The sequence below is a fragment of the Juglans regia genome, chromosome 4 (assembly GCF_001411555.2).
Source record: "Juglans regia cultivar Chandler chromosome 4, Walnut 2.0, whole genome shotgun sequence".
Classification (NCBI taxonomy): Eukaryota; Viridiplantae; Streptophyta; class Magnoliopsida; order Fagales; family Juglandaceae; genus Juglans; species Juglans regia.
The window spans coordinates 11470650-11542738 of record NC_049904.1 but is presented as its reverse complement, the minus strand read 5'-3'; the positions used below and the strand labels follow the sequence as shown (position 1 = coordinate 11542738).

General features: G+C 36.8%; 2 protein-coding genes and 1 non-coding gene across 3 annotated transcripts in view; 1 reads left to right on the top strand and 2 right to left on the bottom strand.

The window, feature by feature from the left end:
- Positions 1-25589: 25589 nt before the first annotated feature.
- Positions 25590-53692, bottom strand: LOC109018881 (syntaxin-132-like). The gene is made up of 13 exons (XM_035689866.1): positions 53458-53692; positions 50308-50418; positions 50064-50120; positions 47795-47843; positions 33853-33941; positions 33687-33760; positions 31157-31199; positions 30996-31056; positions 30861-30886; positions 30701-30778; positions 28427-28507; positions 26136-26201; positions 25590-25973 (listed from the first exon to the last, which is right to left on the bottom strand). The coding sequence occupies exons 1-13, from the start codon at positions 53473-53475 to the stop codon at positions 25800-25802; spliced, it is 927 nt and encodes a 308-aa protein (XP_035545759.1). The 5' UTR covers positions 53476-53692; the 3' UTR covers positions 25590-25799.
- Positions 53693-65049: 11357 nt separating this feature from the next.
- Positions 65050-65857, bottom strand: LOC108997905. Its single transcript, XM_018974289.1, has 2 exons — positions 65373-65857; positions 65050-65128 (listed from the first exon to the last, which is right to left on the bottom strand). The coding sequence occupies exons 1-2, from the start codon at positions 65855-65857 to the stop codon at positions 65050-65052; spliced, it is 564 nt and encodes a 187-aa protein (XP_018829834.1).
- Positions 65858-72052: 6195 nt separating this feature from the next.
- LOC118348354 overlaps positions 72053-72089 on the top strand; it is a 108-nt gene continuing 71 nt past the window's right edge. The window contains exon 1 of the small nucleolar RNA XR_004801448.1: positions 72053-72089. This exon is cut by the window's right edge and continues 71 nt beyond it. This is a non-coding gene — a small nucleolar RNA (small nucleolar RNA R71).

Here is a 72089-nt window from a genome sequence, read left to right as displayed (position 1 = left end):
AATAAAAACTTACACTAACTAAGATTAAGGGAGCTAATGATTATGTCTTAATGGGCTTTTTAGGTGGGGTGTTACATTACGTCCCTCCTTGCCTCTAGCACTTAAAAAAACTTCTTCTAATGGAAGAGTGTTTCCAAATGTCAGTTTGAGTTCAATTTTTCATACTCTAAATACTTTTGCAGAGGTGGAGTTACCCATCGTCACTTTCATGTCGCTTGTACCTTGATACGTTGAAAAAATATTGCAACTAGAAGTGACATGTACATTAGCTCTTGTGTTTACTATCCAATCAGTAACATTACAAGCTAGATAAACTTGGAGACTTATAGTTACATATTGTTCATCTGTGATGACTTGAGCTTGACTAAGCATGGTTCATAGAATTAATTCTTAGTTGTCATAGCATTTTAAGGGCTTTAGTTATTTTTTTTGCTTAAAGCAAAGGCCTTAGAATTTTTGGTTTAACAACTTGAGCCCAAGAAGGGAGTAACCCTAGAATGCCATGTATAATTTCAGCCATATTTAAAAACCCAAGCCCAATGGCTTTAAGCCCATGACCCAAACCCTAGTCACTAATACCATGTGTCATGAATGTGTTGCATTATGAATCTGGACTTGATAGTGGACTAAGGGGAAAAGAGGAGCGTAGGAAAAACCAAGAGGTGGCTTGCACTCTTACCCAGAGGAATTGCCACTTGTCAAGCATGCTAGAAGCCTTCTAAAAGAAACAAGGGGCAAAATGGACCTAGGAAGACTAAAGGATTTTCGGCCAACCCTTTCCCACAAGCCTAGGCCCATTGTTTTGGCCAGTTTCAAGTTCCAAGGTAGATATTCTTGGAAAGGGAGCCTAGGAAGAGAAAGGTGGTCTTTTCTAGGAGATCTGCATGGGAAACCGAAGGGGGCACAAAGGATTTTGAATTTGTCAGATTTTGCCAAGTGTCAAACATGCAATAAGTTTCTAGAAAATTAGATGAAGGGACTTTTGCATCAAAGGACCAATATACCCTTAGGATTTCGGCCACCACACTCCCAAGCACCCTTCACTTGCCACTTGTCACTTAGATTACAAAATAGACCAATGACACATTAGGAGTCACCTTGGGAAGGAGCAATAGAAGATGAAGCAACAAAAGGGAAGGAGAGGAGTTGGGCAACAATGGACAAGGCACACGTCCATGCCACTTGTCACCCATGCCAAAGGCGATTTGTTGGGAAAAGGAAAAGGCATGAGATTTTTTACAAAAGTACCCTTGAGGAAATATTCACTTGCTTAAGAAAAAGGAAGGGCATAATGGGAACAAATGAGGGGTTTCAGCCAAGGGAGAGGAAACCCTACACGCCACCCAAGTTGTCCCTTCCCAATGCAATTCCAAGTGGGATTCTAAGAGTCTTTTTGGAAAAGGAGAAGGGAGAAGAAGAAACACTTGCCACTTGTCCCCCATGCAAGGGTTTTGGTGGCAACCAAAGACGGAAGTGATGAGACGACTATAAAAAGGAGGGAGTACATGCCTATGGGCCTTTTCCCTTTCCATTTTTCAGAATTTGCATGAACTCTGACTCTCTCCACACAACTCTCACATGCTCAATTGAAGATTCTCATACTTTGCATTTTCTTTCCAACCAAACAAGGAAGATTCTCTTTCAAGAGAAGATTTCGCCACCTTTAAGGATAGACAAAGTAAGGCTTAGTTTTCTCTTAGTTTCTACACACACATGTCACTTTTCCAACTCAAAATGAGATTTAAATCTCAAAGGATTTCGAGAGTGGTGAAACACACATGTTCTTATGAAAAATGATTTAGGGTTTTCAAGAAACCCTTGAAGCCAAATAGTGAGAGATTTTCATCCTCCATGTTTTCGATCACCACATGTGTTCTTACCTTACTTTGAGTTTTGTATAATAACACAAGTGAAATGTAGGGATTTTTGACCTAAAACCCTAAAGGTCGAATGGTTTAAGATCAAGTGATACCCTAGAAACTCACACACACCCAAGAACACGAAATAGGGTTTTTGGACACTCTTTCTAATGTAATACATTTCGGATTACAACTTGCTAGTATTTCATTACGTGGATTTTTGTAAGTATACACTCAACTTGCTCTCGGTTAATACTTGTATATATTTGTGTAAATCCTTTTATTATTATAGTTGTTTTAATTGCTATTTCTTGTTTGTTTGCTTGTATATGCATAAGATCATGAAATATGAATATGCTATAATGATATGATTCGGTTTAAGATGAAAATGGCAAGAATGTCCTTTGCATGTTTGGTTCTAAGGAAAACATTGTTGTTAATTTGTGATACTTGATGATTAGGCTATACCATGTCTTAGGAGTTTCAGATCTTAGCCATGCTTTGATTTCTAAGCAATATGTTTGAAGTTTGAAGCATGTTTAAGTGATGATTCTTCATGTTTTTGCACTTACATGTTTTGGCCAAGGCACTTTTTCATAGTTCCAAGTACGTGTTTTGATAGTTCATGTGATCTAATGTTGTCATGTCATGAATTAAACATGTTGTGCTTGGTTATTTCATGCACGACATTTCATATGTCATATGTCAAGTACAAGAACGTATGTCTTAAGTCTCATGTCACATGCATTTTGGGAGTAATGTTTTCAAAAGTGTTTTCCAAGGAAAGGGTTTAAAATTTTATTATGATCCCAAATGCTAGGGCGGGGGTGTAACGCCCGTCCTTGTGGTGGGACTTTTTCTAAAATATTTTTATAAAAAGGACGACGGGAATTACCGTCCTGTTTAAAACTTTTCACTTGCATCCCCAGGGTGCGAGACTCTACGTTTATAAATAAAATGTGCTTTGATCATAAAAGAGGGTTATAGCGGAAAACATAAATCTTATAATAAAAAGGCCTCGTACGTTTAAAACTCGTGCCTAGACTTCCGTGCTCTTCCTCATGGGCCGTGTCCGTCCTGATCGTGCAGTTCCTGTGAGGGGGAGGGACATGCATAAAAATTAAAATGAGTCGAAGACTCGTAAGCATTACTTCATACGGTTAAAATATAACAAAATAGGTTTTCATTCATGCATTCATCATTCGTACATACTATTACGTGCGTGCCTACGTGTCTTGTGTGCGTTCGTTTGAAAACGTCACTGGACGGGGCTTTTCTTTCGAAAGGCTTTTCTTTATTTAAAACGTGTCCCCCGTCAGTGCCTTCATTTCGTCAAGAGTCGCTGTACGGGGTTTTACTTTAAAAAGGCTTTCTCGTCGTAAAACGTTTCCCCCGTCAGTGCCTTCATTTCTTAAAGAGCCCATGCTCTTGTGCTCTTGTGCATACATGTGCGTTCGTGTGTGCGTGCGTACATCCATTCTTTCTTATCGCTTTCATAGGCCAGTACACACAATTACGCCCCATGTGTTTGGGGTTAGCGGTCTTCCTTTGGACTCGGATTCCGCCCGTGGCCATGGGTTGGGAACCCTTTTTTCATAGGGGGCAGCACTGGGTGCACTTCCAGGGCTACTTACTCAGCATTGCAATCTGCCCATTCATCGGTACCCTTTCATTCATGTCATGTGGCCGTTATGTGTCTTCATACATTCATGCTTTCATTTCTTTCTTTCTTTCTTTTCATTCATTCGTTCATATCAGCTCGAAGGAGCTGAAGCTTTCATTCAGTTCGTTCTTTCATTTAACAGTCCTTTCTTTTCATGAGAAAACATTTCTTTTCGTGAGAAAGTATCGTTTGGGGCATAAGCCCAAAAATGGTCTTTCCATTTTCTTTTTTTTCAATTTCATTTCAGCTCTATCCTCTCTTTAACAAAGAACATACATGGGCTTAAGCGTCAGCTTCTGTGGCATCCTATAAGTGTCACCTTGAACGTCGCCAATCATGGCATCCGCGAGCATCACCTCGTGGTGCACATGAGAGCGTCGGTTCGTAGGATTCACAAAAGCATCTGCTTTCATGCCTTTCATGCATCTTCATTAGTTTATGGATTTTTCTTAGAAAATACATACAATAGATACAGCGTATAGTCATCCATTCACATGCGTACAATTAATACTTTGGGGTGCGTAAAAAGGGGCTGCCAATGAGGGGCCGTACATACTTATACCTTTGAACATTTAGCATTTTCTTTCTTAAAACGTTTTTAGTCTTTTCGTGAGCATTTTAAAGGAAAAACGTTTCTTGTATCTTTGATAACTCTAGAAGAGTATGAACGTAACACTTACCTGGACTCCATGCTACTTGCATGTCATTCAGTCCATTCACGTGCTTGTCAGATGGCAACCTACATGCATACACATAACCTTAGCATCATTCTCTATCTAATGCATAAGTAACTTAAACTATAAATAGAACTACGCCATACTTAGAACACTCTCCTTCTATCCCGTGCACTTACGTGCCCTTCACTATGTTAAACCCTTCGAGGACCACTTACGGTCACCACAACTTCCAACTCAAAGTCTTGTCTCGAGTGCTCATCCACTAAAGTGAACCCCTTATTCACCTTAGGATTAAGACACTAGGATATTCGTCTTAATCTTCTTACAACCACATTCGACGCATGATTCCGACCGATGGAATCACACATCTCAATCCTAACGATGCATCCGTCACTATCTTCATGCATCTTGGCCCACACTAAATCCTCATTCCCATCCATAAAGACACATGGCTCTAAGCCAACTCTGAGGCTTAAGCACCGTGCAACTATGCTCATGACAGATTACCCATTACATATAGTGAATCCATCAGGCACGTGTCTCTCACCATGTTACACAGGTACCTTACCCCTTTATCACCTAAGATCAACATATATCACACGTTGATCACCTGCTCGTAGGGACAAGGGCCATACTCCGATACCAATCTTCTCTTAACCTGGCTAGCATGACTCTTCACGCTACCCGTCCCTTTTGACAGTTCATCCCAACACTTAACACGACAAGACTTCATTCATAACTACGTTTCATGTCACGTTATATAGCCCGAGATTGCTCCAGAGCTACACTGTGACCTTGTCGTGTTACCTAACATTCTACTACATCAACTCCTGACTCATCACGAGTACGGTGCCTCACGTACTCCCATCATATCGTGACATCTTGTCACGTTCCCATTATGCCATTTCTACACTTTAACACTTCACCCATCATAAGCATGACTTCTAATAACCACGTCACTTCGTGAAGTTGCCTAGTCATGCTTCCGCTGCGTACTCTTACACTTATTCCACTACTTCACCCATCACAAGCACAATTGTCAGTAGTCATGTCACTTTGTGACATTCCCCAGTCATGCGTCCGCTGCGCACTCTTATACTTGTTCTGCTACTTTGCGCATACTCCTGGCCATAAGTCCATCACAGTGACACTTGTCACCTCAGACTACAGGCTACGCCATAACTACTTCGGGACACTGTTTCACAGTTCCCGACACTATCCATCACGTTCCACTCCCATCAATCATATAACAATCCTTATCTCTACGACACGCCACACGGAGTGTCGCTGCTACGTGGAGTACACTCCACGTATACTCCATTCATACACACCACATCACCATTATGGCATACCTGCCATATAGTACATCACTCCATCACATGGAGTACATTCCACTCGTACTCCCTTCACATACGTTCCATCACCATTATGGCCTACACGTCATATGGTGCATCACCCATCATATGGAGTGCATCCCACATGTACTCCATCCACACACACCATATAACCACTATGGCATACCTGCCATACGGTACATCACCATATCATATGGAGTACACTTCTCGTATACTCCCTTCATACACACTACGACACATCACCATTATGGCATACACGCCATATGGTGTATCTCACCATCTCATGGAGTACATCCCATTTGTACTCCCCATATATACAACACGCCACATTACCACTATGGCATACACGCCATATGGTGCATCGCACCATCTCATGGAGTATATTCCACATGTACTCTCCACATACATACCACATCACCAATATGGCATACACGCCATATGGTGCATCGTCCACCACATAGAGTACATTCTACATGTACTCCTCTTACATGCATTACGCCACTGAGTACACTCCACTTGTATTCATCCCGTTCCACCATACCCCAAGAGGGTATATTTTACATATACTCTCCTTGTCTCACATTACGCCACACATAAAGTACACACAGTGTGTACTATTTCCATCCCATGTGTCACATCACCATTATGGCATATCCGCCACATGGTGCATTACTCCACCACATAGAGTACACTCCACGTGTACTCCTCACATATACTATACCCCACACAGAGTACACCCATCGTATACTCCCTTCATACACATCACGGCATGTCGCCATTATGGCGTACCCGCCATATGATGCATCTCACCATCACATGGAGTACATTCCATTTGTACTCCCTACATATGCAACACGCCACATGCACACAGAGTACACTCAGTGTGCACCGTATCCATTCCACATACACCATGCCACCATTACAGCACATATTCCCCAAATCATACTACACAGCACACTTCCCAATTATGCCTAACACATCACAGTACACTACACGGCACAATGCACCTCCATACAACACAGATAAGCCCAACACTTCACTACACAGAATACCCAACACTTCATCACAATGCCACAACTCCACAAATACTAACAGCACAGTCCACAACCTAGTCAACTAATCAACATCTAACATAATTACGAGGGATAGAGGGTTATACCATCGACGGAATAACCCGTACGTTGCTTGCTGATCGTCATAGTCGATGACGATGACTGTTTAGGTGTTTGGATAGCTAGGTGTGGTCTTGGAAAGGCTCGTGATGGCCTTGTGATGATGGCGAGGGGCATAACACGGCGGATCTAGCCATGTACAGTGGCGGTCAATCACACGCAGTGACTGTCCATCACGTGCAGTGATTACCCATCACATAAAGTGATGGTTTAGACCTAGGGCTTGGCTAAAGGAGGTGTGGTGAATCTCGTGGTGGCGTCGAGGTGGCGCCACGGTGGCTCATGGTGGCAGATCTAGCCATTCCATGGAGGAGAAGCCGTGGGAGAGTGAGAGAGAGTGTGCTCTCGTGGGTGGCAGATCGGGGCCAATAGAGGTCGGGTTGGCTTGGTGGCGGCCTGAGGAGGCTGATGGTGGTGGTTACCAGCCGTGGGTGGCGGTGCACGGTGGTGCACGGCGTGCAACCCGTGCGTGCGTGAGAGGGGAACCCGTGAGGTAGATGAGGGGGTTTCTGGCCATGGGTCACGTGGAGGAGCTCGGGGAGGAGCCATGGTGTTGTTAGGTGGCCGTGGGTGCTGCGCATGGCGGCGCTAGGGGTCGCGCACGGTGAAGCCGTGCGTGGGTCTCCTTGTGCGTGTGTGTGTGCGACGGAGGGGAGGTGGCTGCATAACTGAGGCCAAGCTCACTGGGGAGTGGTGGCCGGTGGTAGAGGAAGCTGCCGAGGGAGTGGTGGCGTTGGAGGGCGGCACACGACGGCGCTACGCGCACTAAGCCCATTTGGGCTTCACACTTCGAAGGGAGAGGAAGAGGGAGCGTGAGGGGAAGGGGTTGGCATGGCTGAGCTCGCCGGCGTGAGGAGCAGTCGGTGGTGTCGGTGGTGTGGCCTGGCGACGCACGGCGTCGCCGGGTTGTGCGTTGGAAGGCTTCGGCGTGGGTGGTCTGCGTACTGCGTACGCCGAAGGAGAGAGGGAGGAGAGAGAGTTACGGGGAAAATGAGAGGGAAAAGAGAGGGGTCTGGGTATTTAACCCAGTCCTTTTGTCTGGGGGTCTACACGACGATCTAATGACGAGGAATTGAAATACTGATTTGAAAATGCGTAAAACATTAACTTAATTAAAAGCACTTAGAGGAATTAAGGTAGATATTATTTTAAACTAACTTTAGTTTATAGAATAATATTCTGCATCATTAATAGAATGATGAAGTCTCACTTAACATATTTAAAAGGGTTAAACCATTTATTTAATAAAAGTTCTCAACATAATTTAAATCTCATAATATCTTAAATAATTGAAATCATTTTAATAATAATATTAAAATAGTTTCCGACAATTATAATATTTTTGGAGCTATTCAATAATATTATGATTGTCGTATTTAAGATCAAATCTTAATTCAACAATTATGGAAATATTCCTTATAAATATTTCCAGCATATTTAAAACACTGGGCGTGCCCTAGAAGTCATACGATATCTTTCGAGACACGCCATCATAGTTCGGCACGCATGACGGGGCTCGCAGTCGCTAGTGAGAAAGGCAGATGATCACATAATCTCTGCCTTCGGGATTTGCTTATGTCATCAAGACGAAACATACGTCAGAAAGAGAGAAGCGTACGTAAGAAGAAGGAGCTGGGTATTACAGGGGGAATGTCCTAGTGGAACTCATTTGTCCACTCTGGAGTGCTTAAGAATGGAGTGGTAACTCTTGGGTCAACAAAAAATCATTGACGAGCCTCGAATAGATTCTTTCTAAAGAATGCCGAAGCGAGGAAGTGTCTAACGCTAGCGGGTGCATAAGGCATGTAACCCAAAGAAGTATTGTCAAGTTAATATGAAATCTCTGTTTATGACATATTCAACATGGTGCACGAACCATTGATGGTGTGATAACTAACAAGAACACGCAGTGCAAAGGGGAACCGTGTTGTGTTCACCCTCTGAACAAGAATAAGAGCTCACATGTTATGGATCACTTGATGAAAATCTTGTGATATGATAAAGATCACTCGATGAAAATCATGTGATATATTTTATTAAGGCAAGTTCTAATTAAGATCAACATGAAAAATAAAGTCAAATAAGACTAAAATGTTAAAGTCTCTATTACAAGTCTTTTGAAAATGGTCAAATGCATAAGTTAAGTTCTGGTAAAGTATATGTCCATGAATACATTTCATGATATGTCTCTCGTATGCTTATGTTAACTATTGTATGTTGCGTGTTTACTTGCTGAGATTTCTCGAAATCTTATTGTGGTAGTTTCCACTATCATTCCCCAACCAGAATGATAGAAGTTGTGACAGGTGCCCCGGATTCCCAAGAACCATGAACCTAGATGGTTCCATGATAGATGATGAGTTTACTGTACAGGCTCGACATAACTATATTGCGGATGCATTAAAACACACAGCCAAGGTTCTCAGGGAAATTCTAGCTAGTATTAGTGAGACCGAGATCGATGTTACGATCTACCAACCATCCAAGAATCTAAAATTTTGGTAGAACATGGACCAATTGTCTACTTTTCTTGAGCAAGCCTCGAAGGCCTCGACTAACGCAAAGGCAACAACAAAAGACTTAGGACTGACGCCACTAGAGCCTCAGCAATCTCATGGGGTCTTCTGGTGTCCTGATGGGATAGTAGTGATGAAAAAAAGGGGAACCTAAGATATTTTGTGGAAAGAAGAAAAGAAAAGAAAAAGAAACATATGACTTTAGGTCTCAACTTTTTGAGGAACAATATTTTGAAAAGGTCTCATGTTTTGGAAGTTTAAAAATATACTCTATGCTTTTGGGATACTATATCTTCTATGATGCATGCTTATGGAAATTGAGAATGTTGGGGTATTTTGTTAGTAATGGTACCATGTGCTTTGCAATTGCTTATCGCATTGCTTAGATTATCCGACTTTTATTATTATTCCACTGCTATTTTATTGCATACTACTAGTGTACTTAGGTGCATAGCATATTATTTGTTATATACGAGGGGTGTGTAACCATATGTTACATGTCTCGATATTTCAGTCACCGTCCAATCCCAAGCGAGGACTGGGGGCGCCACATCATCAGTTCCAACAGAGTCAGTCCCAGAAGGCACCATATGAGCATGTGGGTTAGGAGATCTCTGGTTGTTCGTTGTCTTGGTTTTTTCTCCGTTTTTTCTCTTCTTATAGGAATACTTTTTGGCCAAGTGACCCGATTTGTTATAGTTAAAACTAATAAGTCTCTTATCATCCTTGTTGATATAGGTCTTTGATTTTAAATTGTGCTTTTATCATCCTAGTTTTACTCTTATTGAATTTTGACTTCTAGTGTAATGAATTCCTATGTGTTTTATGGCTTTCTACAATATTTGCTTTAAATTGAAAATTAGAAACCAATAGTGGGATATGATCATTTTCCAAGTGTTGTTCTTGAATCCTAATAGTGAAATCAAGGTTTCCATGGTCATATCTTCAGTCTTATGTTTAAGAGATAGGCTAAAATGCTTCCATGAATGAGTAACTTGTCTATTGTATAAGCAACTTGGAGATGCTCGGTAATACCCATTCCTCATTGCCCCAATTCATGGTAAATGATAGTTAACTCATAGGCTTGCTCTACCACAGATTCTTAACAAAAAAATTGAGTTGCAGTGTACTTATTCATTCTGGCATCTTGTATACTATATATCTTATCAACAACATTCTAAATCTCTTTGGCAGATTTAATGTGTAGGTAAACATGAAAAAATATATCACTTAAATTATTTAGAATCCACCATCTACACAAATTATCATTTTCTTTGTAGGTTTGCAATTCAACAGTACATACAGGCTCATGTAAATCATCAGAATAATGATCATTTTTAACAACAAAATATAATCCAAGCAATGTAAGAAAGATTTTCATCATTTCTTGCCAACACTTAATCGATTCCTCCAAGTTTCTTGGGTGCAATAGGTTCATTAGAAGTCATGGTGGCAATCAATCAATTAAAACACACCTTTAGTTTAACAAAAAGAAATTCTACTCTAAGATTGATGGGAAAATTTGGATAATAAAACATATATGTGCAAATGCTTTGTAATTTAGAGAACATGTAAAAATAACAAGAACAAATTAGAAAGAGAGAACCTAGTAGTGTTGAGACCATATTGTGATGGACACTTTCCTTAAAGTAGATTACACCGCCTCCAAATTTGAACATGCACTACTCCCAAGATATAACAACGTTGGTTCTCTTTAATCTCATTTTTTGTACACACCAAAGGAAATCCTCAAACCCAATATAGACTAGTCAAAGCCCAAAGAAAGAAAACAAAAAGGGAGTGTTTCTCTAATTTTGTAGAGAATTTGGAATGAGTAAATTTGTGGGTGGGGTTCTCTATTTATAGAGAATGAAAAGATACTTGTGAAAAATTACAACTTATATAAATGAAAAAATACTTCTAAAAAGTCACAACTTATATAAATGAAAGGGTACTTGTGAAAAGTCATAACTTATATTAATGAAATGGTACTTATGAAAAGTTACAACTTATATGAAAGAGCACTTGTGAGAAGTCACAAATTTTCAAATTGTAGAGAATACATTTAAATGGTTTGTAATTCATCAAAGGGCACAACTTCTCCTTTGGTGGCCAAGCGGTTAAGGTTCCTATCTCCAAGAGCCATGCATTGGTTCAAGTTACTATGACACATTTTCATTTAAATCTTGACAACTGAACCGGCACATTGAACAATAACAAGGGTTCACATTATTTTTTACTTAATGGTAAATATTTTAATCATTTCTAAGTCTAAAAATCAACATGAACATCAGGTCAAACAAGCTTGGCAAGTTATAAACACTAGGCCAAGTTGATACAAGCAAACTAAAATTTAGGGGAAAGATACCAAGTTTGATAAAAGGGGGCCAAAAGCTTATATATGTGATCTCAAGAGGTCATCTAGGGAGGATTTGTATAAAATTAATGATGAGATGACAAATGGAGCAAGTAGCATTAATTATTGAGAGGCCAACCAAATCCATCTAGGGTGTGCACGTCTTGATAGGAGTGTGGACAACACATAAAGGGTCCGTTGAACAAGAGACCACACCAGAGTCTTCTCCAGCAAACCACCAGGCATTAAATGTGTAGGTATGATACTCTCTATCCAGAGTCTTTCCTCACTCTCCAACAAAGCCCCACTCCTCAATGGAGTCTTCTCTTTACTATTAAAATACCAACTTAGAACTAAATTGCAATCTACACCTAAATGGAAATGGACTCCCTGATATAAAAACTGAAGCTCTCTCATGGAAAGATCTCAAGCTAGAACCTGCAGTGGAGGAAGAAAAAAAAAACATCAGAGCAAGCATTAGTAAAGCCTCTAGTTGTTGCATGCCCCTTGAGACAAAAATACTTGATAGAAGATCTGGAAGCAAATTTGTTCTTATTCATTTTCCAATCCCCTCAAGACAAACAAAAAGTCCTTAACCAAGCCCTATGGAACTTCAAAGGATAAATGCTCATCCTTAAACAATGGCCACCTAGTTCCACGTTGCAAGAACTTCATCTGAACCACTTAGCTTTTTATGTGTAGATACATGGCCTCCCACTGGACCATATGACTCATGACAATGTTACCTATATTATAATACTAGAGGTAGAATAAGATACTCAATTTGGAATTACATGTAGGAAATTTATCAGGATAAAATTTGAGATCGACATCATCTTTCCACTGAAACAAGGGTTCACTCTCCCAAGAGCCTACAACTTAAACAATTGGGTGGGTTTTGTTCAAATATGAAAGACTGTTAGATTTTTGTTATGCTTGTGGAAGATTGGGTCATTCTCAAAATTTCTATACTTTCCTAAAATCTATTCCCATACATCTTCCATTAGGTCCATGGCTACTAGCCGAGAACCCCAATCCGCACTATCTCGGACAAACCTACAAATTCCAAGCCAAGCAGAAGAACCACATCCGACCTTCTCTACTAACAAGTTCCTACCAAACCTTTTTCAAAGCATTCCCCTTCCACAGCATCACCCAGTCCCCTTAGTAAACTTCTCTAACCAAAGCAATCCAACAACTAGATCCAACAATTCTCAACACAAAATGGAAAGGAGAAAGGGAAAATGGTGGAAAACACACACAGAATACTCGAAAAACATTTTTAGAGCCTCATTCGGTGGAACTAACCTATAGAACAAGCCAAGACAAAATCGGTTTGGACTTCATTAACCGCTCATTGATCCAGCAATCAGAAAACTCTCAGCACCTGGCATTTTTGCTGAACTTTCTGTCCTAGTATTGCACATCATTTACTCATATGGATTTAATCCACTAGCCCCAACCATCTCCAACCTGATCTGAGAGGGGTTTAGTTTTTTCATTATACTCTCCTAGCAGCAGTCAAGGCAACCTCAAACCTCCCATCACAAGGGGCTATATGCCTTCCAAGCTCTAACCGAATCGGTGCCTCAGGAAAGGATTTCATCTCCTTCAACTATTACAAAGAAGCCTCCTTGGCATTTACAACGGAGACAACTGCAGGTGGCAGTACAAGGCTATCAAGCACAGCAAGCCAAGCACAAGGCCCACCTCATCTCAGCCCATCACAGTGAGCCCATTCCTACTCTCAAATTTTATTCTACAAGGCCTTTACCTTAACAAGGAAGCCCAGTCAGCTAACCCGTCTAAATCAAGCAATCAAAATAAGTCAATCCCATGGGTTATTTTAGTAGTCACTACCACTAAAAATGTCATATGCTGCAATAGCCCAGTTACATCCACAAAGGTCTCCCACTCGTCTTGACTCAACTCTAAGAAAATTACAGAAAGGTAGAGCACTCCCCCTTGCTTGATGACCCACAACCCCTGAAGAAAAAACAACAACAAAATCAACCCATAAGTGAGGCTAATGAATCTCCCTAACCCATCACTAATAATTCAACTCTGGCTTTCATGCTATTAGAGATGCAATCCGGATCTACAGAAAAAATTAAAAAATATAAGAAGCATCAAAGGTCCCCAGCCACCTTAGGTCACACTCAACAATGTTTGGAAAATCCAAAACAATCTCCCTAACACTCTTGGCTTGTTACATTTGTATATGCTCCTGCTTAGTGTCACTTTGACACTATTTTTTTTGTAATTTTTTGGATTCAATATATAAAGTACTCTCAGGACCATGGTGTTGTATAGGCAATTTAAATGACTTTCTAAACCAATCTGAAAATTCTTAGGGGCGCCCTTTCTTAACATAGTTAACCTTAGAACACCCCAAGCCCATCTCAAGGTCCAACCCACTAACAAGTACAATGAACTCACCAAACTCAAGCACTTCAGTTGACACTTAGGGTTCATTTGGATACTTACAATCTCAATATATTTGTAAATAGTAGTGAAATAATTTTAATTAATATGTTTCATTGGATTTTGGAAAAGGAAAAAGAAAAAGTTGAATAAAAATACTATAAAATTAAAGGTTGTTTGAAAATTATTTTTGTTTTGAATTTTGAAAAAGTAGTATTGATTTTTGTGTTTTGTTTGGGAAAAGTTGTAATGATTAGGTAATGATTAGATGAAAAAGTTGAAGATTTGAAATATTTAAAGTGTTTTGTGTTTGAGTGATGTTTGTGAATGAAATATCTAAGAATATATGAGAATACTTGAGAAAGTTGTGTTGCCAAATGGAGCCTTAAACACTTAAACAAAACAAAATATCCTCCACGTGCACTTAGGGTTTCATCACTTCTACCCCTTTTCAAACCATGATCTCCATAACCACTCTCTTTCTCCAAACCCTAGTTCTCAAAGCAGGCTAGTTATAGGTCCTCTCCCTTCAAAACACCTTGCCTGCAAGGTGTGTAAGATCTTATTTAAACTTAGAATAGACCACCCACGTGGCGTCATCCGCTCCTTGGCCTTGCCAACGTATGAGTAACTCCACCATAGCTCGGTTTTTGGCCTTCGTCATACAGTGACTTAGTAGCTCCTCTGGCTCAAGTTGCATGATCCCTTGGTCATTGATTGGGGGCTAGAATCACTATCACTTTAGCCCTAATCTTTTCTTAAGACGTGACAAGTGGGAGGTGGGGTGGATCCATAAAGAAGAAGGTAGATCCAGCCTGTATGCAACCTTTCCAACCTTCTGTAATGCATAAAATGGACCAAAAAAATATGGGCCTAGCTTGAGGTTGCATTGGGTTTTAGGTACATCATTGGGTGTAACCTGAATATGGTGTTAGCCGGATCTCAAATGCAACTTAAAAAAAATAACTAACCATTATAACTCGTCCACCAACTCCTCTATCATGGGTATGGAAAATTTATTCTTGATGGTCACACTATTCAGCCCTCTATAATCCACACAAAACCACCATGTTCCATCAGCCTTTCAAGCCAACCACACTGAAGATGAATTTGTGCTTTGGCTAGGTTATTTAACTCCAATAGCTAGCATCTCTTGCATGATCCTCTCAATTTCATCTTTTTCATAATACGGCATCTATAGGGCCTTATAGATATGGTTTCTGTGTTGGGTATCAAGTTAATGGCATGGTCAAGGGTTCGTCGTGGTGGTAGCCCCTTACATTTAGAAAATACATCTTCAAACTACTCTAAAAGGATCTATATAGTTGCTGGGATTTCCCTTCTAGGTTGTTGTTTAGTGTCAAGTTCGCTTTCCAATAATTGTAGAATTACCCCATTTTTCTCTCTAGTTTGTTGAACTTATCTAGGGAGCCTTCTTCAATCAACTGGGCAGCAGCCAAGCCTTGCATTTTAACTTCTTTTTTCCATAACAAACATGCATTGTCAGCCTTTCAAAGTTCCACAAGACTGATCCCAACTTCTAGAGCCACTTAATGCCCAACACTATATCACACCCAGCCAATACAAGCACTTGTACCTCCACAATGAAGGTTGTCCCTTGAATTAGGACCCTCGCCCCACTACAGTTTCCTTCACTAGGAATGAGTTTCCCACTAGCAATCCTCATCTTAACCCTTTTTGTGTCATCCAAGGATAGTTTGGTTCTTTTCATTATGGCAGGGTACAAAGAATTGTGAGTAGACCCTGTGTCAATTAAGATGGTGACCCACTGTGTCCGATTTTCCTTTTTATCCTCATGGATCTCTGGTTGTGTGATCCTGTCAAAGCATGAAGGCACGTGTGAGTTTCCTTGGGTTGTACACAACTCTAGGGTTGATGTCTCCTCTCCTTTGTCACAAACTTCTTCCACCTCCTCACCAAGTTCCTTTTCTAATAGCACCTCTTCTAGCTGATAAAGTTAGGGGTTTTGACACTTATGCCCAGGGCACTATTTTGCATCACAATAGTAACACACCCCTTTATCTCTCATCTCTTCCATTTGGTGTTGATTGATTTTTTGTATGGGTAAATTTGGTTTCTCGTTGGTTTTGCTATATTCGATTGGTGGTTGTTGGGTGTTTTAAGGATGCTTGGGTTAGGTAATAGGTAAGGCTAGATTTTTTGTGATAGCCTGCTAGAAATTCAATGGTGGATTTTCTATTGACTTTAGGAACATCGTGAAAATCCCATAAGTTTTTATGAATCGACCAATCACATAGGTTTTAGTTTGTCAGTATAGTTAATATTATTACTCACTATGTTGCCAGATGTGAGATTTTAATTATTTGAGGTAGTTAGAAGTGTCAGAATGCGTTATGGTCTACGTCATTAGACTCAGTTGATTATTTAAGATTTTATGACACAATAACCAATTTTTATATTTTCAGACGAAACGCTTGTTCGAAACCGTGTTTTTATTTTTAGAGACACTTCGGAATTGGATTTCGATAAACGATTTTTACAATAAGTTAATAAGAATATTTAGAATTTTTCAGTACTAAATTTATTATTCACTTTTTGGAGTGAGTGGTAACCTCGATAAGCGCACCAAGTGCAATATTTTCCAAATCACATTGTGAAATGTCCAAATTAGATTAAAGAAATTTTATTTTGACACTTCTCAAGATCTTAGCAACACATAGTGAATAGTATTAGACACTTGGTACCATGAGGAACGTTTGATGGATTTGAAGGGACCATGGTGTGAGATCATGCCACCTAAGCAAAAACCTATTCCATCCGACTAATTAAATTGTGTCAAACCAAAGAGGATTTACACCCTAGTAAAATCCTATATGGTTGGAATCCAACTAAGAACCCAAATGTATGGTGGAAACCGAAATCCTAAATGGTTTTATCCCAACCATAAAATTGACCTCCAAAACCTAGCTGAATCGGTTTCTAGCATTATGTTTAATCACTTGATTAAATTACTTTCACATGCTATTAATCCTTCAAATTTATGTTAGAACATCATTATCCAACTTGTTAATCTTGGATAATTGATTAGGCCAAGAGAAATTAGATTTGGGCTTGATGGCAACCCGAACCCTCTTAAAATCTGAAATTGAGACCCATTCAGTTAAGGCCCATTAAAGCCCACGAATTTGGCCACATTAGCATTGCTTCTCGGCTACGTTTTGCACCCCCACTTGGCTGACCAAATCTATCAATAGAGGGCCTAAAAGGTTTGTAAAGTAAAACGCTAAAAGGTCACCTCACTTTTTCAATTCTACACTCCACCTAGAGGAAATATCTTGGCCTGATTTTTTTATGTTGCATTGGGTAAGAAGGACCAACATTCAAGCTTCATTTCAGCCTTATCATCTTCCATAACTTGTGCAAGAAGCCCTCCAGCCCACTTCCCACGAAAATCATCTCTCATTTACACTTTTTTTTGAAAGAACACAAAAGACACTCTTGGACAGCTTTTCTGAACTCTTTTGCACGTCTGATTCTAAGCTTTTATAAGTGCTTTCTGACAAAGTTTCCTTCATGAAAGTTGTTCCTGTTTTATTTTAGTTTACATGGATACCTTATTTGTTCCATTTGAAGATTTTTGGTCAGTCAAATGTTGTTTAAAACCTAGAAAGGTTATTCTAGGCGATAAACTGGAAAGTGTGTCATATTTTAGAGTTTTTGACCAAGCTAAATAGATAGATCTTGGTTCGAAATTTTTATGGAGTATTTTTAACTTGTGTATATGATTAATGGTTGAGGATTTGTTGCATGATTAAATTTTTTTGTGAAAGATCTTCTTAGATCTAGAAACTTAAAAATTGGAAGACAAAAAATAATTTCTGTTTTGAGAAAGTTTAAATCCTTTATGGTCTAATCTTATTCCAATGGATTTGATATTTTTTTTTTTAGAATCCTAAGCTTCTTATATACATGTGAGAATGTTGGTTGGAATATATTTCATGTTAGTTTCAAAGATATGAAATTTTATGCAAGGAGATATTACGATAGGCCAAGTGATGATGTTCTTGGCTAAATTCATGTTTTGGTTGATTTTTAACCATGTGATCTTGAGTTTAAAGCTTAGATCTGTTTTAGGATACCTTTTTAAATCATGTGATATTTTAGTTTGAAAATCACATCTTTTTAAGTCATGGATCAAGAGGTTGGATCAAGAGGTTGATCAAAACAAGTTAGAAACAAAAATTTGTTTTTGAACTTGAAAGAAAAACCGAAAAGTTCAAGTATGGTTTTAGTGATTTTGATGACTTTTGTTCATGATTTAAAATATGATTATTTTTAGGAATATATTATGAGTATATTAGAAGAAAAAGTTTGGTCTAATCATGAATTTTGAAATTTGAAAAAATTGCAATAAGAGTCAAGGGAAATAGCCAAAGCAAAATTTGATTTCAGGACAAAATTTACATGAGGTATGTAAGTTTTGGTATTTTTTGGAGTCAGGGGTAAAATAATCATTTTTTCACATGTAGAGGGTAAAATGGTAATTTTGCTCTATGTTAGTATTTTCCATGTTTATTTAGTGATTAAGTTCTAATCTTTAGAATCACTATTTTCAGTTTCTCGTGATTGCGCTTGAGTTTTCATAAGAAATACGAAGATCGAGGTAAGTTAGCTTTTAACTTACTATCAGTTTAATGTGTATGTGTGATGAGTAAATGAACTACAATTTATGTATGTATGTTATCATATGTGCCATACCAAGTCATTACATATTCATCTGTTATCCAGAATTTATTCTGTCAAGAATTATTCATTTGTTATGCAAGATATTTTGTCACGTATTGCTATACATTGCAAGTATGACATTTTAAGTATGTCATCTGTTACATGTATGTCATGTCATGTAATACTCACTGTTGCAAGTATGTCATGTTAAGTATCATATCTGTTACATGTTATGCCATGTTACGAAATATTATATGTTACATGTTATGTCATGGTACGAAATATTGTTTGTTACATGTTATGCCATATTACGAAATGTTTCTTCTCAAGTAAGTCATGTCTTTCGAGTTACGTTCAAGTCATGTTCTATCACGTCAAGACTTCTGTCATTTTGTATTCCAGTGACGTTTTGTCTCGAATACAGTTTCTATATTTCGAGAATAGTCATGTCAAATTTTTCATATCAATCATGACCCTTAAGTGCTAGAATGTAGTAATATCCTAGTGAAACTTTTTTTGTTCACGCTAGAGTGTCTAAATAGGTGTGAAATTATCTGAATTGACGAAATACTATCAACGGGTAGCAAGTGGAGCCTAATTAGCTAGTCACCGGAGCGCGCCAGACACTAACGCTGATGGATCCACGTTTCAGTTCTCGTGGGGTTCATAGTGAGTGTGGCACATGAGGTATGGGGTTCACAGTAAGTGTGGCACATACAACACACTTACAACTGGTGTAGATACATGCGTTATGATGCGGTAATCGGTAAGGACACATGGCGCTAAGGGACCCATGTAGCACCCACATGGTCACTTTATTAATCAGGCTTATTGAACAAGATTTCAAGTTCATGTATTTCACGTTCATGTCATGTTTCAAGTCATCTTATGTTCAAGTTAAGTTCATGTTATCAGTTAAGTTGTACTACGGTCAAGGATGATACGCACTGCTTGGTATTGCGATCAAGGCTTATGCTCTGCCGAGTACTACGGTGAAGGAGTATAATCTGTCGTACTACAAAATGATGTATCAGTTAAATTATACTACGGTCAAGGACGATATGCGTTGCCTGGTATTGCGGTCAAGGCTATGCGCTGCCGAGAACTATGGTGAATGAGTAAAATCTGTCATACTATAATCTTCATGTTAAGTAAAGAAGTCACTTCAAGTTCATGTTAAGTAAAGAATTCAAGTTCAAGTTCATGTTCATGTTAAGTAAAGAATTCAAGTTCAAGTTCATGTTAAGTTAAGTTTCGGTTCAAGTTCAAGTTCATATGAAGTTAAGTTTCAGTTCAAGTTCAAGTTCATGTCAAGTTAAGTTTCAATTCAAGTCCAAGTTCATGTTAAGGAAAGTTTCAGATCAAGCTCATGTCAAGTCAAGCTCAGTTTAAGTCCAGTTCAATTTAAGTAAGTCAAGTTTAGTTCATATTTCAGTTTTAAGTTATGTCAGTTATGCTATGTTGTATGTCAAGTTGTGCTATGATTACTTATGACTTTGATTATGCATTTAGGCTTTTACTGCCATGCATGCATCATTAACCTGTGTGGAGGTATTCTGTTAACTTGTTGAGATTTGTAATCAAATCTCACTATGGTAGTTTCAACTACCACTCCCCTCCAAATGGTAGATCTTGTTACAGGATCTGAAAGAGAGTCGAGATTCGACCAACTAGAAACGGTCGACTAAGTGACAGTGCGACGTCGATGATAGTATAGTAGTTAACTTAAATTTCTACTTGTACTTATGAAGTTGAATCTCCAGTACTCTTTTGATCATAGCCATTTTGGACTAGCGTTGTGATCTTAGTTGTTTAGTATGTCTTTATGTATGAAGTATGTTTTAAGTATTTGGGTTATTTTTAGTTTTGTGCATAGTATTGCTAAAGAAAAATATAATTCACTGCGAATATTACATAATGCTAGATGCATGTTAGGAATATTGTATCTTATATATCATGAACGGGGGCAGATAACTTTGTGTTGCATGTCTCAACGTTTCAAATATTCGTCCAATACCAAGCGGAATTTGGGGGCGTCACATTTGTGACCCCCCTTGGAAAGGTTAAACTGGTTGGATTAAATATTCTAACTAGTAACTTGATGTCATCCCTTAGTCCACTTATAAAACAACTTAGCTTGTAGGTATCCAATAGTCTCCTTAGTCTATTGGACAAGGTTTCAAACCTAACCTTGTACTCTTTCATAGTATTAGTTTGCCTCAACCTAGTGAGAGCGTCCATAGGATCATCATATGCATTAGGCCCGAACCTAACCAACAATGCTAAAATAAGGGAGTCCCAGTCATGGATCTGTCCAAACTCTTCTAGATCTTGAAACCAAATGAGGGCTTTACCCTCCATGTGGAATGAGGCTAGACTCAATTGGTGCTACGGTAAAGTGTTATAAAAATCACAAAACTGGTTAACTTTATAAATCCAACCTTCAGAGTCTTCACCATTAAAAACCGAGAAGTCCAACCTCATTGTTCTAGCTTGTACTCCACTCATGTGCTACTGCTACTGTTGAGGAGAGACAACTTCTTCTCTATTCTGAATGCCTGACGAGGATTTTCCTTTTATGCCATTTTGATTCTTTTTCTGCAGCTCCACTGTTAAGGCTGCCAATTGTTGTACTATTGAGTTTGTTTGCCATTTTAAAGCTAGCATCTAGTCTCTAAGTTCTGATATTGTGAGTCGGTAGATTTCTTTAGGGTGTTGAGTCCATTTTGAAGTTGATTTAACCTTGTGTCTTCTGCCATGCCATTTATGTTGATAGCATAGAGAACAGTGTCTCTCTGATACCACTTTGTAACACATTAAAAAATAAAGAAATTCGTAGACAAAAAGCTCTCTCTTCGTAGGGAGAGCCCCCAAGAAAGAGGATAGAGAGAGAATATGAGAGAAAATTAGGGTTTCTATTACATTCCAAATACTTTGCAATTTCATCCATGTGCACAATACAGTGTCAGACACCCTACAAACATGTAAAAGAAAGGCCATGGGCCACACTAAGAGACCTGAAGTCAAGTAATAACAGACACTTGCTAAAGAAAATAATTCAAAAGCATGCACTTTCGCCCAAGGACATACCCCTCGGCCCACTTAATATCACTAGCTTACTTAACATAGTTAAAAGGCTCAGAACTCCCCAAGCCCATATTAGGGTCTAGCCCACTAACAGGTACAATGAACTAACTGAACTCAAACACTTCCATTGATACTTGAAATCTTAAACAAAACAAAATATCCTCGTGCACTTAGGGTTTCATCACTTCTGCCCCTTATCGAACCATCATCTCCACAATCACTCTCTTCCTTCAAACTCTATGGCTCGTCGGCCGACTGGTCGTAGAGTCGGAGCAGCAAACTCCAATTGGACACTAAACTACAAACTCCAAAAATACCAACTCCTACTAGAGCAGAGTCTGAGCGAAATTCAAGCAAAAGTTTAAGTTTTCAATTTTTGTACAACCCTATTCACAAGGGCACTATACATTTAAGATCAAAGTGTGCATTAGAAGTTTTTAGTTAATCGATTTTTAATATATTAAGGCCCTTATGTGGCAGCTGCCACAGAAGGGTGTGCCCCAAGTTTTCACACTATCTATACCTATATTTATTCTAACTTTGTTTCATCCCACTAAAAGTAAATGAGTTATCTTACATACAGTGGTGGAGTGCGCAAGTGTCATACAATCGCTTTGAAAAAAAGTGAGACCTACTATTAAAAAATGAATTTTTTTCATGTGAGTCATGTTTTTATTCACTTTTTTCAAAGTGATTGTGCAGTATTTACGCACTCACAACTGTAACTATTATTTCTCAAAGTAAATATGTGTTTTGCTCGAGCGCACTTTTAAGAGAAGAAAAAAAGTGCAAAATTGTCTCTGTGTGTTTTGTTAGGAAAATAAAGCGCGCTTGCATTTTCTTTTTCTTTTTCTTTTTGTTTGACGCCCAACCAATTACATATGTATGGGTGTGTTAAAATGGCTTGGAAATAGAATTTTACAAAATTTAAGGAATACATGACCTTCCTCTATAGAGTGTCTACTGCAGTTGTTTGAGTAATGAATGTCGATCTCCATCTTTCTAATATATATGAAGGTTTGATTTCTTTTAATTACAAGAGTTTAAATACCCATTCTTGTGAGATTAATCCCCTTGTTGTCTTGATAATGTATTAGTAGCAACCTTATTTTCTTGACCTTTCTTTTATTATGCTGTAAAATCATGTACCAAAGATTTAATTTTGTTGCGAGGTTATTCCAACTCTTTTCTTCAATAAAAACTTCACAGTGATTAATTTTAACTTTCAAAGCCTTCCCCAATAAAAATAGATTCTCCACTTTCTCACTGCAACTACAAAGTCCATAAACTTTTTGTTCGTAGGAAGACATATTGAGGGCTCTTCCTTTGACAGGGGCATGTTTGTGTAAATAAATCAAATGAGAACTCTGTGAATAGTAGTGAAATATTTTGTAAATTAATAAAATAATTGAAGTCAAGATGTTTTATTGAGTCTTGAGAAAGAATGGAGAAAAAGTTGAATAAAAAGATTATAAAGTTAAAAAATTGTTTGAATATTATGTTTGAATATTATTTTTGTTTTGATATTTGAAAAGAATTGTATTGTTTTAAAATTTTGTTTGAAAGTTTGGAAAAATTATAATGATTAAGTAATGATTAGATGAAAAAAAAGTTAAAAATTTGAAATTGAAAAGTGTTCTGTAGTTAAGTGATGTTTGAGAAGGAAATTATGATAAGTTTTCAATCTCACTTTCCAAACATGCCCTAAGACTCTTCCTTTGACTAAGATAAGCAATTGGTTTGTCATTTTTCATTGAAATCGCTCTTATACCACTCTTGGTCTTGTTTGGTTATACAAATGAGATGATGAGATGAAAATTGAAAGTCGAATAAAATATTATTATAATATAATTTTTTAATATTATATTTGTTTTGAGAATTGAAAAACATTTTCATGATGAGATGAGATAAGATAAGTTGAAATGGTATATATAACCAAATGAGATCTAAAGCATCATATTCAAGAACAAAAAAACTTCGTTGAAATCAAGAGAGGCCGACACAAATGGGGTTTTAAAGGTTGTACTGAGCTTTTGGAAGTCCTCTTGTGCAGCAGTTGTTCATTTAATAAGCAGCTAACCTTAGGGCATGCTTACATTAGTTAATTGTGAAATGGGCTGTAAAAAAATTACTAGTGTATCATTACCCATTAGTATATCATCAAAGAAGAGAACTACAAATCTCCTGAAGGTAAGTGAGCTTGTTCATCTTAGTAGATGAGGACATTCCCGAATCCAAAAGGTATTTTCGAGAATTAGTAATGCATGAATCCTAAAGCTGTTTTTTTATATTTCTTCGCATCTTGCTCAAATCTGATAATAACCCATTGGGGTTGGTGAAATTAAGGCCTTGTTTGTTTTCTAAAAACATATCATCTCATCTCATCTCATCTCACCTCATCATTACAACTTTCACAAATCTCTACACAAAATAAAATAAACAATTCAACTTTTTCAAATTCCAAAACAACAATAATATTAAAAAATATATTCTAACAATATTTTATTCAACTTTTTAACTTTATTTTCAATTCATCTCATCTCATCTCATCTCTGAAAACAAACGAGAAAGTGTTTGTTTTGCGAGAAAAGGAAATAAGGGAGAGCAAATGAAAGAAAACAATCATAAAAAATGCTAAAAAGAAATGGCTAAATTCGAGAATAATCATTAATGGATCAACCAGTGCTCAGTGTTTAATGTGCCATTGAACCAACGCAATATTTGTAACTTGAAAAATAAGCATTACATAATAGAGAAAATCTTTTACCCGGTCGTTCTGGTTTTTTCCCAAAAAACAGCCCACCAATTGGTGAATGCCATGTAGGCATTCCATTAACTAACCTGTGAGCCTCCCATTTGCAAGCCTTCAGTCCCTCAACCTCCAATTTGAAAAATCTGAAACCAGTAACAAGTGACATCGTGAGGATTCGCTATTGCCGTGAGGATTCATCGTTGCCGTGAGGTGTCGTAGTTGTCATGACTCGTGGGCTCCGACCATAAAAATTGACTACAAATCTCTCGAAGTCACCATTGCTGTCAAGAGTCGACGTTGTCATGACGAAGACCCATTCACTCTGAGCATCCATTGCCATCAATAATGAAGCCCTTGAATCCATGGTTGTTCTCTATCCCTACGCACACTATTCTCTTGTAATTCTATTCATGTTGGTTGTTTCTGGGTTTAATCGGTATTGATGTTCATGTGAACAAGTTTGTAAATTTCGATTGGGTTTCAGGCTTGTTCATCTTTGTTTGAACTATTGTGTTAATTCATAATGTTGATAATACTCTAAACCCGTGGCTTGTTCAAGTTTATTCCTAATCAGTGCCCCCATGTGAAGAATAATCAGCTTCTTCCTAATTGATCAGCCCTATCGGCCCTAATGTGAACAATAATCAATTAGTTTCTTCCCCACAAATTATTTTCAAGTTTATGATTAGCATCAGTGCCCCACCCCCCATGTGAACATGAATTATAATCAATCAGTTTCTCCCCCACAAATTATTTTCAGCGCCACCCCCCCAATTAGAACAATAATCAATTTCTTCCCCAAAAATTATTTTCAAGTTTCTTCCCTTGGTGGGCGACGGAACTTTGAACGGGCTAGAACTTTCGATGGCATTGTGCGGCGGTGCTAGAAGGGGTTCTGCGTAGAATTTGCTGAGGTGGTGTATTTTATTGGTGGCTGTTAAAGCCCCCGGAACAGACGACAGTTCCGAAGGGGTTCAGTACATAATAATGACCTCAAGTTAGACGTCCTTCAAATGAAAGCTTGATGAATAAAAATAAACTTTTTATAAAATGGGTACGATAATATTACATTTCCAATTATAAACACTCAAACCGAATCACAAAATAGACGGACAATTATACGCTGAGTTTAAAGCATGGAACACAAACAATGAAGAGAAATTGCCGGGTGGAGTCCAAATGCATCAATGGTTACCTCGTACATTTATACAGTAAGGAGACGGATGAGCAGCTAAGCACCCTTGTTGCTATTCCACGGCTTGATCACGGCTACAACAATGATTGCAACAATGATAAGAAGGATGATAATTGCAATGCACATCCATTTCCTGGAGTTCTTCTGAAGCGACTTGGCCTTTTGGAGGGCAGTATTCCCTTGATTCACATGATCTACCGCACTTGAAACCTGGAAAGAGGAGAGTGAGGACACATTGTTCGAGGGGTTATCTAACCAAACAAGGCTACTCAGGGATTGATAGTCTACGTTATTTCATTCAATTATTGCCTAACAATGTCTACTCTTCGAAGAAATTCAGAAGCTCAACCTTCAAGAGCGCAGTTCAATTACCTGTGATTCTATGTTGTTGAGCATGTCCCCCTGTGCATCCACCAACACCGCCATATCCAAAAATATCTGAAATAGCCATGGGATTTAATCAAAATACCATCCAAATATATGCCTCTCTCTCTTTCTCTCTCTCTCTCTAGACACATGCACACTCCTAGCATTCCTCCATTCGAGTCATTTGTCTGTCGCATATTCAATATAAATAGACATGTTAAAAGGAATAGAATACAATAGGTCATTTTTGGTTTACATGTTCGTGTGTTTGAATAAAAGCAAGTATGAAAACAAAATGAATATGTTTTTTATAAGTAAAACAAAATGAATATTTTCAAACAAAAATAGCGGCTCTTGTGTCCAAGACTTGCAATCTGTATTAAGTTCACATTGTCCAAGCATCAAACCCCCGCTGATATAATGTTCCTTAAGTTATCCATGGTCAGGATCTTCCCTTAGGCTATTGAAACAGAGAAAGCCACACTCAGGGGGCCCTTAGTCCGCCAAATACTCCTCCAAGGGAAGGAGTTACCATCCCAAAGTATAAGGAACGTGTAGAAAGACCGAATCATTAACTTCCCTTTCTTGAAAAAGGCCCAAAGAATCTTATCTATACCTCCAAAGCATACTCTCGTAGGTCAAGAGATTGAAGAACTCCCGTGAAGGCATTAATCTCCTAGTCCTGAGCCACTTTAGAAAAGCTAATATTCCACTGAGGGGAGCCACAGGATAACTAACTAGATCAGCCATTAAGTTTGTTGTGCACATTGCTATACACCACTGGGAAAGCTTCCTTGGGGCCTCTATCACCACACCAAAAGTCATACTACAATCAAGTCCCAAAGCCATCACCCGCATCAAGTCTGTTATAAGTAGAAAATATCCCCCTATATTTTTTTTTTGATATTTTTCCATATTTCCACCCCATGGGGGCCATGTACCACATTAGAAAACCATTCACCCCAAGCACAACCAAATTGAGAATCCACTAGGACTTTCCAAAAGGTCTCCCTCTCACATTGGTGACACCAAAGCTACTTCTCTAGTAGAGCCTGATTGAACAAAAGCAAGTTGCGAACTCCTGATAAACCCTCAACATTTGAAGAGCACACCCCGGCTCAATTTACTGGGTGAAATTTGAACTATTCAACAAACCCACTCCATAAAAGTCTCCCGTCGCTCTGCAATTTGGTTGGCCATGCTATTGGGAAGCGGGAATAGGACAAGAAATATCAGAAACGATGCTCTTAATCAAATTGATCCTACAGTTACATCCTCGTCCAACTAGCCAATCAGTGCTCAATCTTCTCAATCACACCATCCCAAAGGAAGGTTAAGATATTTCATAGGCAAAGAGAATACTTTGCACTCCAATATGCTAGCTAGACTATCCAGATTAGAAACATTACCCACAGGAACCAACTCTAACTTAACCAAATTCACTTTCAACCCAAAAAGAGCTTGAAAGTATTAAAAAGGAGCCCTCAAAGAGTGGAGGTTGCCCAGGTTCACTCCTAAATATACAGGTATCATTAGCAAACAAAAGGGAGGAAATGATAAGCACACCTTCATCAATAGTAGCTGACAACATTTTATTGAAAGCCTCTATGACAAGTTGAAAGAAGATTAACCAGAGACCTTTAGTGCCCTGAACTCCTAAAACCTTCCTTTTCAATGAGTGTATTGAACTTCTCTTCCTCTTCCAGTGGCGCTGTCTGGCTGGCTCTTCCCTAACAAGACTATATAACTGCTTTTTCCATCATGTTGGACTCTCAATGACACTATGACAAGTAAAATGATCAGACACAGCTAATGAGCCATTTGACTAAACTCGGTCTTCTTTTTTATGTCGGGGAAATCACCCCACAGCAGAGCCCTTAGGACTCACATGGAACCTAAACCCCTGGAAAGACCAGTACAGCAACTTACCGCCATGGCCTCCCACTTAAATCGCAGTTTGATCCCCAGGGGGAATCGAACCTGTGACATGGGGCTCATGCACACAGGTTCGCCCTTACCACTTGGGCTACCCACGGGTGGGTAAACTAAACTCAGCCTTGCATTAGCATAAGCCAAACTAATCATCAAATAAACTGTTTATACATGTCGAGAAACCCATGATACAAAATTCAGAAAGCAGATTGTTATTTAGGTTAAAAAGTCTTCCCATTTAACTGTATAAGCATTGAAAAAAGGGAGAAGCTATCAGGAAAGTCCAGAAGTCTAGGTTGCATAGATGCATTGTACTATAAACTAACATCTTGATGCACATCAGTGCAACCAACCAATAATAGTACCTGCTGTAAATCAAGAAGCTTCCTCTCTACTTCTCTAACTGCATCATGACGCTCGTGAATTTCTGCCACAGTTGCCATTATCTGCAAATACAGCCAAAGAATACAAAATGAGGTGAGCAATTTGAACGAATGACTTTTATCTTCACATAAATGTTGATGCAGCGACCTCTGACCCAGAACATCTTGAACCCCCCTGCAACACCCCGACTATCCATACCTATAATTGGTGAAGTTAGAGTTCCCATTTTTGGAAGGTGCCCCATTAGGAAACCTTCCCATTTTGGAAAGCTACAATTTATATGCATAATGTGTTCTTAAGCCTAAAAATAGTGGAGATAAATGTTAGACATTGAAGTTTACGATAAGATAGAGGTTGGAATTGAAGATTTGATAAATAGCATTAGAACTTGGTTTTCAAGGTGCACGGGATCAAGCTCATATTTTTATTGCGCATAGAGTTGAATTTTCACAAATGACCTAGCAAGCCTCAATCATGGTAAGGAATCATGTATTTTAAAAGAAAGGATTTTGGCCATGCAGTTATAGAATTTTGGCTAAAAGGGAGAAGAGAAGAAACATAAAATTCAAGGAAGGAAATGAGGCAGGTATGGTTTAGTTCTATCAAGTTTTTCAGATCATGATAAAGTATGAATTCTCGGGTTGATTCAGGGTAAAGTATAGGTTTTAGAGGGATGGAATTTATATGAATATTTATTTTTTTTGTCAAAAAGATTAATAGGCCTTGTTATTTAATATGTTAGTTTGCTCTGTCACAATTTCGTCATTTGGAGGTCATTGAGATAGGTTTTCTATTTTTGACAGACATGGGGTCTCAGATATGTTGCTCTAGAAATTATGGGTTTAATGTTACACCCAATTACGTTTTAATTTTAATTTTTATAAAAAAACAATACATGATCCGAAATTCTAATTTTCAGTTATGTTCTACTGAACATCCATATTGCATCATTGCTTCTTTTCTTTTTTTTTATAAGTAAAAATCTATATTCATATCATTGTTAAAATTTCAGCTTTATGTAAATTGAGACTCCAGTCTGCCAAATTTACCATAAAATCTAGAAAAGTAATTTTGGTTTTTGTTTTGCCAAAATATTTGTATGTTGAATATGATGAGTCTAGAATAAATTTCATGGTTTTTGAATAAGTTTTCAATAGGATTTCACCATCATGATTTGTGGGTATGGTATGGAACATAGCAAAATTCACAGAAACCAGGGCTCAAATGTGTTAAGGTTTGGAACAAGCAAATGAGATCGACTTCAAGCAATTTCTAGATTCTACAGTTATGTCGCTGAGTTAAGAAAACTTTAGGACTGATGTTACATGACTTGGGAGGTACGAATGCTGCGTAGCTGTAAAAGCCACACTGAAGGAGGTTAAGAAGGATTAATTAGAACTGATTAATCAGTTATAAAGAATTAGAACCGATTTTACCCCATTAGGATATAAACTTTAGTACTGATTTTACTTGACTTGGAGGTACGAATGCTATGGGTAGATGTAAAAGCCACACTGAAGGAGGTTATAAGGAGTAACCAGTTAGGATGCTTACATACAGCATGATGCAGTACCTACCCCCCGTGGCCAACCGTTAGGATGGTGCACAACCTTGCACACAAGGGTTAATATACGTGGACCACTACAAATGTAAATTTTAAAGATGAATGTTTTATGATGTGTGCACAATGCTTAAATGTATTGAAGTGTGATTTCGTATGAAACCTGATTAAAAACATTTTACTCTATGATGTACCATTTACTGAGTATTCGAATCATTTTTATTTTTATGTTTTATATGTCCCAGGTGATCGTGATGGGGATAAGTTGGCAGGCCAAAACCAGCTTGTAGTTGCGACCATGACTTAGTCAAGCATATAATAAGTTTTTCACACAATTTGCTAGGATTTGGTTGATGTTGACATGGTGACATTGAGTATATTTATTTAGTTTCAGTTTATTTGATTTTGGTGCATTCAATATTATACTTTAATAGAATTTTCATTTATGTTTTAAGGTAATAAATTTTTGGATTTTTATATCTAGTGGTATGACATGACATTCTTAACACTATGAGGAGTGTTACGCCCACTCAAAAAAAAAAAGAGAGAAAATCTAAAGAGATTTTCTGGTCCAGCCTAGCGTTTCAAGGGTGGAATGTAGGTTAGCCGAAATTGTTTCTAAAAATTATAGCTCCTTAAGTAGTTCATGAGAATATTACTGTCAAATTTGAACTAAAAAAAGGAAATGACAAACCTGTCCTCGCCCTTGTTCTTGTATTGCCTTTTGGAAAATTTGTTCACTATCTCCGGTGTCAATTAATCTCTCAATTGTCTGCATATTGTTTACATAATCAGAACAATATCTTGAAAGTTATGTATTTACTTGGAAATTTTAAGAATGGAACAAACTTTACCTCTTCATCAGCTCTTGTGCCAGTTACTAACAATCATGATTCCAGATGATTCAAACAGGTTAACTCCTTTCCATGAAAAATCTAGCAAATCATACTGCAGATATATACTCATTGATCAGTAACAAATGTCCAAACCTGTAAAGACACGCCTCTCAACAATCTCTCGATGTTCTTGGTGGATGGCTTCCCGTAGAGTCTGCAAAATTTTTTAACAAATTGTAGATGACATAAGAACAAATGAGAAAAATGAGATACTATCATCCAAATACAAAGAAAATATTCATCTGACCACCAACCTGAAATTCAGCCATCTTGTCCTTTAACTTCTTTTTCAAGGAACTGCAACAAAATATCACAGACAAGTAGTTATATTTGGTTAACTCAGTGAATAAAATACATTGATATATGGAAATATTTCAAAGATGGCGATAAATAGATCTGATTCCATGAGTAAATCATAGCGGATTTAAACAATCAGAGAGTTTAAACAATCAGTAAGTTCTCCTTGCAGGACAAAGGCAGGCTCAGAAACCTCAGAAGAGGACACTCATTTAGAAAAAAAACTTTGCAAAGAATCATGCAGACATTTCCAATGGTACGATAAACCAACCGAACAACTGAAAAACAGCATAGCAAACAGATCAACAATGTATAACACTTATATACCAACTGCATTATACTTAATTGACAATTGCAATTATTTATTAATTAATAAATTCTAATGTAGAAAGTATATCTTTAGTTTGTCCATATAGAGTAACGACTTAAGGCATGTGGTAATCATGTTTTTAAGTATATTCAATGACAAAAACTTCTGTACAAGTATGAAGACTGATAAAAAGAATGTTGCCCATGAAACTTATCTAAGGAAACGCGGGATGATTGTGATGGAGTGGTGTTACACGTGTAAAACCAACGATGAATCAATTGAGCACCTTTTCCTGCATTGTTTTTTTTTTTTTTGATAAGTCCTTTTCCTGCATTGTGAGGTGGCAAGGGAGCTATGGGCGGGTATTTTCAGCTCAGCTGGGTTGTCTTGGGTCATGCCGAAGAGTGTGGTGGAACTTTTAGCATGTTGGAACAGGCATCATCATCATTAACTGGCAACGACATGGAGGATGGTTCCTTCGTCCCTATTGTGGTGTATATGGACGGAACACAACGAGAGGTGCTTCAACAACAAGGAGAGGAATGTGGGGGAATTATGGAACTTTTTTGTATTTTCCTTAGTTCAATGGTTGGCTGCGATTGTGCTAAAGGTGGGGAATGTTCATGAGTCCTTATTTTCTTTTCAGCTTTCTAGAATGTAATTAGGAGTCTCTTTTGTATACTTCTTGTGTACATGGGAGTTGCCTAGTTTCATTCAATCAATAAAATTTCTTACTTGTCAAAAAATAAAAAATTGTAGAGAATTTAAACAATCAGTGAATTTTCCATTGACTTCTACAAATCGCAAATTCTATTATTTATATGATCTATAGGTTGTCCATATCAGGTTCAATCTAGTGATTTCAAAACACTTACTCCCCTATCTCCCTTGCATCCTAACTGCAGAAAGTAAAATCGATATTTATCAAATTGACTGATCTAACTCTCATAATCTTCTTGTAACGGTTTCTTCTATTGATTCCTTACAAGATAAAAAAAAATATTTCCTGAAGAAAACTAAAGATTTTAACAAAAACATAAACCATCCACAAAAGAATAGGCAAAACCTACATTGCCACACAGAAAGAATGGAAACTTGTATCGAAATTCAGATTGAGAGCCCAGTAGTCATTCCAACATCGCACATTGTTAAAGTGGGTGATCTTCAAAGGCTGGTTTATTTCTGACCCATACCGGTCTCGGCAGGGACGAGAGTAGGACAGCCAAAGGAGATGAGGCTGCATCAGAGCTCAAGAGAAAGAGAGGCCCTGAGTCTGCTCTGATTCAAACCGGCTGAGTGGATCGTCAAACCAGCAACTCAGCTTCTCAAGCCAAGATTGTATCCAGGGCCGGCACTGTGCACAGTAAGTCTACCGATCCCAAACCCAATTCCAATTTTGAATATCAAAAGGGTGCTAGGGAGACATCTTCTGATCATGAGCATGTGCCTTTTGATGAGGGCTTATGCCAGAGTGGATCAAAAAGGGTCTTGCATCAAAATCTAGCAACTTGTCTAGGTCGGGATGTTAACAGGGCCAATTTGGTGACTGGGCTCACACTCTGTTTGCTACTCAGCCTTTTTGGCCATAAGCCCATGGGCCTGCTCAGGCTGGCCCGTCTCAACCTAAACCTAGGGCCATGCCTCTCGTTTCTGGTAGGTGCAAGCAATAAAAGGAATATCATTTCAATAATATCATTCCAATCAGTAAGGGAATAATTTTTCCCTTAGCAAGGTGCAGCTCTTTCTAGCAATCAATCAATCTGCTTATCACTTCAAAATAAGTCATGTCCTGCTAAAAGTGGAGCTCTTTTTGGGGTGGACTACACGAGTCCTATGAAAGAGAGCCGAGGACTATATAATAGCACTTAAATATAAGAATAAAAACTTGTATAGTTTATCTGTGGAGACTTCACAGACCCCCAAGAGTAACCTACTAATTCGATGGTTTCAACAACCTTCAGGTGCTATATGGTTTCAAGACTTGGACGAAGCATAATACATTGACAAACAGAGAGCAAATTACATATAATCTGTCTCTAGCATGCATATTTTGAAGCAAATTATTGATATGATCTCATACTAATACAACTCGTTTTTCCTTTTCGAAAATTCTCATCACAGCATAACTCAAAAATAATAAAAAAAAAAACCAAAAGAGGAGGGTAAGTATAACTAACATAGTTGTTGCTGTTCTAGTTCGGTCTACAGCTGTTCCTTTTCCACACCCAGGCTTCTGCCTATTTGCTAAATTCTGGACCACAAAGAAAAGAGGAGTTATGAGAGGAACTTTGCATGAGAAACCAAATTACCACAAAAAATTGAGAAACAGCAAAAAGGTCTAACCTCTTTGTCAAGTTCTTCCACTTTTGACTTAATGTATCGGGAAACTTTTCCAACTTCATCAATATCTTTCTCCATTCGCTGCTTGATTGCTGGAGATAATGACAGGATCCATCACAGTTATTGATTAAATATAAGGCTCTTTTGCCTTAGTGAATTGGAGATTGCATAAAAATGAGCAAAAAGCAGCTAAGACAAGTAACTTCAAGTATATATGAGTCCTTGGGCTATGCCTATTCTCATTCATAAAATTTCTTCTGTATTGATAAAAAAATATATATGAATCCTCCATCAACTGGAATATATATGTTTACAGGATCTGGAACAATATGCAGTTATACCATAAGTTCTTTACAGTCTCACTGTTATATCTAATGCCATAAGAAAACATTAAAGCAATAATTTCAGATTTCCTTAAGAACTAAGAATCACTATCTTCATATAATGTTCTTTACCATCCAAATAGAACCGAATATATCAATCATTTGGTTCTACCAATTAATGCAAAACGTAAAAGATTCTCATCCGTATAATTTTGTAGATCTATTGAACGAGATGAATCGGTAAATTATCCTACCAAAATATGAGAAACAATGCCCTACCAATCTTAATGGACAGCTCCATATCATAATTTGTCCATGTGTGCACGAAATAAAGACTTAGATTGACACCTGTAGCTAAATCTTATGTAATTTTGTTTGATTAACACTGGCCATATGATCTAATTTAATCATATCTGGTGTTACAAATGTATTTTTATCCAATATACTTTCTGAATCATTTATTATTCTAGTTATTTCTTCACATACATTGTCACCCTCAAACATTGGATTCTAAGTTTGGGTTGAACTTCAACTAGACCTATGGGCCTGATTTGTCTCACTGGATTGATATTCTATGATTTAATTTTTATATAATGTTCATATTTGATTATTTGAATTTTGGGCTCTTCATTTTACATGGTAGTGAGTGGATTATGATAGTGGGGTTGCTGTCCAGTCCACTGGACAGCTTGTGGAGTCAACTTGGTGCCAAATTTAATTTAGAATAGTTGACTTTTAGATATGGAATGTTTTCCCCACACAATAGTCGTGCTTTTGTGAATATCATAGTGCAGCTAACAGCCATAAGCTTCAAAGAATTTTTTTATTTAAATAGGGAAGGTATTATGTGGTTTTATTACCGAAAATAAGACTTGGGACAGATTAGGAAGTTCTCCCAAACTGTCGGGCAGCAGAATTTCGAGTTTTCTGAGCTTATTAGGCAAGTATTTGACTTATTAATAATCCACAGGAATAAATTAGGGAAGTTTGACTGATTTGGGAGCCGGAACCTGGAAATTTCCCTTTATATGAGGGTTTCTGTCACGGGTGTTGGGGGCAAGGTTGTGAAGGAAGGAAGAAGAGCTGAAGAGGGACTGAAGGAAGAATAACAGAATAACAGAAGAGTGAAACAGAAATAATAGAAGGAAGTTAGGGCAGTTATCAATATGGGGAGTTTTTGTAAATGAATTAGTGATACGGTGCGTTTATGTTTTTGTAGTGTTTAGAAGCCGTTTAATGAAATGGTGAGTTTTGGCTGTTAAGATTTGAATTGCGTTTTACGTTGTAAAGTTAGGGTTTTAGTCTTCCTTTTCATTCTGCATCTATAAAAGCAGATGAGATCGACATGTAAATCATCTTGAATGAATATAGTTCTGATTTGGGAGGTTGGAAATTCCTCGAAAATTCCTGGTCAGGAGTCATTATGGAATCTGGCATTTGAAGATCCTTTTGTGTGTCAATCTTACTTCATACAGTTCTTGAGTGTTGAGTGAATTAGTGTTACTGAGTGGAGAGGAAGTGCAAAAGAGTTGTTGATTAATTCAAGAACGTAACAAGTGGTATCAGTAGTAGTCGATCTTGGAGAGCTCTGATGGCAGAAGGTACGCGTGCATCATTAAAGAATCAGCAAGATGGGTCCCAAAAACAGCATGAAGCAGTTCAGAAACAGTTGGAGAATCATCAGCAAGCTATTAATGGAATGGCAGAAAGGTCAGACCAAGTCTCAGAGATGTTACGTTCTTTTTGTGAAGCTGTGAACATAAATCCTTTTAGAGATAGAGAGGTGTCGAATGACCATAGAAATCATGAAGAAAGAGGTGTTGTTCAGAGGGGGTTCAGGTTGGATTGCCCACGTTTTAATGGTACTGATCCTGCTGATTGGGTCTTGAAGGCCAACCAGTACTTTGATTTTTATCAAGTACCATTTCACCAGAAGTTGATGGTAGCATCACACCATATGGATGGTGAGGCATTGGTATGGTACCAAAGTGCTCTAGATGCTGGACAGTTTAATTCATGGGAGTCCTTAGTGATGTCAATGCAAGGTAGATTTGGGCCATCAGCATTTGATGACCCAATGGAGGCTTTAACCAAGTTAAGACAAACTACTTCTGTTAGTTTGTATACATCACAATTTGAGGCTTTGACAAACAGGTTGAAAGGCTTATCCGAGAGACATAAGTTAAGTTGCTTTATTAGTGGATTAAAAGATGAAATTCGAATACCAATTAAAATGTTTAATCCACCTAATCTTGGTTCTGCTTTTGGCTTGGCAAAGTTGCAAGAAGAACGTGTTTTGTCTTCAAGGAACTCTTGGAGGCAAAATGGTCATTATGCTGATAAATGGCCTGTTGATAATGGGGGAGATTTAGCTAATAAAGGGCAGAGAACTTTTCCTCCTGTAAGGAAAGTTACTTCCCTTCAAATGGATGACAAGAGGAAGAAAGGATTGTGTTTCCACTGTGATGAGAAGTGGAATCCCAATCACACCTGTAAGAATCCCAAGGTGTATATTATGCAAGGTGATAATGAAGATAAGGTGGAAGATAATGCTGTATTGAGGGAAGAATCTGTGCCAGAAACTCAAGAGCTTGATTTACAGGATTCTGAGGTCCTGGAAGTTTCTATACATGCTATCTCAGGTTGTGTAAATAGCAATGCCATGAAACTGTTGGGAAGGATTGGGTCTTTTACTGTGGAAATTCTGGTAGATTCTGGAAGTACACATAATTTCTTGGACCCATTGGTGGTTGAGGCAACTAAATTGAAGGTAGAGAAGGATGTGGGATTGCAAGTTCAAGTTGCAAATGGGGCAAAGATTGTCAGTCAAGGAAGATGTGTGGAAGTTGTTAACATTCAGGATTCCAAGTTCATAATCTTATTCAATGTCCTTACTTTGGGGGGTTGTGACATTGTCCTTGGAGTCCAGTGGCTTAAGACATTAGGTTCCATTAAGTGGGACTTTACTAATATGTCTATGGAGTTTCAAATAGGTGACAAGAAGTTGTTGTTACAAGGCCTTGTTTCTAGAAGAGTTGAAGTGGAAGCTAGAATGAATCTGTTGAAATCTTCTTTTGTAAGGAAACATGACTGGTTTTTACAATTAGTTGCAGTGCAAGAAGAGCAGAAGAAAGGGGAGATACAACCAGAAGTTGAGGAGATGCTACAGCAGTTTAATACTGTTTTTGAAGAACCTGTGGGGTTAGGGCTGAGCACCGACCTGTTCGGAGTCGAAGGGCCCCACCTCCGACTCTGACTCCGACTTTGTCGGAGGTTGAATCCGACCTTCGACTCTGACTCCGAGATGTACAAAATCCGCTCCGCCTCCGACTTCCTTCGACTTCGACTTGTCGGAGCGGAGTTGGATTTTTGGACTTTTTTTTTTTTGTCTTTTTTAACTTCATATTTGACCCACTTTTTAAAAAAAAAAAAATTTGTGGGCTTTCAAATTTTAATTTTCTCAAAATTACAATCTAAATTTATTAAACTTTTGATTATAACAAAAAAATACAACTAAATAAAACAAGTAACATACTAACATGCATTCAAGAATTAAAAATAAAAATAAAGTCCTATTTTTACATGTGCTCCCATCATCCACGATCCCATATCCACATCCAACTAATCACTACAATAAATAAAGACACCGTATACGAAATGTAGAATAAAAAAATAAGGCACCGTATACTATAGTTACTATAATATACTATTATAATTACTATGAATCTATTTTAAATTTTATATGTTATATATATATGAAGATTCAAAAAATAGTATTACTATTTTACATATAATATAGTATTACTATAATATACTATTAGTCTATTACTATATCTTATAGTATAATTACTAATACTATAGTATCATACTATTAGTATGTTAGTGATTTAATATTATATATATATATATATTAAATCTCTAGTCTCTTATACTTGATATATATATATATATTAATATATATAAATATTAGTATACACTAATAGTATTAGTATATTAGTATTAGTTATTATTAATACTATATATTATACTAATAGTGATATTAATACTATATATAGTTATAGTGATTAGTATAACTACATTAGTATTAGTTATAGTGATTTAGCATAACTATATTACTATAAGTTATAGTGATTTAGTATAACTATATAATATATTAGTATAAGTTATAGTGATTTAGTATAGGTATAATACTATAAGTTATAACTATAATCTATATTAGTATTAGTATTAGTATTAGTTATAGTGATTAGCATAACTATATATTAGTATTTACTAAATTACTATAGTGATTTTAATTTAGTATAACTATATAATACTATTAGTATAAATCACTATACTAACTATATCATTGATAGTATTAGTATTAGACCATAAATTTAATTAATATACTAATATATATTAGTATTACTAATATATTTATCAAAAGGAATATGTTGAGAATTTATTAAGTCAAGAAATATAATTAATACAAGATATTGTTATATAAAATTTATATGAATAATACTTTAGTTATTATACATTAGTATTATATGTTATTATAAATTTATAGATTAGTGTTTATCCATTAGTATTACATGTTGATGTTATTATGCATCTTAGTGTTTATAGTATATATTCACATGTATACTTCCTATGTACTTGGGCTTTGCCTATTACTATGAATAAAACTTCTTGATTACTTATAAAAAAAAAAAAAGTGTTTATAGTATATTATATATACATTAGTATTACATGTTATTATATTTATACATTAGTAATTTAGTGTTACAACTTAAATGTAACATGGTAGTAATATTGTAAATTTGTAATAGTATTATATTTACATATAGTCATATACTAAACTATTATTATTTATTAGTCAATTTAGTCTATATGTTATAGTATAAATATATTATTTAACTAATATATTATTGAGTTTAACTAACTATATAAGATATAGTTGTATAAAATTTAAATGACTAATATATAGAAAAACACATATCTTTTTATAAAATATGTATAAAATCGGGGAGGGGGGGGAGGGGGGGGGGAGGCGGAGGCGGAGTTGGAGGGCCAAGTCGGAGGCGGATCGGAGCGGAGCCGGAGTCGGTTGGTCAATGACTCCGACTCTGACTCCGACTCCGATTTTCAATGGGGAAAAAACTCCAACTTGTCAGAGTCGAAGTAGACTCGGAGCGGAGCCGGAGCAGACTCGGATTCGGAATCGGATTGTCGGATTTTTGCTCAACCTTATGTGGGGTTACCTCCACTTCGAGCTTTTGACCATCAAATTATTTTGAAAAGTGGATCTGCACCAGTGTCAGTAAGGCCTTACAGGTACCCTCATTATCAAAAATCAGAGATTGAAAAAATTGTACAAGATTTGTTGAGTAATGGTGTGATTAGACCAAGCCAAAGCCCATTCTTAATGAATTGTGTGGAGCAAAGTATTTTCAAACTTGATTTGAGGTTAGGCTATCATCAAATTAGGGTGAATGAGGAAGATATCCCTAAAACAACATTTAGAACTCATGAAGGCCACTATGAGTTCTTGGTAATGCCATTTGGGCTTACCAATGCACCTACCACCTTTCAAAGTTTAATGAACCATGTTTTTAAACCATATCTCAAAAAATTTGTATTAGTTTTCTTTAATGATATTCTAGTTTATAGCAAAAACTTGGAGGAACACCTTGCACACTTATCAAAAGTTTTATCAGTTTTACAGCAGCATACTCTCTTTGCTAAGAAATCTAAGTGTCGTTTTGGGATCACTAAGGTATATTATCTTGGCTATTTAATTTCTGTAGAGGGTGTTAAAGCTGATCCTAAAAAAATAGCTGCCATGATAGAATGGCCAGTCCCTAAAAATGTAAAAGCATTGAGAGGTTTCTTGGGCCTTACTGGCTATTATAGGAAGTTTATTAAAGGCTATGGTTCTATAGCTGCTCCTTTAACATTGCTGCTGAAAAAGAACTCTTTGATGTGGTCTAAAGAAGTTGAGGTAACCTTTCACAGTTTGAAGAATGCAGTAGCTCAACCTCCAATGTTGAAGCTGCCTGATTTTGCAAAAGAGTTTAGTATTGAGTGTGATGCATCTAGGGTTGGTTTGGGAGCTGTTTTGATGCATGAAGGGCATCCAATATCCTTTTTCAGCAAGGCTTTGAAAGGCAAAGCTTTAATGTTGTCTACTTATGAAAAAGAGTTCTTGGCCTTGGTATGTGCTGTGGGCAAGTGGAGGCCCTATTTGCTTGGTTAGACATTTAGAATCAAGACTGATCAACAAGCTTTGAAATTTTTATTAGAGCAAAAGATGGCTACTGTGGCTCAGCAAAAGTTGATCTCAAAGCTTATGGGCTATGATTTTCGAGTGGAATACAAGAAGGGGAAGGAAAATAAAGTGGCTGATGCACTTTCAAGGAAAATGGAAGAGGAGCCAGCTACATTGGCTTTAATTTCATTTCCTACTCCTTTGTGGTTAGAAGATTTGAAACAAAGTTATAATCTTTCTGTTGAGCTTACTGACTTGATTAATGATTTGCAGCAGGGCAAACAAGTTTCCAAGGGGTTTTCCTTACAGGAAGGGAAAGTTAATAATAGTCCCTGGATCCCTATTTCAAAAGAGGGTGCTACAACACATTCATTATAGTCCAGAGGCTGGTCACGTTGGATACCACAAGACACTACAGAAAGCAAAGATGGACTTCTATTGGCCAGGCATGAGACAAGATATCAGAAAGTTAGTGAAGGAATGTCAGATTTGTCAAGTTAACAAGAATGATAATGTTTGTCCAGCTGGGTTACTTCAACCCTTGCCCATCCCTAAAAGTCCTTGGCTTGATATTGCCATGGATTTCATTGAAGGACTTCCAAACTCGAATGGCATGACAGTTATCCTAACTGTAGTGGATAGACTGACTAAGGTGGGTCATTTCTTTCCAATGGCACATCCTTACACAGCTAGTAAGGTAGCTGAATTTTTTTTTTCTGGAGTGTTTAAACTACATGGCCTTCCTAAGACCATAGTGTCCGATAGAGATGTAGTTTTCACTAGACTATTTTGGAAAGAATTATTCAAGATGCAAGGTACTGCACTGGCTTTCGCTTCAGCTTACCATCCTCAATCTGATGGTCAAGCTGAAGCTTTAAACAAATGTGTGGAGGGTTATTTAAGGGCATACATTGGTGATAAACCAAAAAGCTGGTGCAGTTGGTTACCCATGGCTGAGTGGTGTTACAATACCATTGTTCACTCCTCCACAGGTGTTTCACCTTTTCAAGCCTTGTATGGGGTTCCACCCCCAAAGTTACAAACCTATGTGCCTAGTACCACTGCCAATGCAGCAGTGGAACAACACTTGAAGACTCGAGAGGAGGTGCTTTGTCTTTTGAAGGATAATTTGAAGAAAGCACAGAATAGAATGAAGTTGTATGCCGTAGAAGAAGAACTGAAAGGAGTTTTGAAGTTGGGGATTGGGTTTTTCTGAAGCTACAGCCTTATAAGCAGAAAACTGTGGCCTTGAGAAATAACATGAACTTATCCCCTAAGTACTTTGGGCCTTTCCAGGTTATTAAGAAGATTGGTGCAGTTGCTTATAAATTGGATTTACCTTCTTCATCAAAGATTCATCCTGTTTTTCATGTCTCTTGTTTAAAGAAGAAATTAGGTGATCAAATTTCTCCTTTACCTACATTACCACCAGTTGACAGTGAAGGAGTTGTTTAGCCTAAACCTGAGAAGATTCTTGAGAGACGAATGAAAAAGGGTAGGTGATAGAGCTTGTACTGAGGTGCTGGTTAAGTGGGTTGGGGCTACTTTGGAGGACAATTCTTGGGAATTACTATGGACTCTCAGGAACTCATATCCTCACTTAGTAGGGACAGTTTTGTGAAATTTTCACGGGTGCCTTGGGGGCAAGGCCTTGAAGAAGTGGGGATTGTCACAGGTGTTGGGGGCAAGGCTGTGAAGGAAGAAAGAAGAGCTGAAGCGGGACTGAAGGAAGAATAACATAAGAGTGAAACAAAAATAACAGAAGGAAGTTTGGGCAATTATCAATACGGTGAGTTTTTGTAAATGAATTAGTGATACGGTGCGTTTATGTTTTTGTAGTGTTTAGAAGCTGTTTAATGAAACAGTGAGTTTCGGCTGTTAAGATTTGAATTGCGTTTTACGTTGTAAAGTTAGCGTTTTAGTCTTCCTTTTCATTCTGCATCTATAAAAGCAGTTGAGATCCACATGTAAATCATCTTGAATGAATATGGTTCTGATTTGGGAGGTTGGGAATTTCTCGAAAATTCCTGGTCAGGATTCATTATGGAATCTGGCATTTGAAGATCCTTTTGTGTGTCAATCTTACTTCATACAGTTCTTGAGTGTTGAGTGAATTAGTGTTACTGAGTGGAGAGGAAGTGCAGAAGAGTTCTTGATTAATTCAAGAACGTAACAGTTTCGAGTTCGTAGGATTAAATTAGTAAAAAATTCCTTTTACGGCAGAGGTTGACAAGGTTTTTCATGTGTCACAGCAGTGTTAGTCTAGGAGAGAAACCCTATATGTTTTAGGAAAGTTGTTAAACAAAATCCAGGAGGAACCTTCCTAGAATCATGCTGAAAATCCAATATTCTTCTCCCACCAGAGCTGCCGCCCATCAGCTTTAATTCCCTTTAAAATTTCAAGATTTCCTCCTAACTTCAAATCTGTGTCTCCTCTATCAAAATCATGGGATTATTTGACTCTCTTTAATGCAAATCAAGGCTGCCCACCTGTGCCCGAGAAACTCGAGTATATTTCTAATAAAATTCCAAAATAAGGTGCTGCCAGGATTATACCAGCAGTCCCTATGCTCATATGTCAACCCTTAGGTCCAGAAACCCTAAAGTTATTTCTACCCAAGTGAAACCCGAGCTGCCACCCTATAGACGAGCCCTAGCTGCCTTTTAAGCCCACCAACCTACAAGGCAGCAAGCAATAGAGAAACCACACGCCCTGTGTTACCCAGTAGCCAAGAATGACTCCCTACACCTTGATTCTCATAAGTCGCCAAGAGAAGAGACCACAGCCGCTCCTCCATTGTGCTGCCTCTCTCTTCATGTCTACACAATGATTTCTGCTGCAAACCATTCACTGCCAGCCTAGGTAAGATGCAGCCCCACGAGCACTTAGAATCTATTGTAGGCTGCTTGAAACTTGCACAAAGTACAACCAAGTCTCATCAACTTTGCCACTGTGAAAGCAGCTCCAAGTGAGTTCTCTACTCTCTCTATATGTGCTTCGATTCATGTGCTGCCATCCTTCAGCCCTCTTCCTTGAGTTCTCTCCACCAAAACCACTAGATGGAATCTCCTAAACTCTGCTGCAATATAGGTTAGAAATTCTCTTCCATACATCAAAACTTCATATCCTAGCGTTAGAAAATCTCCTATGGTATTTTATGGGAGTTTGACATAGAACTCACATCTTACTGACCTGCAGGGCAAAGCTACTGTTGAAGCAGCCAAGGACTTCCTATAACTCAACCTTGGGTTGGAAAAGGTTAGAAAACCACCCAACTTCTAGAAGCACTAAGAAAATAGGTTGCTGCCAGCAACCTATACAGAACCTAGAACCCTACCCCTACCAAGTATTGCATGTAAAAGGGCTTAGAAACATGCATAACAGACTCCTATACATGCTAGTATGACATCACAGGCAGGACACACACAAAACGCATGCTTTCAGGAGCCAAACAGCATTCCAGCAACATCATACAGCTAGTAGAATTGATGATGTTTGAAATGTCTAGAGTGAGGGATACACTGCAGATGCATGCATACCACCCACTCACAATATGTAAAATGTTTTACGTATGATTTTGTACCTCAAAAAGGTGGACTTTTCAGGATATAGAGCATGAGCATGAACAAACATTCATTAATGCATATTTGACATGTCAAGTTTGATTAATTCACAAACACAGCAGCTAGTGTCTGGGAAGGAATATGGTATTAAACCATGTGCATATCCAAAACATATCATGCAAACTTATTCGAAACATTTATCAGAACTCTCTCCAAAGTTTTAAAATGGGTTGCTGTTAACAACCGCAAATGACTCTAGAAGTCAAAGTTGAGCATGTTAGCATTTGTTTTACCGAAAGTTCATGAATTCCTTAAAATACATCCAAAAGGGGTTGCTGTCAGCAACCTTTATGTGTGCTGTAATTATTTTGTTTTGCATGAAAAAGTGTTGTTTAACTATGCAATGTACTGCCACGTTCATTGTCAGCCCCCTTTCATGAATCTTCCTTGAATTATGCCAACGTTGCTAGTGGATGCAAATTATGATATGCTGAGTAATCCTTTGTCTAGAATGGATGCCATGTCATGAAAATCACTCTTATGCATGTTATGCTTATTGATTGTCATAAATGGATGCCATGTCAAGATAAACATGCTTATGTTAATATGCCATGTTTAGTGCTAATGGCATGCATATGAATATGACATTTCATGAACATCCTGAAGTTATAAAAAAAAATGATCACTATGAAATCACCACTTGTATCAAAATTTTAAGCTAATGGGAAAAGATAGATATTTTATCATTTATATTATATCTTAACACTCATTCTCACATGTGGATCACAATATCCCTTAATAATTGGGCCCAACACTTGGAATATTTAATTAAATTGGAATAGTATGGAGTTAGGATTCAGACTCAAAACCTTTACTTTGGTACCATGTGAAATTACCACTTGTCCCAAAAGCTTAACTTGATGGAAAGTGGTAGATTTTAGTTATTTATATTATATCTTAACACTAATGAAGTCAACATTTTCACATGCACCATGATAAGATAAGAAGAAGCCATATGAACAATAAGAAAGCTTTGATGCTTCGCCTTACGTTAAGGGTGAATGTGCAAGCTACATACCTAAGCGTGGTCAACCATATGTGATGATGGCCACGATGCAAGTGAAAGACAAATTAACAAGTCATCAATGAAGCCAGATTAGATGCATAGAGTCAATCATTCACTCATCCATGTCATGTGAATTGCCATGATTGCTTCTTAAAATCTGCATATATTGCAGTTGAATGATCCACATGCTAAATATAAGTCTAACTAGGCATGAGCGTCTCCAAGGTTATGCTATGCTTACAGTATAATGTATTGTTTACTAATTCTTCGACTCACTTTTTTTATGTTTTAATGTCCCAGGTGATGATGATGTGGACACTGAGCAGGAGGGCAAGGAGTACATTTTACTTTACCAAAATCTTGGACCTTACAATAAATGTTATTGCCTGGACTAGTTTCTATTTTACATCATTATATTATTATGTTCAGTTTTATAAAACATTTTCATGTCAAGCTATTTTATGATTTAATAAGATGATCAAAATTTTTGGCGTTGGATCTCTTACTGAGCGCAAGTTACGTATGGGTGTTACATACTTGCAATACTCATAATTAGTTTAATCAAAATCATTAATACTGCACAGTAAGAATCATACATAAGATCATAAAAATATGAGCGTTTTGTCAAGTGAATTCAAGAAAAACAAAAGCATATTAGTGTGGGGCTTGCACATTCCAAAACAAAAGTATCCAAAAATAGTTTATTCCAAGCCTAAATGTCACTAGGTAACAGCAATGTTCCAATCAAATGGGACATGATGAAAAAGTCTTGTACAAATCTCACTTCATAGAATGTATAGTGGTCACTCAGAAGCATACTCAAGCATGTTTCCTGAATTTGAGCTTTTAGCCTACACACAAAGTCCTATTAAGAAATAAATTCTCTTTTGGTTTTCTTGATTATATTTAAAAGACAGAAAGCATCAAGCCATAGAGTACACACTAATGTTGGCACTGCATAAGAAAGAATGGAGAAATCCCCCAAAATATATCAAAGTCAATTGTTTGGTGTCACAGGAAAATAAGTCGAACACAAAATGGGAAATATGCAGTGTAATTGTGATCATAAGGGGGACAGTGTTAGATTAGCAACTAAATCCATGCAGTCATAATATATATATATATATATATATATATATATTCTCGTGGATATAAATCAGGATGATATTTATATAGGGTAGACAACAATGCATATGTCAACTAATCAACACAGTTACCTTGACCATGATTGGCTAATACAATAATAGCTATTATAACCATGAAATCATAAACCATTTTGTACTCCTGTCAGTAAAAAAGTGAAGCATCTATGCTAGTCAAGGTAAACAGAGCATATTCTTTTCCTTCACATGATAAAGAATAAGAAAGCACTTGAAGATGCTAAAGGACTGCGGCTATACTATATGAGATACGTCCAATTGCTTTGAACATAACCAGAACTAGGTCTGGGTGGCAGGCCCCCACGATCCGGCCCACCTGCCTAATCTGCCCAGCCTGCAAGGGTGAAAAAGTGTTGGATAAAAATACACTGTAAAACTCCTGCCCACCCGCCTATATAGCCTACCCATCAAAACATTAAGGGGTTGTTTGGGAGATGGGATGGTCATCTCATCTCATTTCCTTCCCAAATATCACTCAAACACAAACTTTTTTATCATAAAAATTATATTGTTTTTTGTGTTTTGTTTGGGAGTTTGGAAAAGTTGTAATCATTAAGTAATGATTAGATGAAAATGTTGAAGCTTTGAAATTGAAAAGTGCTTATGTTTGAGTGATGTTTGGGAAGGAAATATCTAAGAATAGCTGAGAACACCTGTGTTCTCAAACTAGCCCTTACTCAGGAGATTGCATGATTTGTGCTTTAGGGGTTGTTTGGGAAACTAAACTCATCTCATCTCAAAATTTCTCATAATTATCTTCCCAAACATCACTTAAACACAAACACTTTTCAATTTCAAATTTTTAACTTTTTCACCTAATCGTTACCTCATTACAACTTTCACAAACTCCCAAACAAAATAACTTTTTCAAATTTCAAAACAATAATTTAACTTTATAATATTTTTATTTATTTGTTTCTCTCTCATTTCCCAAAACCCAATAAAGCATCTTAACTCAAACCATTTCACTACTATTCACATAATTCTCATCCCATCTCATTCCCAAGCATCCCCTTAACTAAAAAACCAATCAATTTATCTTGTTAACCAACATGAAACAATATATTTTATGATACATACCATTTCCTTCTCTTTTCTTCTTTTTTATTTTATTTTTTTCAGGAGATACACAACACAGCACCACATGATATTGAACCATCACAATGCCCATGGCCCACCACTTACCACTCCATCCAAGGGGCACAAACCATTGGCAACAAAATTCTACTCAAGGAATGGTAATGTGCTTTTCTAACATCAACATTCAAAGCCATGAACATTAAAACAATATGTGTAGTTGACATTACAAGCCTAAAACTGAATTTCTATTGCATAGGCAGCTTTTTGCATGTAAATCTCCATCATTTCTTAAAAAGCATTATTGATCTATCTATTCAGCACAACAAAGAGAAAAAAGAGATCAAATCTCGTTCAAACCCTCTCTAACACTACATTAACATTTTACTTTTACATTGGGAAAATTAACATTGAGAAATAGGATAGATTAAAGCAGAGTGCACCCATACATGAAACTTGCAAAGTTTGTATAAATATTAACAGAAATGAAATATGTCAAGGTTACCTTTCATGGCAGGAACCTTAGTCACAACCTTGGACTCTTCGTGCGCATCCTGCATGCAAGATTTCAAAGAATTTTATCAAATACTTTAGGTCAAGCAAGAAACCAGCTCCAAATGCAGCAGTCTCTAATCATCTGTGCTCATCAGATATCAAAACTCTAGCTGACTCAAATTCTCCCAGTACTGACTAGCATAACATTATCATGCACTAGAAGTACCAGAGGGGGCACTTCATGATTTTTCGCATTAGGCTGAGGTAAAATGCATACAATTTTCTGCTGTGTAGATTGAAAAGTCACAACAGGCTTACTTGCTTTTGGTGGACCTTTATGTTTTCTGACAGGCTGGATAAATTTTCTTCTCAAAAGAGTAGCTGCTCTATTTATACTACAGCAAATCAGTTTCCATTGATGATTTCACCACATAACAGGCCTATACTTGGATCTTTTCACAAATTCAGTTATACTCCAACCGACCACTTCAAAGTTTCCTTATTCTGTATTTTCACATCCTTGGACGACACCACATCTTAGACTCCATTAGTTTGAAAGGAAAATGTATGTTTTCAGTATGAGAAAAGTATTAATTCAGCAAGAATGATCCTCACTCTAATGACCCACACCTTCCACAGCAAGAAAGATTCAGAAAACGATTTTATATGCTCCAACGGCAAAACCTTCAGCCACAACAAGAAGTCACTGAGACCAATTGATTTGGACATCTTGGCTCATTTCCAAACATTTAGGCCATTACCCACTGCTCACATCCTCAACAAATTCGTCATATTGTTTTCCAGCAAATTGAGAGATCTCGCTGTTGGAACCCATGTCCATCCAAGTATTATCAGGAGTTCCAATTCAAATGCTATATATGCAGTGCTCTTGTTGATGCATACTAAATGTGGCGAAATTCATGGCACTCAGCAATTGTTTCATGAAATGCCTCAGAAAAATGCAGTCACTAATCATTCCTTGATTTCAGGTTATTTGCATTTTAAATGCCGAGGAATTTTAATTCATTCATTTTTGGAAGCGTTACAAGAGGTATAACTCCAACACAATTCAATCTCGACAGCGACAGGGAATTTGTTCCAATTGGCAGCCGAAGGGCTTGGAACTCAGGGTCACCGTCTCAGTTCAAAGTAGGCTTTTGCAGTAAAATTGTTGAGAAGATTGATTGATATGGTCAAAGTACTAGGGTGAGGATGATTCCAGGCAGATTTTCAATAAAATGCTGAATCAAAATGTTATGATATAGAGTTCCATGGTTCTTAGTTAATGCACAGATTCAAGAACCTGAAGGGGAGATAGTGATAGCAAAACAAATTATGTGTTTGGATCTCAAGTCTAATTATGCTAGGTAAATTTTCTAGTCCAAGTTACTTGAATCACTGCCATCAAATTCATTACCATATAATGCAGCATGGTTTGGAGTCTAACATAGACTATAGGTACTAAAAATAATAAAATTTGTTAGATTGCTCATCAGTGGTGGCTGACTTGCATGGTTCTATCATTAGTTTTCATCAGTGGTGGCTGACTTGCATGTTTCTATCATTAGTTTGTTATGATCTTGTTACAAATTCTTATTGATTTTTCAATTTTATTGTTTTATTTTGCATGATTATTTCTTAGAAAATACACCAAACACCTAAAAACAATAGCATTTTTGAGAAAAACATATTCAAACATTAAGTCAAAAAACCTTTTAGGTCAAAAGAAACGAATATTTGGTGTCAAGCAGAATTGAAAGTCGAAAAAAAAATCCAAACAAAGGCAGACCAGCATATAACAAGCAAAAGATTTAGCATAATCAAATGAATATAAACTGTGACATGTTAAGAGAGGTCAAGGTAACCCCTGGTTAAGTCTAATATTGCATTTACAAAAACCACTCTAACGAGAATCAGTTGACAGATTGTCAAGCATCACTATAATGTGATGCACATTGATGGACTATGTTTATTCTGGAGCTAAAACCCTCTCCCGCCCTCCTACTCATTCTCTCTTCCTTCTTCTCTCTAGGGGTGCCTCATCCTGTTTGATCCTCATACAGTTATACATGTGATGAGACACATACTTTTCTACTCTAAATGCTCTCTTTGAGATTTTGTTCATAGTGCAGAATTGACTCAGAGAGATGCAGGTTATCCAAATCTATTGAAGTATAGAAGTTCAAAACATGGCTGGCTGAACTCTTAAGGCAGGCCGGCAAGCGAACATCATAACATTGGCCGGATAGGGATGCAAAACAAATATGTAAATTTTTTACCTGCAGCTTTTTGAGTAGCTTATCCAGCTTCCCATATTGTTTCTCAATCTCTGTAACCTGGGAGCCAAGATATAATATGATAATCTTAGACATAAAATATGAGTTTATTGAGGCTCATAAACAAAACTATTATAAGATAAACAGATGAAAAAAAAGGAAATGTAACGAAAAAAAGAATATAATGATGATGATCATTTTTCTTGCCCAGGAAGATTAGACAACCAAAAAAAGCTAGCTAAAGCACCTGTTTAAAGAAATTCTCCAGGCCCAATTCTCCTGAGTTCATAGGAGCTTGTATTCCTAGCTCTACATCTCCACCTCTATAACCTTGACCCCGAGGGATCTCAAATGAGTCCTGCAACATCAATATATATAATTCAAAGCTTCTAAAACTTGAGTTGGGTACTTAAATATCTTTTTACCATTTGGATTTATCCAAAGGCAACACATAAACAGATCTAGACTAGAAAAGAAAAGAATTATAAAAACAATAATAATTTTATTTATATATAGGTATATAAACTCGTATTTTTTAGCCACATACATTTATTAGACTCTCAAGAAGATTATGATCCATAAAAAGTACTTGAAGCATCTATTAAACTCATACACTTAGCTGTCCAAGTAAAATACTAAAATAGTTACTTGATCACAATGCTGGAAGGATTCAACCATTTAGCCCTATAGAACATTTTTATTTAAATGATTACAAATTTTCTTCTTAGATATGGATGAATATTTATCAGATACAAAGTCTAATCACAATAAACATCCTGGACTCTTTAGAGATCAAAGAAAGTGGGTCTAGCAAGGGAATAGCCAATATTCCAAAAGCCTACCACTGGAACTTTAGCTGAAAAGTAAATACTTCTCCAAATAAATCTTGGGATATTTATATGATGATGGCCCCACTCTCCTACTTTCAGAGATTGGCAGTCATGGAAATAATTAATTTCTACCCACATGTTATGCTAGTCCCACCCTCATACCGTTTGAATTGTACATAGTGGAATGACCCATGTTGACCCAATTGGACAATGCATAGGTATGCCAACTGAACCAGCAATAGGCACACTTACTACCTGATGACACCCCCAGAGACCAATATGGACTTTAGTTTTTTTCTTGAAATCCTTTTGAACATGTTAACATTACAGCTAACAAGTGATCATTTAACAACTATTAACAACTATCAATTCTAACAATGCCATTCATACTTAAATTTCCCAAAAACCTGCCTAGAATACAGCTTCTTTAACCAATAAAAAGAAAAAAAAAAAAAAACTCAGACCATATAAAATCCCTATAGAAACTTAGTATTTCCAATACCCTAGTTACTATTGTGAAACTAAATAATGAGAGGATAAATGTAGGAAACTGTGACCACGATTTGAGTTTTATATGCTTTGACGAATAGCAGAATGACCAATCCAATATATATATACATATATTGATATGGTAAACACTAAAAAAATAATGACCAATCTAAAATATTACAACCAACTAGCACCAATAATACAGGAAACTGAAATCAAGGTATGAAAACTAAACAGAAACAGCATCTCCATCTATTTCTCTAAAAATGAAGTTAGTTCACTAATTTATGAGCAAATGAGAGTGACAAACAACAAAGATGATATTTCACTTCAAGCTTATAGGGAAATAAAATTCAGTAGACTTCAATTACACAATTAAAGAAACTGCTAACTTTTTATACTTTTTTTTGTTGTTTTACCTTTTTATGTTGAAAATATTTGCAAATGAAGTACATATCAGTACCAAAAATTGGCTATTAATTCAAAATTACTTTTGAATCCTTTGGTTTTTAAATCTTCAAGTGCCACTAAGTGGACCAACAATAACATACACAGAGTTTATACTGAAGATACTTGAATTGAAAACATAAACAAACTAAAACTTTGGGATAAAAATTAATTGAATTTCTAAATTCAATGCATTTCAATGAAATTACAAGCTGGTTATTAATATCTTCAAATCCTTATCACCTTCCCCCCTCAAATTACAATGCTCCATTTCGCTGCCGAGACAAAGTTAGAGGAGAAATGTAAAACTTTGACCTCTAGATCTACAATTTTAAGGACCCTAGGAAACTAAGATATTCACATAACTAAGCTTAATAGAACTAATTAAGCTTAGCTAGGTAATGTGATACCCCATACTGAATGATAAGGGTAGGTGGTGTATAGGATCCTGCATTACTTGATGATGACAAGTTCTTGCTCTTTATAATGGTTTCAATGGGCTTCCAATTATATCATTGACTAGTCCTTTTGAAGTATGAACTTAGATGTGACTTGCCCTTTCCTTGGGGGGTCACAAATGGTATTAGAGTCTATCTCAACCAGAAATGTGAGACTCAAGCTGTGCCACCTACAATGAACAAGCTCGATGTGGAGGGCATCGAGAATTTAAGGTGGGGAAATTGTGATATCACATATTAAATGAAGGGTAGGTGGTGTATAGGATCTCACATTGCTTGGGGCCCGCCCATCGGAGAATTTAAAGGGGGAGATTGTGATGTTCCATACTGAATGATAAGGGTAGGTGGTGTATGGGATCCCACATTGATTGGGAATGAAAAGTTTTTGCTCTTTATAATGGTTCAAATGGGCTCCAATTGTATCATTGACTAGTCATTTCAGAGTACAAACCCAGATATGACTTGGGTCTTCCTTGGGGCGTTTCAGGTAAATAATTTTCTTCTTTTAAATTCGGGGTAAAAAATATTAAACTAATAAAATTTTAAAATTTTTGTTTTAAGTTTTCACTAACCAAGACATTTGTTTTTTTTTTTAATCCGTTACTAACCAAGAAAATTATAGAGTTCCAACATTTCCAAACTCCACTCTCCAGATTTATCACCACTATTTATATCTGTAATCCTTGTGTTACTCTATCAGGCTAATTACAATACCAACAAAACAACAAGATCCATGATATCTTCACAAATTGATTCAAACACATTGAAGAAATTATAGTAATACTCATCAGTGGAAAAGAAAGTAGAGTTTCACAGCCTAGCTTCATGTTGCCTTAGCTGACCCAAAAAGCTCATTTTAATCTAAATTCAGTGAAATTATATTTTCTCAGTATACAAAGTACTCACAAAATCCACAAATCCAAAATGTTTTAGATTTTCCATACCTTTCTAGCCAATCAAACACAAAATTTAACCTTAGATCTCCAATTAAAATACTCAAATCCATCAATTCAAACACGATCCAGTAAAATCAACGCAGCTATTGTAATCAATGTCAAGATGAAGACAAAACCGTAACAAGAAACTCCCAAACACGCCCAAACAAACAAACCGAAACAGAAACGCATAGAATCTATAAAAAAATAACAAAATAAATTAATCTTTAAACGTTACCGTTAATAGGTCATTCATTGTCGAGGGGGAGCTGAGCAATTCAAAACTAATCCAATAAAAATACGAAAAAAATTAACGATAATAGTTGGAGCTGGTTAAGGTTACGACCTGGTTTTAAACATTAAAAAAACCAGGTCTCCAGGTTTCACAGAGAGAGAGAGAGAGAGAGAGAGAGAATGTGCTTTATGTATTTGAAATTTGCCCAACAGCCAGGAAGGAGACAGATCAGTGACAGACCGTGAAGGCAGGTTTTGTTTTGGACATTGCTTTTTCACGTTTTTTATTTTTTATTTTTTATTTTTTGCTTCTGTTTTTTCTATAACAATGAAGTTTAAACAATAATAATTCATATCATCATTTCACATATCTTATACTATAATTTCCTTTTTTCATAACAAAATCAATTCAATTAATTTAAAACAATTAATTAAATAAAAAAAATTAAAATATATAAAATATATGATATGAAATAATGAGTAGTAACCTCTTAAAAAAAATAAAGTAAGCATCTATTTCTTCATGGAGCTATGTTATCCATAAGCCTCACACCTTGCACACCCACTTAAAAATATGTTATTTTACTTTTTTATCATATTTTACATACAAACATGTTTAGAATCATTTTCGTTATGTGGGTAAAAAAGTAAAATGATATATTTTTAAATAGGTGTGCAGGGTGTGAGGCTTATGTTTAGAATTTTTCTTTCTTCTTCATGAGGTGTGGTGAGCAAATTGAACTTTCATCGTATTTATTTCGGATGAAAATATTTTCAAGAAAAACGTTTTGACTTTCTCGAGTTTCTCGTAGGGGTGGAAAATTGAACTGAGAATTTTAAGTTGGTTAAAGGGAAACGATTGTGTGGCTCTCATGGTAATGATGTGTTTAAATATAAATAAATAAAAATATGTGTGTAAATTAATGAAGTAAGCTAAGATGTATTTAATTTTGTATGAAAAGTTAAAAAAAAAATTATTAATCTGATCAATAATTAGTTTAAGATAAATTGAGGTGAGTTTGTGTTTCAAACATAACTTAAGCTTTTAAAGTGTAAAATCGATTACCACATGACATATAATTCATTTTTTAGAATTTTTATTATAGAGGTGACAATATAAGACACGACTTATAAATTCGGTACGAATATTACACGAAATAAGTGGGTTTGAATTTGGTATAAATAGATTTTGGTCAAAACAGATTGATCCGACAAAACACGATTAATAAATGGATGAATTGTGGGTCATAACACGAATGCATTCTATTTTTAAATTTTATAAATGTTTAGTTTTATATATATATATATATATATATATATTGGATGTAATATTAATATTACTATTGGACTACTTAGTATTATAAACTATTAAACCGTTGTTTTATATAAGTAACTATTAAACCTTTCTTTGTTAATATGTAATTTTTAATTTTCTTATATAATATTTAATTAGATACTGATAATAAAATATTTTATTGTGAATCTATTTGTAATTGTGAATGATTTATACAGTTATCTTTGTATTATATGTGAAATTATATTAATTGGGTTAAAAAATAAATATATGAATCAGTTTAACTTATTTATATGAAACAAGTCGAAATGGCTTAAACAGATTGAAACGGGCCGTGTCTAAGCTACCCCAATAAAACTTAGTTGTCAAATTGGTTAAGTGGGTTGATAAATGTTATTTTTATGTGATTTTTATTCATTCTTTTATTTATGAAAAGTGTCACTTTCTCTTCAAAACTATTATTTTATTTTATTTCTACATATTTTTATTTATTTTCTTGGATTTGAAGGAATGAGAAGATTTAGTGCAAAATGAGAACATTTTGGTATAAAAGAAGCAACTACGGATCTAGAGTGATGAGAGGTAGTAAGATCTGAAGAGAGTCGATGATATTTGGGTGAGGAGCCTTATTCCATGGGCAGCAGAGAGATTTCTCTCGCCCAAAGACAAGAAGACTTACCTCTTGATAAGCGAGGAAACTCGCGACCAGAAGACTCAAAGACTTAGTGACAAGGCTTTAGGTGGTTAGATTGGGCAACAAATCTAAACAACCAACTTAAGAGACCAACCTAAACAACATCGTGAGCAACAACTAGAAAATGCAAAAGGAGTCTTTCATCTCGATCGTGAGTCTTTCCACTCGGTAGGCAAAGAGAGGATTATGTGGTCTTTGTAACCTCCACGCCCGTTCATTTGTGACCTCTACACCAGTTATATTCAGCGCACACAACATCCACTCGGTGGGATAATTCCTCCCGACCAGGATCAATTTGCTGCTGACCACCAAATCTGAGTTCTGCAATCAATTTGTTGGCAATCAAATCTTCCCGAACTCCGTATTTCAAGCCGCATATCACAGAATATTCCATCTTAGATAATTTCATTATTCTTGGGATAATTTCTTTTATGTTAACATTTATCTTTAGAAAATATTTTCTAGATCTGTAGGCTAAATTGTAGCCGCAGTTATCTTGTTTCCAGATTTGAATTTCGACATCTATTTAATCCCGTCTTGTGGGATGACTAGGGGGAGTTTTGAATCGGAGTCAAGAGTTTTTATATTTTAGAGTCTGAGTTTGAGTTTAGAATTCCAGAATTTATTCCTTAAGTGTTCTTTCGAGAAGACAGAACTGAAGCGTAGAGGTGAAAGTTGCATGCTTCATCAACTGACTTCAACAAAGAATATCAGTTTTATTATTTTTCTTTTCAATTCCATTAGGAACTAATTCTATTTTCTAGAGCTTTGATGTAGCCTAGCATTGAACACACATGTTATATTCCAAATTATTTTATTTTCAATATTTCCATGATTGAGTGTTTATTCCTTGTTCTTAATGCTTACAATTTTATAGCTAACTATTGTTCAATCTTTTGGATTGCAATGAGACCGAGAGGTGATTTGTGATTAAAGTTCTAAAATTAAACATCATTAGTTGAGCGAAAGCATATATGCTTTACTGCAACTAGCGTGATTTTTAAGAAAAATCTAAAGAACTTAATGAGTCTCCAATTAGTTAAATTCACATAGAGATATGGAGTTATTAGTTAGAAATATTTTTGATATTGTTCAAGAGAAAATATTGAATAGTTTAAGGGATTTTTATCATCAACTTAGTATAATTGAGATTCTCTAATAAGGAAGAATAAATTGTGTAGGATTTGCTAGGTGAAGTCAAACGCTCTAAATCTATTCTTATTATTTTTAAAATCTTAATTTTAATGTTCTTTTCTTCAGTTTAATAAACCATTCTTCAAATTTTGATTTTTCCAAATAGTAATTAATTTAGTCAATTTCAATACTCAATAACATAATTATTTTTTGTGGGTTCGATATCCATTTTTTTTAAAACACTTTACTACATTTTACGATTTTGTGCACTTACAGATATATTTTTATGCGAACATGGGTCGTGTTGTGTCACTCATTATTTATATGAGCCGTATTAAGGTTTTAAGATCTGACACTTTAAACGGGTCGTGTTCAGATCAACTCATATAATCTAATACTCATAACTTAACAAACACAATGCAAATTGCCACTCCTACATTGCTCTATCCTTCTCTCCATCTCTGTCTCTCTCTCTCCCTCTCTCTCTCTCTCCAAATTCTACCACCAAGCTTGTCCACTATTGTCAGCCCTACAACCTCCACTCCAATGTTTTCATCAATACAACCGAGTCTCGTTTGGATAGTCAGATAAGATGAGATAAGAAATCTGTAAATAGTTCTGAGATTGTTTGTGAATAGTAGTGAAATAGTTTGAGTTAAGATTTTTATTAGGTTTTGAAAAATAAGAGATCAAAAGTTGAATAAAAATATTATAAAGTTAAAATATTGTTAGAATATAATTTTTTAATACTATTTTTATTTTGAGATTTGAATTATTTGAATTATTTTTTGTGTTTTATACGAAATTTTAGAAAAATTGTAATGATTAAATAAAAAAGTATGAAAGAGAAATTGAAAAGTATTTTATATTAAGTAGTGTATTCAGATGAGATAAGACGATATAGGATGAGATGAGACCAACAACATATCTAAACAAGGCTTAGTCCTGATTCATTCTCAATTTATTAAACTCAGATTCTATCTCGACAGCATCTCTAACTCCATTAAAAATGGAGGTTAAAGACTTGATGATAATCTGTTTTTATGGTTTCAGCAGTGATGTGGTGGCTGTAGAAATGAAAAATAGATGGCACAATGATTTTGGATGGTGACATAGCCGGTGCGTTCTTCATGTTTTTTCTCATTTTCATGTCAAAACAAACATAGTCCATGATAAGGTCTATGCAGTGTAAGGGTATTTGTGTCAACATTATGGTGTGGTTTAAATAGTGAGTTGAGATAGGATAAGTTAAGATAAAAATTGAAGATTGAATAAAATATTGTTAAAATATTATTTTTTAATATTATTATTGTTTTGAGATTTGAAAATGTTGAATTGTTTATTATATTTTGGATGAAAATTTGAGAAAGTTGTAATGATGAAATGAGATGAAACACTTTCACTATCTAAATGGGACCTATAGTTCATTTTAAGATATTGTCATTATCGTATCCCCTTTAAGCAAGTAAATGAGTTGATCATTGTGACATAGTATTCAAATTATGAGATTAAGGTTGTGTTTGGGTAGTGAGATCATTTCATTACTATTCAATATTTTATTATTTCTTTTTACTATTTTTTTACTACCATTCACGACTATTCAATATTTCATCATCACTTTTATGATGATGACTGAATGACATGGGACTTCAATCTTTGCTTGAGAACAAAGGTGATGGCATGTGAATAGAAGATAGTTTGTAAGCATATTTATGATGGTACTCGACTAGATGCTACTAGGTGCTATTGTTCCCTCTTTTGTATGTGTATAATGTTGCAACCTAAATCTTCAAGTTATGTCTAATTCTTACATCAATGATCTTACATTAGGGTTGTTTTAATTTTAGAAACTCTCATTCAAACTTGACTCAAACCGATGGCTTCATTCAAGAGGTACCCGATTTCACTCAATGGTACTTGGAGTGAGGTGCAAGGGTTTGAAATGTTGCTAGGGGTCATGACATGAGTTGGCACTCCTTCCTTGCTTAAGGTAATGTGTGTTCAGTCTAATTTGAGGGAGTGGAGGCTTGGTGGCATATGGAAGGAAGAGAAGTCAAGTTTTGATGCCAAGTGTGTCATTCCACCGAGAAGGGTATTTTAGCTTCTTCTATCCTCTTTCATCTATTTATCAATCTTTGGGACCAAGTAAAATGTGTGGGGATTCAAATTGAAATCTGAACATCTTGGAACTCTACTCCTTTGCTTGAGGACAAAGCTTATAGCCTAAAGATGAGTTGACTTTGTTCAGTTGAGTGGTGTAAGATGATGATGATACCCGGTTGATGTCTAGTGTACTATTCCTCTTGTGAATGTGTAAGTGTTGTCCCTATACTAGGTCTAAGTTTTCAAATTTGATTCTGGAGGTGGGGCTATGCTTGTTGCATAAATTTTATTCAAATTAAGTCAAGCAATAAATGGCATGTGTTAAAGGGTATCCAGTTGCACTTGGTGAGTTGTTTGTGTGGGGTGCATGGCTTTGACATGTCCCCTATGGTCATGTCATGTGCTGGTATTTAGTCTTTGTCTAGGTTAGCTAATGCTTAATCTAATTTAAAGAGAAAGAGACTCAGTTTCAGGAAATTTTCCCAAAGAGAATTGGTTTAAAGTCAAATAGCCAATACATAGTATTCATGCTACTTTGTCTTGGTTTTTGTCCTATTGTGTCTTACCAAATTCAGAAATTGCCTTCTTGATTTCATTATGGAGGGTGAAACTTGGTAGCCAAGAAGTTTTGGGCGCCACTTAGTTCGGTCAAGATGCATTTTAGATTCACTAGGTGTTGAAATCTTAAGGCAAAGGATGATATGCTAGTTTCCTAAGCTTGGTTTCCAAGTTGAGCAAATTTGGCCCTAAGTTTTTTAGGTTGGGTGTTGTGCTGAAAATATCTGTAAGTGTACATAATCGTAACAAGTAGTAAAGTATTGTAAAGAAAATGGATGTCGAATCCACAGAGATTAATTATGATAGTGAGTACTGAAATTTACTAAATTAATTAATATTTGAAAAATCGAAATTTAAAGAATAGATTATCTAAATTAAACTGAAGAAAAGAATATTAAAATTAAGATTTCAAAGATAATAAGAATATATCTAGAGCGTTTGATTACATCTAGAAAATCTCACACAATTTATTCTTCCTTGTTATAAAATTCCAATTATCCCAAGTTGATGATAAAAATCCCTTAACTATGCAATATTTTCCCTCGAATAATATTAAAAATGTCTCCAATTAATAACTTCATATCTCTATGTGAATTTAATTAATTGGAGATTCATTAAGTTCTTTGGATTTTTCTTAAAAATCACACTAATCGCTGTAAAGTATCTCTATTTTCTCTCAACTAATGGTGCTTAATACTAGAGCTCTAATCACAAATCACCTCTCGGTCTCTTTGCAATTCAATAGATAAAACAATAATTACTTTGAAAATTGCACGCATTAAGAATAAGGAATAAACACACAATCATGTAAATATTGAAAATAAAATAACTCAGAATGTAAGTTGTGTGTTTAATGCTAGACTACATCAAAGTTTTAATAAATAAAATTAGCTCATCATGAAATTGGAAAAAAGAAGAATAAAACTAGTGTTCTTTATTAGAGTCGGTTGATGAAGCATGTGGTTCTCGCCTTTACCCTCCAAATCTGCCTCTTTCAAAGAAATTTCAAGAATAATCTCTGGACTATTGGACTCTAAAACTCAGACTCTCCCTATCCATCTCACAAGTTGGGATTAAATAGATGTCAAAATTCAAATCCGGAAATAAAATAAATGCAACTATAATCTAGCCTAAAGTTTTGGAAAGTAGTTTCTAAAGATAAATATTAACATAAAATAAAAATATCCCAAGGATAATGGAATTATCTAAAATGGAAGATTCAGTAATAAGCGGCTTGATTTGCGGAGTTCAGAGGATTTAGTAGTCAGTAGATTGATTGTAGAACTCAGAAGGTCCCACCGGGTAGATGTCGTATGCCCTGAATATAACTGGTCTCCTCACCCAATGACCAAGATGTAAGGTTCATGACCGAGATGAAAAACTCACTCGCCAACCTACCGAGCAGTAAAGCTGCTTGCTTTGGTTAGTTGTTGTACACAATGTCGTTTAGACTGGTTGCCCCATCTAAGCGCCTGGAGCCTTGTTGCCAAGTCTTCTCGCCATTGAGTCTCCTTGCCTAAATCTCATCGGCTCTCTTCAGATCTTGTCGCCTCAAGTCGATCTGGATCCGTAGTCTCCTCTTTTGTACCAAAATGGTCTCCCTTTGCACTAAATCTTCTCACTCATTCAAATCCAAGAAAATAAATAAAAATATATATATAAATAAAATAAAATCAATAGAATTGAAAGAAAACTTGCACATTTCATAAATAAAAAAGTAATAAAAATCACATAAAAATCAAACTTATCAAATATCCTGAAACTTAATCTTTGTTCACCCACGAGCCAAAAGAAAAAAAAAAAGAAAAATAATTAAAATAGGCATTGGTTTGATTCGTAAAATTTATTGTCTTAAAGATTGCCTAAAGTTTATAATTCAAATGAATCATTCAAAATCAATCAAGTTCAAAAGTTAATTCAAAACTCAATTCCACTGTATTATCCATCCTCACATTCATGCATACCTATCATTCTCACTTCATCATTAGCTCCCCGGATTGTTTTATGCAAATAAGTAAATAAATAATGAATCTCTAAATACTTCATAGGGTTGCTTTTCAAATCACTCTCCACTAATGTAGAACAAAATCTATCACCAGGGATCAACAGATCTTTATTAAGCTTGTAATGTAAGGCTTGGGTGAAGGCTACAAAAAAAAAAAGGTAGGATTCAAACAAAGCAAGAGAACTTAATTTTGAACACCAATAGAACAAATAGAAAATTCCCACTGCCAATACAAACATCTCTTCTCAATCATTGTGAATCTCTCAACATACCTCTCTTTATTGTACTTTCAAGTATCTTTCTCTTTTCCCCTCTATTCGGCAGGTTGGACTTTTTTTTTTTTTGAAATAAACCATACATTTTCGACTATATTTGTTGATGACTCTCATCGGCTTTTTCTTGTCGGCCACATAGTGGACAAGTTGACTTTTCACACCCCAAACTTATGATTTTGATGATATGGTTATAATTAACTTTACTTGTAGATCTTCTACCTTTCTTACCTTTCATGCTCTTATGAGTTTGTGACTTTGTGTAAACTTAGTTCTTTTAAAAGGTAAGAAAATCAGTGTTTAAGTTCAAATAGGGTAGAGAATATGAGATTTACAAGAAAAAAAAAATAAGACCAAAATATAATTCAATAAAGCTCAAACGGGTGACTAGGGATAAAGATAATAAATAGGTAAGTTTGAAAGGTTCAATCAGCTCAAAGAATGTCTTAATCATTTCCCTAGTAATATTCTATCTAGGATATCGCCTCGAGTGTAATCGAACAAGTTCTAGAGTAGGTTAAGACCATACAAATTCACAAAATTCACATAGAATTTCTCTATGTATGCAAAATGATTAATGATCATTAAAAGCATTCATTGAACATAGAAAATATCAAATTAAGCAAGATCAAGTAACGAATTAACAACTCGACTTAAGCAACGAGAATTTTTCCTCAAAATTATAATAAATTTCAATCATATTCTTATCATAGGCTTTTTATTCATCAAGCCATACTGTTTTTTTTTTCGAAATAAATAAGATAACTTCATTTCCCCAAACTTAAATATCATATTTTCCTCAATAGGAAGGAGGAAGACAAACTAAAGAAGAGAATGAGAGAAGGTAAGAGATGCTCCCCTGATTTTTTTCTTTTATTTTCTTCCAATTGAATATTTTCCTTGAAGGTGCAGCTGCATTGTAACACCCAGGCTCAGCACCAAGCCTACTTTCTAAATCTTTTTGGGTTAAGCATATGAAAAGCCTAGTTGAATTTTTTTGAGTACTATTTTACGGGCCCAAGTTGGTTTTTTAACGGTTATCAAATTTTCTATTGGACTTGCCATTGTTGTTAAATTCTTGGAATATTTTTGGATTGGGTTAAAAATATTTTTATGGGCCAAGAAAATTTATAGGACAAGTCGTAATATTATAGAGTTTTTGATCGAAGCCTAAGAGTCAGAGAAAAAGCCCAAGCCGTGGCAACCAGGGAGCAGCTTTCACTCGCATATCCCATGCACATACGTCATCTACTTCCATTAGGTTTCCAATAGCGTGTATATATAGCAACCATTCACGGAGATCACACCACCTACACAATAGTTTCTTCCATGCCACACGTTCCCTACCCCACGTCTCCCCGTCGATGCCTCCCAACACTTGCTAGCACAACCTCACACGATTGCTTCACGAAGTCATCTTTGCACCCCACATGCTGTCCAAAAATCACACGACTGGAAATCCACGTACACCATAGTCGTTTGCTGCACCCTTGAATAGTCGCTCGATCCACCATAAAGCAGCCCCACCCACTGCCAACCCTGTACGTTCAAGCCATCCTGAATAGCCAATGACTGCACCTTTCAACCACTGTCGCAAGTACACCGTGTTCGCTTTGATCAGCCTGTGCAATGGCAACAGCCTCCACAAAGTCGCCTACGCCTCTGTGCCTAGTCACTAAAAAATCTGGACTGTGTGCTCTATTTGCACCACACTGAAACAGGGGAGGTGCTTACCACCATGAACCATGTCGCCAGCCCCACCCAAAGATAACACACTACCTAGAAAGCACCGCCAGGAACCCCACGCCACCCCAAGCCACCGTTGATCCCTCTCAGTAAGCTCACTCCGTGCCCACGATTTCATCTCTGTCTCTCCCTCTTTTTCTCACATTCTCGGATTCTCTCTCATCACTCTCTTTCTCTCTCATGCTAAGCCGCTCAACTAGACGGCATCTACCCCGGACCACCCTCGGCTAGCTCCCATCGCGTCTCTCTGTTCCGTGCCCAAAGTTAACTTCGACGGAGTGTTGAGCCGCACGGAGCCTTTGGTTCTGGCTTCTTGCTTGGATAGGTACAGTCGCACGATATTTACAAGTCTGCCATTAAAGCTCATGAGCTTAACTCGTGTTGGGCTTAATTTTTAAGAAAATTTGTTTTATCACGAGCTTAATTGGATATTGATGAATTTAGAAAGCGATGATATTTTATGGTTAAAAAGATTTTTAGATTTTTGAGGAATTAAAATAGGTGTTTTGGGTGTAAATATGAGGTGACTGTTCAATTGGGGATTTACTCAAGCTACATGATTTTTGTTATTTGGTGACGATTGTTATTCCCTTAGTGCTGTTGTGAGGAAATTTTGAGAAACTAAGAAGTCCAGGTAATCGGGGCTATTATGCTAGACTTTCCATAAAAATAAAATAAGATTTAGTTGATTTTTTGGAAAATATGCATGTTTTGTTATGAAAATAAAGTTGAAATGACCTCAGTTATGTGTTCTACATTAATCATAAAATTATGTATAAGAATAAAGTATTTTTTGGCACGACTAGTGTAGACATGAGCTTATTTTTGACATTCTGTTATTGAACTGAGAAAAATGAGCGAATATGAAAAGTTGATAATTTCATAATGTGACGTGAAGATGTTCTGAATCTGTTTTGAAAAATATGGAATGATCTAAATTTCAATACTCTGTTTTGATATGATGTAGCATTTTAAAAACCATTGGCATGACTTTCTGATTCTGTTCTGACTCTGATTTTGGTTCTGATATGATATAAGAGTGACCTCTGGCCCTACCACGAATATAATAGTGACCTCTGGCCTTGTCTCGGGATAAAATAGTGACCTCTAGCCCTACCACAAGATATAATAGGGTCGCTAGTTTGAGTGCAATTGCTTTGGTAACATGGTGATTTATGTTCTGCTTGACTTTTCACAAAATGCACAACCTTACCACGGGGGTTAAACATAGTCTATGTTATGATATGATGCTCTGATATGGTAAGATGAAAATGTTTAGTTATGCTATGCCAATGTAATTTTGATTATAAATATTTTTGAACTTTCGCTCTAATATTTTTATAACATGTTCTGATTCCGCATTCTGAAAATAAAAAGTGTTTTGTTCTGCATTTTGAACTCTGTAAATGCTCATGTTTGTATACTAGTATATGTTCTCTGCTTACTAAGTTGTTGAAAACTCACCCCTTATCTCCAAACATTTTTCATATAATCTTAATAGTTCTTCTGGAGAGCAAGGGTAGGCAGTGCTAGAGAGGTTTGATGTTCGTAGAGGAATAAGTGCTCGAGAGTACAAATACGTATTTGAGAGTCATAGTTAGTAAATTGATTATTATCGGTTATTTTCGTATGTTAGGTTATGAATATTTCTCGAATCTTTGGTGAGTTTTTAATTTATTCTATTATGGATTTTCCTTAGTGTCCCTATGAAGGAACATGGATATTTGTGTTGGATATTTATGGAGATTTTGGATTATATATAATTGTGCTATTAGAGAGGATATTCAGTATTAGAAGCTAACTCTCCGGACCTCCGAGATCGGGACGTTACACATGTACTTCTTGGATATCTCTCTGATCTCTTCATTCCTGCAAGATGAAAGCAAAAAAATAAGATTAAGCAAAAATAAAAAAAAATAAAAACTTGAGTCACCTCTGAAAAGCACTTTATACATTATCCTCTCATCATTTATCACTGGCGAGATCATTGGAACACTTTTTCGAGTTAAAGTCTCCGTCCACATAGGATTTTAATCTCTGTCCATTTACTTTAAATGTCCTTTTTTTTCTCATGATGGACTTCAGCTGCCTCGTAGGGAAAGACACAGGTCACCATAAATGGTCCCGACCATCGAGAGCCAGCTTTCCAGGGAAGAGTTGAAGTCTTGAGTTAAATAATAAAACTTTCTGCCCGACTTTGAATTCCCTTATCAAAATATGCTTATCATGCCATCTTTTAGTTTTATCTTTGGAGATCCAAGCATTCTCATAAGCATCATTGCGGAACTCATCCATCTTGTTGATTTGCAATTTTCTCTTCTCACCAGCCACTTGTAAATCAAAGTTTGGTGTTCTCGTCGCCCAATAGGCTCTGTGTTCTAGCTCCATGGGTAGATGACAGACTTTTCCATAAATGAGCCGATAAGGGGACATCCTGATTGGTGTTTTGAATGCTGTCCTATAGACCCATAGTGCATCATCTAACCTTCTTGCCCAATTTGTCTGAGAGACACTCATGGTCTTCTTCAATATGTGCTTCATCTCTTGATTAGACATCTCTACATGGCTGCTCGTTTGATAATGGTATGGTGTCGCCATGTGTGGGTAACTCCATACTTAGTCAGTAGTGCTTCAAATTGGCGATTGCAAAAATACTTTCTGCCATCACTCATTATGGCCCTCGAAGGGCTGAATTGGGAAAAGATGTTCTTCCATTGAAAATTCACTATGACCCAGGCATCATTGGTCAGCAAGGCGACCGCTTCCACCCATTTGGAGACAAAATCTACAGCCACCAAAATAAATTTATTAGAGCATAAGGATGGAAAAGAACCCATGAAATCGATACCCAAAACATCAAATCATTCAATCACTAAAATATTCTTTAAGGGCATCTCATATTTCCTAGAAATGTTGCCAACCGTTTGACAATGATCACATAAATTAACAAAATTAAAATATTTTTTAAAAATAGTCGACCAATAAAAGCTACATTGTAAAACTTTCACTGTTGTTTTTGCTCCATCAAACTGGCAGTGTCTGAGTATGCTCTCATTCTCCTCCTCTAGCACACATCTTCTGATTATCTGATCTCTGCAATGCCGGTATAGAAAAGGTTCCTGCAAAAAATAATATGTCAAGTTGGAGAAAAACTTATTCTTTTGTTGATATGTCATCTCAGTCGGTAGAATTCCGAATACCAAATAATTTACTATGTTGGCATACCAGAGAACGACTTGTATAGCCATTAATTGCTCATCTGGGAATGTCTCATTAATTGGGAATTTCTCCTCAACAGCCGCCTCTTTACACTCAAGACGAGATAAGTGGTCGGCCACTACATTCTCAATACTTTCTTATATTTTATTTTCAAATCGAACTCTTTTAAGAGCAAAATCCATCTTAATAGTCTCAGTTTGGCATCCCTCTTCGACAACAAGTATTTAAGAGCGGAGTGATCGGTGTAGACGATCACCTTTGAACCTATAAAATAAGAATGAAATCGGTCAATGGAAAACACAATCGCTAACAATTATTTTTCAGTAATAGCATAATTAAGTTAAGCTTCTATTAAGGTCCAACTTGCATAACAAATAACATGAAGAATTTTATCTTTGCTCTGCCCCAAAATAGATTCTATAGCATAATTGCTAGCATTACACATTAATTCAAAAGGTAAATTCCAATTCGGTGATACAATGATAGGTGCTAAAATTAATTTCTTTTTCAATGTTTCAAAAGCATGCAAGTATTTATCAGAAAACTCATATGGAGTATCTTTAATCAACAGATTGCAAAGAGGTTTAGTGATTTGGAAAAAATCATTGATAAACCGATGATAGAACCTGGCATGACCCAAGAAACTTCTCACGCCCTTCACATTGGTCGGTGGTGGGAGCTTGTCAATAACTTTAATCTTTGCTCGGTCGACCTCAATTCCCTTGAAGGAAATGCGGTGGCCAAGCACTATTCCCTCCTCAACCATGAAGTGGCATTTTTTCCAATTTAAAGCAAGATTTGTCTCATTGCATCTCTACAAAATCAAAGATAAATTAGATAAACAATTATCAAAAGAGTGAACAAAAATTGAGAAGTCATCCATGAAGACTTCTAAAGAATTTTCCACCATGTCCGAGAATATGGACAACATACATCTTTGGAAAGTGGCTGGAACATTGCAAAGACCAAAAGACATGCACTTATATGTAAAAGTGCTGTAAGGACAGGTGAAAGTGGTCTTCTCTTGATTCTCGGGTGCAATGGCTATTTGATTGTAACTGGAATATCCATCTAGAAAATAGTAGTAGGCGTGGCCGTCAAGTCTTTCTAACATTCGATCAATAAAAGGCACGGGAAAATGGTCTTTTCGAGTTTCATCATTAAGCCTTCGATAGTCTATGCATACTCGCCATCCCGTGACCGTCCTCGTCGGTATGAGTTCATTGTTGTCATTCTTGATCACGGTTATCCCTCCTTTCTTTGAGACGACTTGCACTGGACTTACCCATGCACTATCTGAGATTGGATAAATGATTTCAGCATCTAACAACTCCAGTACTTCTTTATGCACCACTTCTTTCATAGATGGACTTAGTCTCCTCTAGGGTTGGACGATTGGCTTAAAATTATCCTCCATTAAAATTTTGTGCATTCAAATTGAAGAACTAATTCCTTTGATATCTGAGATGGTCTAACCCAATGCCATCTTGTGTTCCCGTAAGACCCTCAACAATTTCTCCTCCTCTACATCACTCAAGGAACTATTAATAATAATTGGAAAAGTAGAGTCTTGGCCTAAGAAAGCGTACCTTAAATTTGGTAGAAGCGGTTTGAGTTCAAGCTTTGGTGGTTCCTTACTTGGAGATGTTGGCCGAAATGAGTTTAGCTCCTTCTCTTTCAGTTTTATTGAAGGAGGAAAGGATGGTGTAGCTTCCAAATATCTCTCACACTCTCTAACCTCTTCATTTTCAGATTCAATAGACGTAGAGTGAGTAAGACATACCTCAAGTGGTAGCTTTGGAAATTCAGCTCCATAAGTCTTGTCAGCCATGACCACATCTCAATAGCTTATTTGAAAACAAGAATGTACCTCGAAAGGGAATTTCATAAATTTAAATATGTCAAAAGTGACCTGATCCTCGCCGACCCTTAAAATGAGTTTCCCTTACTGGACATCAATTAAAGTTCTCCCCGTCGCAAGGAAAGGTCGGCTTAGTATCAAAGGGATCTCCTCATCCTCCTCCATATCAAGCACAATAAAGTCGGCTAGAAAGATGAACTTATCAACTTTCACCAGTACGCCTTCAATGAGTCATCTTAGATATTTAATAAATTTGTCCGCCAACTGTAGAGAGATGATGGTCGGCTTTGCTTCTCCAAGACCTAGTTTCCTAAAAACAAAGAGAGACATTAGATTAATACTTGCCCCTAAGTCGCATAAAACTTTATCAAAATAGGAATTTTCTACAGTGCAAGCGATCGTGAAACTCCCCAGATCTTTCAACTTAGGCGGCATCTTCTTTGTAAAATTGCACTGTTATCTTCAATAAGCATTACAGCCTCATGCTCCTCCAACTTCTGCTTGGTTGATAATATATCCTTCAAAAATTTTGCATATTTAGGCATTTCCCTAAACCTTCAATGAGAGGAATACTAATATGCAGTTGTTTAAATATACTTAGAAATTTAGAGAAATGATTATCAATCTTATTTTTTCTTAATCTTTGCGGAAAAGGAATTGGTGGATCATAAATTGAAGGAGAATAAGTTTTAGCTTGCTACTTGGCCTCATCACACTCTGCTTCTTTCACCTCGGACTTGGCGTTGTTGGCAGCTTTTGCATCTTGCCCTGTACTTACTGTTTGCGGCTAGTAATATGACCACCCATGTAACGTCCGTCCTTGTGGTGGGATATTTTATAAAATAATTTCAGAAAGGACGACGAGAATTACCGGTCGTCTTAAAACTTTTTGCTTCCATACCTAGGGTGCAAAACTCTACGTTATAAAATAAAATGTGCTTTGAGAATAAAAGAGGTTTTACATTTGTTCTATCACTTCACACATACTCCTTGCCATAAGTCAAACACGGTGACACATATCACCTCAAACTATAGGCCACGTCTTAACTACCTCGGGACACTGTTCCACAGTTTTCAACACTACTCAACACGCTCTATGCCCATCAACCACACAACCATCCTTATCTTTGTGACACACCATACGATATGTCAGTGCACCTTCATGGAGTACACCCCACGTGTACTCCCTTCACACACGCTACACCACATCACCACAACAGCATACATACCATATGGTGCATCACTCCACTACATGGAGTACACTCCACGTGTACTCCCTTCACACACACTACGCCACACAAGGTACACTTCGCTTGTACTCTTCTCAATCCACACTTCACAGCACAGTCCACAACACTACATAGCACAATTCCCAACTATGCCCAACACTTCACATACACAGCACATCACATCACCACACTACACAGCAAACTCCATAAATACTAATAGCACAGTCTACAATCTAACCAACTAACAAATAACATAAATAACCCGTGCGTGAGAGAAGGAGCCCATGCACAACATACAATCGGCAGGATAACCCGTACATTGAACGCTAACCGTCACGGTTGATGACATCGAAAGGGTCGTACGTGGCAGCTAAGGTCGTGCATAGTGGTGGTTAGCCACATACAGTGGTTGTTTTGGCCATGTATAGTGGCTGTCCACCACATAAAGTGGCGGTTTGGGCTTAGGGCTAGGCTAGGGAAGGCCAAGGGAGGCTGAGGGTGGTCTCATGGTGGCTGGGGTGGCAGAGCACGGCAGAGCCGTGGGCTTCCAAGGGGAACCCGCATGTCTCAAAGCATGTAAATGGGGGGCAAAGCTTGGCTGGTCGTGGCTGGCCATGGAGGGCTTAGGGGGTTACTGGTGGAGTTCGGGTGGCGCCACAATGGCAGGAGGCGGCGGATCTTGTCATGAGGTGGAGGGAGAGTCCATGAGAGAGTGGGCGTGTGTGAGGGGTGGTTGGGGTAGGCCGATGGTGGTCAGGGGAGGCTCGAGGCGGTGGTTGGACGTAGTGGGTGGTGACGTACGGCGGTGGAAAAGGGAGAAATCCGTGCATGAGGGAGGGAGCCCGTGCTTGTGAGGGAGGGGCTATAGGTTTCGGGCAAGGGGAGGAGGAATGGGGAGTCCAGCGGTGCTCGTGGTGGTGCTTAGCGGCCGTGGGTGGCTGCGTACGGCGATGCAAGAAGGAGATAATGGGTAAAACCCATTTTGGTGGAGCTACCGTAGGAGGAGAGAGAGGGCTGCGTGGGGGTTCAAAGATGCTTACCGGCGTGAGAGGAGGTTGTTGGTGGTGGCGGTGAGGCACGGCGGCACATGACGGCATCGAGCTGGGCTGAGGAAGAATCGGGCTAGTGGGAGGGGTTTTGCAACGTATGCATGAGAGAGAGGGAGGAGAGAGAGAGCGAAGGGAAAAGTAAGGGAGAAAGAGAGGGGGCATGGGTATTTAATCCAGGCCCTTCATCTTAGGATCCTCAAAACAATCTAACAATGGGGAATTAAACACTGATTTAAAATGCGTAAACATTAACTTAATGAAATAAACTTTAGTTTATGAAATAACATTCCTTCATCATTAATAAAATAATGAAGTCTTATTTAATATCTTTAAAAGAATAAAACCATTTAATTAATTTAGAGTTTTCAACATAATTTAAATCTCATAATATTTTAAATAGTTGAAATCATTTTAATAAATGATATTAAAATGAATTCTGACAATTATAATAATTTTGGAGCTCTTAAAAAATATTATAATTGTCTTATTTAAAATCAAGTTTAGTTCAATAATACTGTAAATACCCCATATAAATATTTTCAGTGCATTTAAAACATTGGGCATACTTTAGAAATCACATAATATCTTTAGAAACATGGCATTGAGGTTCGATACGTATAACGAGGCTCGCAATCGCTAGAGAGAAAGGGTAGACTGTTACATAATTTCCGTCCGCGGAACTTGCTTACGTCAGAAGGAAGGAGCGAGGTGTTACAACCCACTTCTCAGTATTATGGCTTTGACATGTTCATTCAAATTGGTCACTGTGTTGCTCGGCAAAGTCCATGTTGTTCTCTCAGTAAGCATGTTTGAGAGCTGACCGACTTGTGCCTCAAGATTGCAGATTGAAGCTGAGTTGTTTTGGATTATCATATTAGTCTTTTGCATGTACGACATAAATATATCCTCAAATGTCAGTTTATTCTCTTACTGTGGAAACTGTTGAGGTGGTCTAGTCAGCCCTTGATTATTGCTCCTTGAAAATTTGGGGTGATTTCTCCATCCGAGATTGAACATGTTTGAATAAGGATTGTTTTGACGTTGGAAATTGGACATGTAATGGGCTTGTTCATAACTTTGTTGGGCAAAAGGATTCCCCATTTGGCAAGCTACACTTGAATGATTTTTTGGGCAATGATAACAAACAATATTAGTTTGAATAGCATTAACGTTCATCTTACCTAGTTGTTTGGATAGATTTGCCAACGAGGCCACAATTGCGGATATAGATTCAAGCTCAACGACGCTGGCCGCCTTCCTTGGCATTGCTCTCTCTGCGGCCCACTGATAATTGTTAGATGCCAACTTTTCTAGAAGCTCATATGCGGCTTCATGGGTTGTACTCATTAATGCTCCTCCCACAACCACATCAATCATGGATCAATTTGTGGGTCCCAAACCATTGTAAAATGTCTGTACTTGAAGCCAGGCTGGGAGGTCATGATGCGGACACTTGCACAATAAAGTCCTTG

Excerpts from the sequence above, each read along its gene's own strand:
- LOC108997905 (XM_018974289.1), bottom strand. The coding sequence starts at position 65,857 with ATGGCGACACCATACCATTATCAAACGAGCAGCCATGTAGAGATGTCT. Across the intron at positions 65,129-65,372 it reads GATGGTCGGGACCATTTATG|GAATGAAGAGATCAGAGAGA; the intron begins GTGACCTGTGTC and ends TTCATCTTGCAG.
- LOC109018881 (XM_035689866.1), bottom strand. Across the intron at positions 31,200-33,686 it reads ACTAGAACAGCAACAACTAT|TTCCTTGAAAAAGAAGTTAA; the intron begins GTTAGTTATACT and ends ATTTTGTTGCAG. Across the intron at positions 26,202-28,426 it reads AGCTTCTTGATTTACAGCAG|ATATTTTTGGATATGGCGGT; the intron begins GTACTATTATTG and ends TGGCTATTTCAG.